We start from the raw sequence: 69,743 nt of genomic DNA, 5'->3' as shown, positions 1-69,743 counted from the left end.
TCCTTAACCCGCTCTATTTCCCGCATAGTATCACTCTCATCGTGCGTGCATGTGTGTGTGTGTGTGTGTGTTTATATGTGTGTGTGTGTGAGAGCTCTTCTCTCCTTTGTCCTTTTCATCAGCACAGCGCCATGGCAACACAGATGGGTTGACAATTGCACAATTTGAATATGCAAGTATATGGCTTACAGTTTTGGTTTTGTGTTTCCACATGACACTGCTGTTATAGGAGATGATGATAATGATGAAACAAACGTATCTATAGAGTACACACACCTAAAGTGTGTACAACCATGCCATCAAAAACATTTACCTTCCAGTCAGGTGGGAGTTGGGCTCCAAATCCCAAAGCAGGAAACATTTTGTCACTGCGGAATAAACCATGACAACAGATTAAAAGATGAGTTAAGCCTTTTTTCCTCCCCCAAATAAAAATTCAACATCCGGCATTTACACAACTGCGGATATCTCGTCACCTGCTTTACAAAGAAACACTAAGATGGATTCATAATGAAGGAAGTCTAAATTGCCAGAAAAGTGTCATTTTGTAAAATAGCCACTAAAATAGATTTCGCTTTTTTTTCACGCATCCTACATTTTCTTGATAACTTGTTCATTTGTTGTCCAATTGCAGTTTGTTTTTAAGTAGAAGTACAAACAAATGTGCAAAAGAAATACAATGGGGTGGTGAACATAATTGTACCTTGTGTGAAATATGAATAAGAACAGAATACAATGATTTGCAAATCCTTTTCAACCAGACTAGGAAATTTGAGGACTGCTAAAAAAATCACTTGTTTGGAACATTCCACATGTGAACAGGAAGTGGAAACAGGTCAGGCCCATAATTAGGTATAAATGGAAAATCCCCAAAAGGTTCGGTTGTTCCCAATAATCGGGCACAAAGTTTACAATTTAAAGAACAACTGTATGACAAAATCAAAAACAATGCCTCTCAACATACAATTGCAGGGAATTTTGGGAACTCATCGTTTCAAATCCATAATATCAATAGATTCATACAAATTTCAAGGCAACACTGAATGCCCACATCATTTGATCCCTCAAGTAGTAAATCATGAATGGTTAAAAAAAAATAAAAATACATTGAGGTGTCACCTGGGAGTTTATCATGACACTATGGTAGATACCAAGAGATTGTTGGCTTTCAGACTTCAGGCTGTTTTCATGGTCATTTAAGAAGTGTGTTTAGTACCACAGATAAAAACATGATCCACATTCTGTCAGAAATCTCAATCAATTTTGTAGCTGTCCTCATGAGATACTCACGTGTCATAGTCCTGTATGATTTGTCCAACAGCTAAAATAGCAGCAAGATACTCATTGCTTCCCAGCGGGTTAATGTAATGGAGGGAAGAAGGCTCTCGAGGATTCCCATTGGATGCTGTGAAGTCGATACCAACCTATTGAAAAACAAAAGACAAGTCAAATAATTCATTCTCTGAGACAGATTTTCAAAAGGTCAGCGTGTAGAAAAACAGAAGCGAATTTGAAGCAGGTGTGGAACCTAATCCAAAAACCATGCTATGGTGCACAACCAAAAGAGCCATGGACTTTATGAGTGGTTTCATTGGGACATAAAGGCTGGTTTCACAGGCAGCGACTGGGCTTCTGGATTATGCTAGGCCTTGGCTTTATCCCCTAGGAGGATCTCCTGGCCTTGTCCGCTGAGTTTGTGTACAGTCAGTCTCTACGTGTCCCGGGGGAGTTTCATCCAACCGTTGCAACTCCCCCATCAGCAGCCTCTCAATCAACTTTCCGGACATTTTCTTCTCATTCAGGCATGACAACACTGCCTTCCCCAGTTCGACATTCCCCCCAAGATCTGAAGTTGTCAAAGTATGTTTTCATCCACCATGACAGCTATGAAACCCTGCTGGAGCCCTGCTGCGATTGGTGTGTGATTCTGGTGTCAGTCTCCTCCTTCCATGAGAGCGTTCCAGTCCCTTGAAGAGTGATGTGGTGGCCCAGGAAGGTCATAGAGTACAACGGCTCAATCCGAATAGCACCCCTTACTTATATTCCACCAGCAGTTGAGCTTTAGAAGGAACCGATGGGACATATTTTTACTCTACATCCTTGACGGTGCAGAAATTTCATCATTTGACCTAGCAATAAACCTGAAAGGTCACACTTTGATGCCTAGTGCAAAGTCAACCACTGAAATAATGTGATTTGTTTAATAACGAATATTGCTAAAAATAAATAAATAATAATATGCATATTTTGGGACAATACAAAAACTCAGTAAGGGTATGACAAAGTTGTTTTTTTTAAAAGTCGTCAATTTAAAGTAGATTCCATTTGCAAAAGTGTTACGAGATCTGGTTTTGGGTGGAAATCACTTGATACATCCTCAAAGCAGCAAATGAATAAAGGCATCTTCAACGATTGCTCCAAATTGAAACACCCAATCTGGCACTGACGTACGATTTATGACTATCACTGCATTCACATTTGTACAAGGTCAATTCCATTTACGCTGCTATGACACATATCTGAATTGTCGCTAGTACTTGAACCACAAGTGTGAATCCAGTCTTAAAAATCAATTATGCTCTCCAGTTTCGTACATTTTAACAACGGGCAAAAAATAAGATAATAAGCCTGCCATTTGTAAGAATGGCAATGACAGCACAAGGGCGTTCTTGACACTGACGAGAACAGAGTGACAATGTGATAACATATATCACATGTGAATTCAAGGAACTCCCCCCGAACACATGCACTCAACAAATGTGCCTAGACGTAAATGCACAGTGACAAGTTTTCCCACAGGCAATCATTAACATTATGTACATAAGTGTGCACAAATTTCCATTTATTGTTAAAAACAAGAATGGATCTTAAATTACAAATCCTAATAAAGGGATTATTTTGATATGTAATGCCGGTTAAAAAAGTATTTGCCTAAATAAACAACCATTTCTCATGTGCATACCTGAATGCTTACCGACATACAAAAGTGTATTTTGATATTTCCATTACACATACGTATCAGTGGGGAATTATTTTGATGATGCTAAAATATGAAATTTCACAAGCTATTATGGCATTTTCCTTCAGTGATCTCTGGTGCTAGACATTATTACTTTGATAACTGTGAATTCAGTGTCAGTGGGAGATGACAACATTCTGTTTCCAAATGATTTCTAGCCCGAAGCTATTTGTAATAGTTAATACACAATACACTAAACATAACATTCCCATTCTACAAACAATTGCTAGAAAAATGGAGTATAGCATTCCAAACGCTGTGCTTAGTTTTTTAGTTTTGTTCATCTTTCTTTGCTTCCTTCTTTCCTAGTTTCCGTGCTTCTTCCAACCTTCCTTGTTTGATTCCTTCCGTGCTTCCTAGTTTTCTTATTTCTTGGATTCCTTCATTCAGTGCGTAAAATTTTCCCTGCTTCTCCCATCATTCTTTGTTTCTTTACTTCCTATATTCCTTGCTTTATTTCTTCTTAGTTTCTTGGCTTCTTCCAAGCTTCTTTATTTCCTTTCTTCCTTGTTTACAAGTTTCCTGGCTCCCTTCCTTCCTTGCATACTTGGAGTTTCCTTGCTTCTTCCATCCTTCCTCATTTCCTTATTTCTTGTTGCCTTGCTTCCTTCCATCCTAGTGTCCTTGCTTGTTTAAATCTTACTTATTTGCAACCTTCCTCATTTTCTTGCCTCCTAGTTTGCTTTTTCCCTTGATTCTTCTATCCTTCCTCATTTCCTTGATTTCTTGTTTGCTTGTTCCCTTGCTTCCTTCCATCATAATGTCCTCGCTTCTTTAAATCGTACTTGTTTCCAACCTTCCTCATTTTCTTGCTTCCTAGTTTGCTTGTTCCCTTGATTCTTCCATTCTTCCTTGTTTCCTTGCTTCTCATTTCCTTGTTCACTTGCTTTCTGACTTTCTTGTTTCATTTCTTCCTTCCTTCTTTATTTCCTTGCTTTTTGTGTGTCGTCGCTTAGTAGTTTGTTTGCATTTTATTTTCAATTTCTTCAAAATAAATGCTCCCCCCATTTTATTATCATTGTCCTCTTATTCCCACAGATTTTGAAATTCATCTTATTTTTGTGTTGCCCAATGCATTCTACATATTTGACCAGGTCATTGTATATCATTAAATATAAACGAATGCAAATTCTCAGTAACCAAGCAGACCATCCGCAGTAGCGAACCTCTTTGTGTTGGGAGTGTTCCCAAGAAATGTTGCTGTTCCCTAAAGCCCCACAGCCCTGAGAAAAGGAACGTTTTCTTCCTAGAGATTAGGATTAGAGTCATTCTAAGTCTGATTGAACACTGCAGAAGAGCTCAATCTACATTTGAGTGTCTACATGTGCACGACATCTATGCAAATACATGGGCCGTGTACTATATGATGATATGATAATGAAATTCAGTATGAGTCTTCGCGTGTCTATAGCAGTGTGATTTGGCAGGAAAGGTGTGATGAGATTGAAGGTGTGGGGAATTGCATCTAATACTTGTGCTTAATACAGTTCGGAAATATGTGTGATTCAAGGCCAGTATGAGAAGGAAACTATTTGAAGTTTGTGAATTGCTTACAGTGTGCCAGGAGGGAGTATGTGTACATCACTGAGAGTAAGATATATTATGCGTATTTGCGACATGAGGAGGGTGGACAACATTTAAAACCCCCTGCTCTGCTTATGGTTTCATCCAAACACCATCACAGCGTTGGCAACTCTTTCCATTCTGTATTTTGTGTTCACTAAAATGGCATTTAGATCAGTTTGTAACTTTACTAGAGGTTTTAGGCTACTATTTCCAATCTGCCCTTATTTTTTCTCTAACACATCAGTGTAATCTATCTATCTATCTATCTATCTATCTATCTATCTATCTATCTATCTATCTATCTATCTATCTATCTATCTATCTATCTATCTATCTATCTATCTATCTATCTATCTATCTATCTATCTATCTATCTATCTATCTATCTATCTATCTATCTATCTATCTATCTATCTATCTATCTATCTATCTATCTATCTATCTATCTATCTATCTATCTATCTAAGGGTTAGGTTAAGCAACAGGTGGATTATTTTCTGAAAGGTCATAGCTATATATTACAATAATTAATACATCATTTATATTGGGCTAGCAGGTGCTGAAAAGATATCTCAAAAACCTGATGTGCTCTAAATAAAGAGTTTTTTTTTTTTAAAATCAGTGTCAGAAATACCGTGTCTGATTTAAATGTGCTGGTGACCAGAGTAATAATTCAGTTGTACTGTCGGCTGTTCTGCGACGCTGTTTCATACGGTATGGCCAGTGACAACTGCTCTGAATTACGAAATGTATTGCTGTCAAACTCACAGTAAACATGAGTTGGCATCCTCCAAGTATGTAATCCAGGAAAGTGTAGTCCCTTGTAATCTGAAGACACAAGAGTCAAAGACTAAAATAAATTATACAGTCCATTAAATACAGCATAGTCCACATTTATTTTCTTCTTTTCAACCCCCACATTGTGTTGTAAAATGACAATACAACCCATATTTTTCCAACACAAGACATCATGTAAGAGATAACATTTTTGTTTTATATCATTGTCACTAATCCGGTTGCAGGAATACACAAATGACATGTTTTGGTTGTTACTGTCATGATCTATTCAGTTTTTGTCTGTCCATGCTCCTTTTCGTGGCTCTTATTCCTGTAAGATCTGCCTTGGGGTCTGATTCACACCATTACAATTAGTCAAATTAATCCGTTCAATCAGCCAACAAAGACAATTACCGGCCATGAAGCGGTACATCTACAGGCACGTGAATAAAATTAGCGGGATTTTATGTAATCTCAAAACATTGACACTTTAATTTGTTACATTTGTTGGTGTTGATTTTTTGCTTTGTTTTTCCTTTCTAAATAATCCAAATTGGTTTGAGTGCATAGCTGCACTTCTTTCTTGCCGTTTATTGACAAGAACAAACTATAGCTCGGCATTCATTCTTACCTTACATGATTTGAGGATAATAACTCCAGAATTTTTATAATTCTTTTTCTTCTTTTGTTTCTTTGGGTTGATGCATTCGAATTCCACCTGGCAAAGATTTAGAGACAAAATGAATTTGGAAAATATCATTATGAAGGCAGGAGTACAAATTAATGCAGATTTAACTGTAGCTGATAAAGCAGTTGTTGACATTTTTTTAAAGCATCAAACACCAAATGCTTGGAGGAAATCATTGAGTCCGTAGTCAATGCCCTGTAATCTGACTGGAAGTTTCATCAAAAGACTTTGCATCTCAAAAGCTCTTCTTATTCTTCTCCATCCCCCATCTAGCTGGTCTTTTCTCGTGAGCTCTTTTTAGACACACACCATTGGCACATGTGAACAGGCTCAGTGGGAGAACAAGTCATGTGGCTGCTTTGTTGCACACACACACAGACATAAACACTGACACATACACACAACGGATGGCGAATTCATCATTAGCAGTTGAAAAAAAAAGTGTCCCTTTTAAATGTCTCCCTGCTGCAACTCACCTGATTCAAGTGAACATATAATCAGCATGGTCTGCAAAAGCTGGATAATGGTCGTGTGATGCAGCAGGGAGACATAACAAACAGGGAGACATTGAAAACCACCAGGCAGCCCAGCCCGCCCCCGAGGATCAGGATTGAAGACCACTGGTCAATACAAACAGTGATGTTTGTTCTGTGAGAGATTCTCTTACTCCAGATAGGGACCCTGGTGTAAAACATGCATCGACAAACAGTCTTTTGGCACACAACAGAGCAAGGACAAATTACTGCAGGGTCTATTAGTAAACAAGTAACCAAACAACATGGGCATGATTTTTACATTAATTCCAAATTAAACTTTTAATTAAAGCATGCAGCATATTCTTTACATAATTAAGGAAACATCCAGTGTATGGATATGAGTTACTTGGGCAAAACTAATTTTGGTTAATTTAGGTGGTACTTGAGAGAGGAAAAAAAAAGACACTACCAAACATTAATATACGTAGTACCGTTTTACGACCACAATATAGTATTATTAAATGGAGTCACTGATGGTGGTACATTCGCCTGACTATGGTGCAGCAGTCTTGGGTTCAGTCTTGGGCTCAATCATTGTGAATGCGACTGGTCCTTTGACTGACTGGAGATCAGTTGAGGAAGTGGTTTGGATTAAGGGCTATATAAATAAATCTGACTTGACTAGTCTTTAAGTGGACACATGGTGGATGGAACGGAGAGAAAAAAATGATGAAGAACAAAAGCTGGGCACGTAAACAGTTATTGAGACAGATGGTGGAGACGCTTCTGTGATGATGTGCGGTGTGAGATAGCTGGCTGAACATTTGAGCTAGTGTGAAACTGGAGTGACTTCAATGAGTGTAGTCTTGTGTATTTCACTGAGGAGCGGAAGAACCTCGAGACCTACTGGCTACCATCGACTACCATTGTATTTATTATAATGTACGCACCTGTAATTTCATCCTTTTATGATTTCCTCCCTAAATGTTGACTGCTTTGTTTTTAGTACTTGTTGGTTATTTTGTTGTTTGTTTTTATATTTTATTATCGAGGAATTCCAGTTTTGTTGTATTAATTTTAGGACTCCAGGAAGACTAGTGACATCTGTGGAAGCTAATAGGGATCCCAATAAAGAATAGATGACATGAGATAGTATTGTATATTGCAGTTTGTATCATTAAAAAAAGTATTACCTCCACGGAATTCTGAGCCTCACTCATCTTGGCTACTGTTGTTTGGAATTCTCCAATAAAATCATGGCCGCCATCATTATCATAGTCAAAACACAAAACCTGTTATTGAGTAGGACAAATAATAAATCAGTGATTCCAATCCATGCATAGGTGAGTATCTTGCAGTTGAGAAATTCAGCTTATTTCAAAGTAAAGCCTCGGAGTCTCATGCATTATGTAAATTTAAAAAAACTATGCATGCCAAAGTCAAAAAATATATTGCTCATAATTATGCATTACTTCGAAGGGTTTGTTTTTTTGCATTTAGATGTGTATTATGGAAAGTCCAGGTAATCACAGAGCGTGCCACTGGAGTCTTATGAAAGTTCAAGAGAAAAAGCCATGGGGCTTCATCTTCATACCACATGAAACTGACCTTGATGTTTCTGTCCACATCTCCATTACAGAGAGAAACAAGAGGCACAGTAAATTGTTTCCATGAGGGGTCTAAAGTGTTCTTTATGACCTTTGGTGATACAAAAACAAACAAGTGGCAAATAATTCAGTAGCAGACATATCTAATAACACCCACATCAGAAACATTCAGTCACTTTTGCAAATGTGAATTGATACATATAAACTTTTGAACAAAGTTGAACTCACCTCTGTCCTGTGCACCAGCATCCATTTGTCATCTTCTCCTTGCTTGTGAAATTCCAGATATGGGTCTGACTTCCCAAAAAAATCCTGCAAAGAACAGGGACACATTATGTTGGTGTTTTCTTATAAGGTTAATTAGTTCTTTTTTTCATGGACAGTAGATTTGTGTTGGGGCACAAATATCAGTGGATCCGCCAAATTGATCATGGCAGCACAGCATAGGGAATGCCGTTGGAGATGTGCCTGATGGACTGAGAATTTAATGGCACAAAGTCCATTTCGATTTAGGCCTTCTCAGATCACATCTAAGTCCTAGGTCTGTGCTTATTTGATCAGAAAACAGGCAGATACGGAGCTCCACGGACGTGTGGTGAGTGTCAGGTGTGTGTCAACCACAACGAGCATTAAACCCTCTGAACATTGTAGAAAGCATCTCAGTGATCTTCAAGTTCCTACTTCATGGCGTATTTACGCGTGCCGCCATGGCAAGACTCGCGTACGAGCTCACGGCATTAGGTGGAACTGAGAGGAACTGCTTGGATTGGCCATGTTTGAAGTTGGCTCTCACAGCCTCACAGGTTTCTCTCTATCTGTGCTTGTCTGTGAAATTAGCAGACTTTCTAATTCGCCTCCATGCAGAGTTACGTGTTGAGGGGAGCTAGTTGAGGTAATTTGAACATCCAGCTAGGATAACACCTCAATGGATCCCAGATAAGGTGCTGCGTGCACGCCCAAGTTTGAGGAGGCTGCGGGGACGACCAAGGATGCGCGAGAGAGACTACATCTTGGGATCTGTTCGAAACAGCTCATCGAAGTGGCTGGAGAGAAGTAAGTCTGGGCTCCAAGGAAATGGATGGTAGATGTTGAACATCCTATTTGGGTATGTACATAAAGAACCCAGTCTGTGGTTTTCTACTCTGGAAAAGAGCTTATCTTGCATTTCTACAGCAACCAATCAGAATATCTAACATTTGGTCCCCTTGGGGGGATTTAAATCTTCAACTTTAACTGGGATGCAAAACTATAATCATTTGGCATCACCATTTATAAATGCTGAAACGTGCATCCTATTCCATCACTGCATCCATTTTCTGAACCGCTTATCCTCACGCTTTGAATATGTGCATGTTAGCATTTGTGTGGTGGGGAGAACCATCTACCTTCTTGTCCAGCTTACGTCCACTCAGTGTCAACGTGATGATTCTGTTGTCAGACAGCTCCTGGGCAGTAATCTATTAAAGCATAACAGAAGATGAAGGGACTTTTCAAATAATAACATCACATCAACAAAATTCATTCATTTTCCAAACCGCTTATCTTTACGAGGGTCATGGGCATGCTGGAGCCTATCCCAACAGTCTTTGGGCGTTAGGCGGGGTACACCCTGAACCGGTCGCTAGCCAGTTGTAGATCAACAAAACGGTCGTCTCAAAAGGAAAGACATAACAACATTGAAAACAAAGTACACGTTCTTACAGTAATGGATCCTTTACCAGCAGGCTTCCCGTTGGCCAAAATCAATGGGCGGTGAAGTTTCTTATTGGACACAATCTAGTTAAGAGTATAAGAGACACATATGGTATGAATTAAAACGGGAAATCGTGGTGTCCAAAATTAAGTTATGACTAAAAACGTAAAATCCATACAACTCCAAGTGTGCAAACGTATTCTCCCAAGAAATCATGCTCATAGAGCTGTGTGGCACACTTGTCTTCATCAAACATGGCAAAGCGAAGCTTCTGAATCTCTTCAAAGTGGTAGTCCACCTGGAACTTCACTCCAAAAACTGGGTTCAAGTTATTAACAGCTGTTTCAGTCCGGCCAAGCTGAAACACATGGAGAAGTGAGAATGCTTTTTAGTGGGAACCCTTTTAGAACTCTGGATTTAAAACTGTGTCGCATCCAACCCTAACCTGATCAAAACAGTATGCAGTAATAACAAGGCAATCATCTTGAAAAATTAATCCATCCATTTCCAAATGCAACAATGCTCTTTGCACTTGTAATAATACCATTTAGAGGAACTGAACTGTTGATTCCGAAAACTTTAATTAAACCTATGAAAAAGAACATGTGTTACATATTCTTGAAACATTTGGTTATTTTGTTATGCTATAGTGATGCGGTTTTATAATAGAATGTTTTATGACTGATGTTGATTATTGTGGCACAACATAAAATGAGTGAACATCGCTGGAAGTTAAAAGCAAGTAAACTACCTGCAAGCAGAGCAAAAATTGCTTTTGTGTTCTCTCTGAGTGACAGTACAAAGTCATCGGAAAAGAAACCAAAACAGTCGAAAATGAGATTGCACTAATTAGCTTATTTAACAACTTGGATCAAAACAAGCTAGGAGAACAGTTTGAGGCAGATTACTACTACCGTATTTTCCGGACTATAAATCATTTTTTTTTACATAGTAATAGGACAAGCAATTTTAAATATTGTCAAGTCAACTCAGAGGTGAAAGGCACATTCACTCAAACAGGCAGTCTGAAACAAGCAACTTGGAATCATCTCCAAATCTCCAAACCTGCAGGGGGCAGAGAAAGATTAAACCATCAGACAAAATCAGTCCAACCCTTGAGCCCTGGAATTACCTATATACTTCCTGTAGCCTGCATGGCGTGGAGAGCAATGAACAAAGGAGAAATGTTTGGTGGCACTGGAACAAAAAAACTAAACATCACTCAGCTCACGGTCAAGACCTAACTGGTATGAAAATGGACATTTGTATTGATTGTTGAGTAACTGTATCGATTTGAATGGTCAAATGAAGTTGAAATGTGAAGTTTGATTATCTGTGTCAAAGTTTAAGTATGTCAATTTAGGCAAATGTTTATTGTGACTTATAAGAATAGACAAGTGTTTATTTTGAATTACAAGAACAGACAAATGTTTATTTTGAATTAAACTAATAGACAAATGTTTAGTTTGAATTACAATGAGATGAATGTTTATTTTTACTTTCTTTCTTTTCTTTACTTGTTTAAAGGTTATCAACCAGAAGTACAATCTACATTACAACCTTAATTGGGACCTAAATGGAACTGAAACCCAATTAAAGGAAAATTAAATGAAGATTGGACTTGTCCCTTTGGATTCTTCAGACCAGGCTTTTTTCAAGTTGAAGCAAGACCTGGGTGATACATTGACACAACTTAACAACTATATTTTTAACCTAAAAGTACTTCGTATCCGTTTCAACAATACTGGGCCAGTATTTACTTGACATCGATCAATACCAAAATCTCAGGTATTGCACAGCGATCGTGAGTAACAAAGGCCTCAAAATATAGTCCAGACATCAAACAGACAGAAGTGTGTGGGTGCTTTCAAGTGTCATGTTATTTTCCCTTGTGGTTATATGATTAACACTCTGACACTCACAACTGATTCAAGCAACATCGTGTCTCTCTACATCATCAGACGAGGTCTTGGTTTTTTTTTTTTTGTCATTAATGATATTTAGTTTTTTGGGTGGGAAGATAAATATCCCTATCCCCCTATCCAACTGAATGTGTTTAATTGTTAAGTGTATCCCTTAATACTGTAAAAAACACATTTCTTGTATATGAATATCAATTCATTGAGGGTAGGGGAGCAATTATACGGTGGGTGGAGAAAATGAGGTGGACCACCTTCTAACATCAAGATTTCCTGTCCGGTGGAGTGGACGCCCAATGCCGCTCAAAGGGATGAAGTAGATTAAATTCAGTGAATCAGTGTTTCTTTGAAAAAAACAAGAGAGAACGCTCTAGCAATCCACCAATATCTATCATTGAAATGTTTTTAAATTGTGCCCTTGATATACAAGAGATATAACATTCACACAAAACAATCATTTGTGAAGAAAGCAAACAGTCTGGTGAAGTCAATGGGTCGTAGACTTGATGCAGTTATTGCAAATAAGGCTTATGCAAAAGTTAATACAGAATGTTATTCATTTAAAGCTAATTTAATAATCTCTGTTCCAATGCTCACTTGAAAAGTGGGTGACTTCAAACAAAGGCTGCTCTTTCCTGAGTTTTAACACATTGCATACTATGAAATAAAAGCTGAACTTCTGAATTTTGTCTCATATTCACCTTTTGATCTGAAACCCAAATGTCTTTAGTATACAAAAAAAAAAAAAGAATTGACCTTGCCGTTTTAATACCTTGCATTGTCCCTTACCAAAGCTAAATTGATCCTTATAAGCTCCTCATCATGGTGGCATCAGTAATTTTATTCATTTCATTTCTGTTTTATGAACATATTGTTTTGTACTTCAAAATGTCTGGTCATAGCTGGTTGCTCGCCTCCCTAGGGAGGCTTTGGCCAGACTTCCGTGAAAAGTGTACTGTACACCTAAGCACTTATTTTGGTGTGTCTCGACTGTGTCACATTAGTTTAGCAATTAGTATTAAGTTCTCCATCTTCTTGTGTTTTCTCTTGTTGCTGGGTGTCTAGTATGCTAAGGCTACTACTCGTCTGCCTTTAGTGATAGTGCTACTTATCAGAAGTGTATTTGATTTTAGTTAATTAGAGCTTTGAGGATCACGGAATTGTATTGTCTGAGGTCATGCTCTCCAAATCTTTCAGCCCTAATACAAAGATCAAAATAATATGAGTTAACTTTTTTCTTTCCTCTTGTTTCAGTTTCTTGCTCCATGTGCCTCCTTTCCACTTTGAGCACCTGCACATCTAAAGGTCTCTGGCTGCCCCTGATGTTTTCCTCTTGTCTTTTATCACTGCACTCTATCATTATATTCTTCTTAACCTCAGAGTCACCTTCTCACATTTTTTGTTTTGTTTTCTGGCTTGCATTCACACTTTTCCTGCCCTCTGTCTTTCCCCATTGGACACAAATGAGTCTCACTCCTCCATCTCGCCAAACAAAGATACATGAATAGGGAGGCAAATGAGGAAAAAACAATTGGAGAAAGAAATTGCCGACAACAAAAGCTAACTGGAGGGATTAGAGCATGTGTAATGCTGCATATGCTAAACTGCGAGCACTGTGGATAACACCCGAGAGAAGGTTTGGACTACGATTCAGGGACACTAAGCTTATTTAGTTTCTCGATGTGTTACCATAGCAACCAATGGAAATCTCACATCAGAGCAACATGCCCCGGTGACCGTAAGCTAGCTACTACTAAGGTCTCGCCTACACACAAGCAGGCACACACAGAAACAAACACAAAACCAAGTGCATCTTGTTGGTCAGTTGTTTAAAGCAAAAAAATAAACCTTGAAGCAACAGACGTCTTAAAGCAAAAATGATGCCTGAAAATTATTTTTGCAGGGGGAAAAAAAAACAAAACACAATGGAAGTTCTCTTCCTTTCCCCATAATTATATGAAAAACCTATATAGTGAAGATGATCAAATTTGGCTTCAAGCCTTTCTTTGTGTTGTTTACATGTTCTCCCCAAGCGAATGCGAATGAAATTGTGTGGCAAGCAGTCCAAGTGGTACCACTTTCTTAAGTCAGCTAGGCCAAGCTTTGCCAAACTAACGATCCTTGTGAGAATTGAATACAAAAAATGGAGGAATAGACATTAGCTGTTCTACTCCATCTTTCCTCGTTGCCGTTTACATGTTCTGATAACAACTTTATTTGACATTAAAACATGACTAGGTTTTAACTTTACATTACAACAGAGAAAAAATTCAGTAGATATCATCAGATTTTTCAAATTGGGAGTGTTTTTTAATGTCATTATCTTTGTCTTATGTTGTAATCAGATAATCAGCATGCTATGTAGGACCCTGATAATCATCCTGATCATTTGAATCATGTATTTTGAAGGACGGAAACTTCTAAAATGTACACAGTGGCTTTGAGGGACTGGAGTTGCCGACCCCTGGTTTAGACATTAATGGCTGTGGTTTTTTTTTTTTCGTTTTTTTTTTTTTGAGGGGACAGTAATGCAAGCTATACACTGAATCCTCTATATTGTAGCAAAGTGTCATTTCGTCATTCATTGTTGTCTCATGAAAAGAGATACGGAAGTGTTTACAAAAATATGAGCAATGTACTCACTTTTGTGTTATACGATACAGTATGTTTTCATTGTACTGTCATTGAAAAATGCAATACATTTCTCAATATTGATTTGCATACTACAGTGTTGTGAGATATCATCAACGTTGTGCCTGGAAATTAACCAATTTCACTCAATTTGTCAAATTAATGAAAGCACTATTATTACAAAAATATATTTGATAATCTATGAAGTCCTCTGATGTATAGTGCAAGGTAGTACAATTCCCAAATGCTCTTCCATTAGCTGGCAGAAGGTAGACTAAACCTGTCGCTATTCAAATAATGTGAGTTTATCAGCTTTTCCACAATTCAACAAGCTCTCATTTCACACTAAGTACAATTGTGAGTAAATTAAGAGGACATGTTGATTATTTCAATATTTGTATTTGGAGTGCCGTGAGATAGGTTCAGAAAATGTTGGGCCACACCACACTATTGTCCCTTCTTTCTGTCAGCACCATCTTACCTCCACCCAGTTGCCATCCACTTCATGGAACAGAACACAAAACGGGTCTGACTTGGAGGCTACATCGCGATCCAGAAGATTGGCAGCAGTAACAGAAAGCTCCACCCGTGTGACAAAGTGTTGAGGTCCTACTCCACGTGTCTGGCCCTGAATGTCTGAGCCCAAAGTGTAAGCCATCGTCTGACGTTACAAATAGTCACCCTGAAGATTAGAAGAAGAAAAAGGAAGCATTTTAGTAATACACTTGTCAATTTAAAGTAAACCGGCTAAACCAGCATTGATAACAGTAAAATCAAGGTCGGGTCATTTAGTTTGGACATTGGTGTGGGATGATTGACCCATCACCCATCAAGTTCTGGGTTGTTCTTAGTAAAGGTGGTATGTCCCTGGATACGGATGACGACCCAGTTTGAGAGTTAATATTTGTTTCCCTTTAAAATTAATCATCAGGTTTGATTGCTCCTAATATTTTTGGTATGTTCAATTCCAATTTTTCTTTCAGACCTATACCAGTACGCATCCTCAACTCTTGAGTAGTCACTGATACCAAGTACAAATACTACTAATACTTTTAATGCACAAGGTTTGACCAAAAAAAAACAGACATATTAAACACCTGTATATCCCAATATATCTTTTTCTTTATACTTGTATGAATTTAATGCCAATTTTCAATAATCTTTTTTTCATTTGTTCATGATAAAATGTAAATAAATAAATAAATAAATAAATAAATAAATAAATAAATAAATAAAATAAATGTCTAGTGGCCAGAAAAAACTACTAATCAAAATAAGTGACTGTGAATATATGTACAACTTTTCAAGGAATACAAGGAAGTGCACATCATTAAATTAAATGCAATGGTGCTCAGGGTAACATTTGGGACTGGCTCCCACTTACCCAGAGTTAATCATTTCACAATGACTTACATTTATTTCAATGAAAATTATTAATGCATTGCTTTGGTGAAACCATGTGCTTTGTGGAAGCTTGTTGCTTTACTTTGTTATACAATGTCAGTAAGGTTTAAAAAGGTAATTGAACCACACAATGTATCTTTTTTCCTCTCATAAGAAACATCTAATGATAAAAACACAAATACATGACGATGTCATCTGTCCACCCACATAAAATTGTTTACGTAAAAATGCCTTCTTAGAAAAGCCACAAAACAGGTGTGGCCATGCAGAATGACCCTGATGGAGGTCACCGTTGCCTTCTAAAGCAATATTGTTTACAATATAATGAAGCCACGTGCATCCATAATCTTGCATGCAACACATCCTGACGAAGCCAAAGCCTCCCAAACAAAAAGCCAAGATCTGTCATGTTGTAGTGAGTTTCGAATAAGAGAAAATGTCGCTTTATTTAAAACTCTTTTTTCCCCCTCCCACTGATATTTGATGCAGCCTTTAGACAACCTAACACCTCATGTCCATTAGGGTGGATTTGTTCACAGAACAGCACGCAAAAAAAGGATGCTGTTTGTTGCTAAGATACACAATGTGTCATAACCAACATGATTCCTCTCATGTGATGTCACACTGGTCGTGGTGATGTACTAAGCAGGCACATAGAGAAATTTCTGAAATCTCCTGCATTTAATGAGAGTAAGGGGTTTTAACTGCAACCAGCTCAGTGGCCCAGTAGTAGAGTGTCCGCCCTGAGACTGGAAGGTTGTGGGTTCAAACCCCGGCCGGGTCATACCAAAGACTATAAAAATGGGACCCATTGCCTCCCTGCTTGGCACTCAGCATTAAGGGTTGGAATTGGGGGGTTAGATCACCAAATGATTCCCGAGCGCGGCACCGCTGCTGCTCACTGCTCCCCTCTCCCCCAGGGGATGGATCAAAATCACATGGGGATGGGTTAAATGCAGAGGACAAATTTCACCACACCCAGATGTGTGTGTGACGATGATCATTGGGAAAAAAAAAAAAAAAAAAAAAAAACAATTCATGATAGGGAATATTAAAATTGACAGACATTTAAAGGGACACATTTGATACACTGGTCATCCTATATATATATATATATATATATATATATATATATATATATATATATATATATATATATATATATATATATATATATATATAATATTTACGTTTTCTAATTTATATATCATATGCCATACATCATATTAACTTCGATGCAAAAACTCAAATCTGCATACTCTCCCTGGTCCTACAATACACACGGAATTACACATTTTCACACCCAAATCACTTGCCCTCATTGACAGCGCAAGAGCAGTGAGTGACAACCTGTCAAAGAAGACGGCTTGGGTATGGCTGGCAGGGATTCAACATAAATATTGCTCTCCGAACTCAAATTCATACCATGCGCTCTCTGATGGGGCGTCAACAAAGCCTTACTTAAACTTAAATATGGAATTTCAAAGTAGACCCACGTGTGTACACGCACTTGATAAAACATGCTTTCTTATATTTTTTAATCGTTGCAAGTTTTCTGCAAAATTGTCGTTTTCTTTCATCCAACATCTTTATAGATTCCGTTATCCAGCGCACGCTTCTCGACAAATCTTACCGTGATTAGAAAAAGAAAAGAAAAGAAAAAAAGAGGAAAGCCATCCAACTTCTCCGCGCTTTTTGGGTGACAATGTTTTGGTGCCGCACGCTGAACGAATGGTTGTTTTTAAGTTTCATTAATCTATTTTTGAAACAGAAGCCCCAACGGCATGTTTATCCTCGGGACCCTGGGAGGCGCATTTAAACGTTAATTTATCCTTGGAGGAAAGGCACGCTCCTTACCGCCGCGGCTCCGCCAAGTTAAGAGAAATTATATAGCGTGTCACAGGAAGTTAATCAAGTAAACCCGTCAAAATAAAAGTACACCCGTTTTGTTTCAATATTGGTCTTTAACGCCTTATTCGCAAAAGGGCATTATTTCCCCTCAATTTGTTGATGTTTTCACGGAAAATAATAACCATTACAAGAGCAAAATAATACCAAACCAGACAATAAAATCAAGTAAAGAATAAGACTACCTCAATATAGTATCTATCTATTTATCTATCTACAGACTGAAATGCAATCTAGGGAACAAAGCCCAAGATATGGACAAATCCTTAATGGTAACCCCAAAAGAAGAAAAATGACCACCTGAATGGAAGCAACATATAAAATACTAAAGCACATGCGCGCATACACACATGCACAGAAGCGCAAGAAAATAATAACAATAACAACAATAACAATAACAATAATAATAATAATAATAATAATAATAATAATAATAATAATAATAATAATAATAATAATATGGTGGCGCACTGGTTAGCACGTCTGCCTCACAGTTCTGAGGGTGCCGATTCGATTATACCTCCGGCCCTCCCTGTGTGGAGTTTGCAGGTTCTCTCTATGCCTGCGAAAGTTTTCTTAGAGAACTCCGGTTTCTTCCCACATCCCAAAAACATGCATGGTCGTCTCAGTGTGCCCTGCGATTGGCTGGCAACCGGTTCAAGGTGTCCCCCACTACTGCCCGATGACTGCTGAGATAGGATCCAGCACGCCCTCAACCGCCATGGGGACAAGCAGCATAGACATTTTATTTATTTATATTTTTCAAAATAAATTCTTACTTTTATTTGCTAGCTTTGCGGGCTCGACTGGGGAAACTTGTCATGTGACCAGGACGAGCGTCTTGACCTGAATTAATTGATCGTCGCTAAAAAAAAACAAAAAAAAAAAAAAACGAAATTCTACCTGTGCGGCTTGGCGGCCCGGTACCAAGTGACGCACGGAACGGTAGCAGTCCGCGGCCCGGTGGTTGGGGACCTCTTTTTATTTTACTATTATTATTATTACTTTTTTGTTTTTATAGAGTTGTGTTAATGCCCATGGCATGGATAACATGCACGTTTGTAACCCCCCCCCCCCAACACTGAAAAGGTACGCATAGCTTTTAGGGAAACAGATTCTGCCATCCAAGCAACATCTTTTCCAGGAACATTTATTATTGTTATTATTGCAGCAAAATCTTATTCTGCCTAACACCATAGTGATATAAATCCTCTCAGCTGAGTTAATATTACGTTTAATAGCAGGCAGGGCAACATACTTATTGTTGTATTGACGGGTGATCCAAAGCAAACAGGTTTAGCCTTTTTATGAGGCAACAACATCATGACTGTAAACTATTCATGAAGGACTTGCTGTACTTTATCTGATTCAACAGTAAAAACCATGTTATAGCAAACCACACACCACACAGGCAGGGAATACAGTATTGCAATCACACCATCTAGTGGTCAATCAATAATCCTGTGTCTTAAAATGCAGCGGCAGGTGGGGGAAAAGTCCAAACCAAATTAATGAATGACGTTTAAATGACTAATCTTTTAAATCCCTTATACCCTCTCCTCTATTTCATGTCTTCAAAACTATTCTATCAGCTTTCTTCTGCATCATATCAACGCTTGTTAAGCTTGAACGACTTTACAATGTAAACAACAAACACACTATGCAGCAAGATTCTCTAATTAAGTTTGTCCAAATGCATTTCCGGAGTCTTAGCAGATGACAGGATGAGAGAGATGAGTGACACTGGAAAAGTACCAAATAGAAACTTGACTTCACTTGTCAACAGGATGTCTTGGGTGTCTTGAGGAAAAAAGCTAATTTGATATTCAATAACTCTATTCTGACCTCAGCATTTCATTACCAAAGATACTTCACACCATAGCACTATGCAAGGTTGTGAGGATGATACATATCCACAAACAGGGGTGGGGGGCATCTTGGATCAGGTCCTACTCATCTGCAGTGCTGGTGACATGTTGGTATGGCAAACAGCGGATCTGTGTGAACAAACTCTTGGCCTCATCATACCAATGGTACTGTCGCAGTAACATCGGCCTAAAATGGCATTGCACGGTCTCTGTCAAAGAAGCAATTCAGGTTTATTCACGTGGCACATTTCCAATGTTCGCAGCGAATTAATCGGGTAATGCAAAAACTTTCACAGTCGTCGTTCATTACAAATCAGGTCTGACCCCTTAGGTGACTGTCTGGCAAAATACTTGCTTCTAGTGTAGGGGTATTGGTTCAGTTTAGTTTCCCGTCAACGTAGCATTTTTTGTGGCCTTTCCTGAATCATATTCTTTAGTACGAGGACACCAGCGGAAAACAAGGTTAAGACCTTCATCAAGATTGTAGTTCAAAATGTGACTATAGGAAATGTGCTTCTTCGTTTTCCAGCTTTAGTCATGTGACGTTCCACTTAACCAGCTTATATATAAATAGAGTACAATGTTTGTACCTTGAAAGTGCGAATCTCAGCATTTCACTCTAGTCCACTCCTGCCTCTCGCAGAAACATTTGCGGCCCTCAGCATTAAAGTATGTTAATTAAAGCCCATACATCTCGGCATACATCGTATCCTTTACTGGGTAGTAGTAGTTATGCACCATGTGTAGGGAAGTGAATTCCTCAAGTAATGAGCAATCTTAGCAAGTACAGAATAGAGTTGTCAAATTGAACAGCTGTCCAACACTATTTTAAGCCATAATTAACACGACAACTCACAGAAAATGTCACCTTATCATATCATATATCGTATCATTTGATTCCTTGATGTCCTTGTGTTCTATTAAAAATCACTGAAGACCTGTTTATTCCAATATTTTCAGTCAGAACGTTCGAGTCATTCATATTATTATTCGGAACATTTGTTTTAGGCAAGGATCTGAAAAGAAAATATGTAAGTAGCTGATACAAAAAAACTATAATAGAAAGGGTTTTGATTTGTGTTTATTCAAAAAAGGAAAATAATATCAAACAGAAAATGGTCACATGAGGCAGATGGATGGAAACAGAAAGTCCAATGCGGACGTGTTAAATTCTTCGACTATGATAACAGCTCGACACCATCAACTTCAGTGACCTTAAAAGCGCATTGAGCGTCATCACATTTTAGTAGTATATAATAATAGTAGTATATCCCCATATACCCTTATAACACTACATTTCACAGTATGTTGCGAATACCGTGGTGTATGATATAACGTGTATATCTTGTGGTGAACTGAAGCTGGAAGGCAAATTAAAATGATTCCTCACCATGCAAAGAAGATCTAAATATTAGTTGACTTAGCTTTTACAGTATGTCACCACTTCGATGAGAAGGAATCAAACCAGTGACCTGTGGTACGTCAACATCTGAAGTTTAGTGAAAAGTTATTCGGATGTTGAAGCTTTTGCGAAACATGATTCTATTCCTCTCCTCTGACCTTTCTTGTTCTCCTAGTGGAACACTGGTTTGTACCAACATCAGAGCATTCCTGGCTCCCTTTTAGGGAGTGCGGTCAAACAGTCTCAGTGTGCTCAACTTACTCGACACAGGTCACCCTCCTTATGTTGCAAGGTTATTCCTGGAGGAACATGACTTGACATGGTAAATGTCTTCAACAGCTCTTAAAACACTTTTTTGTTGCTGTTGAGAAAAAAACAGATTCCTCTTTGATTCATGTAGAGTAGATGATTTTATTTTTATATATTTAAAAATGCTTTATGCAAATCATGCACTTCAGACATGATAAAACTGACAAATACAAATAAATGATGTTGACTTGCTTAATTTTCCTAGTTTCTCAAAACACAAAAGCTCATTTTACACGCGCATAAGCAAGTCAGTGGCCCGTGGCATTGTGTGTGTGTGTGTGGGGGGGGGGGGGGGGACGAGACGAGGTCATTATTTCAATTACCATGTCACTTTTCTAATGTAAAATAGGTGCCTGGGCTGCACAGATTGGAAAACACTGATCTAATCATTACTCTCCCAAATTTAAGTTCACGTTTTTAAACAAGTCTTACATGGGGGGGAAAAAATAACAACTTTTACTTTCACTATATTTTAAATGACTGAGCATTTAAATGACACGTTGCATTAAGGTAATTGGATCTGAATACATAGTGCGTTTTCTAGATTATCTTTATTACTTTTAGTGTCAACTCCGAATTCGGATTGTGATTAGAATATGAAAATATTGTGTTTTGACTTGGGGGAAATAATGATTGCACTCAAGTGCATGCAAAACTCAATACATAGAGCTTTCAAATTCCTGATTTAACACCAGCAGTAAACACTAAACTGTGGAATGAATACCTGTCATGGCTTGTGACAGCCTAAGGGAACCCTACTTGCTTTGATGGTGACATTCATATGTTGACAACATGCTACTCATCTTAGCATGAAAGCATCAAAGTGTATTCTCTGATCAAATATGATTGCGTTATTAGGTTTAAATAGGCTCAAATTTGTTTGCAAAAAAGAGACAAGAGGATTATGTTTCTTAGAGACAGAGTTCTCATGAGGACAGCTTTGCAACCATCCTGTCAATGCATTGAGTGGAATACCCGATAAGACATTTAAGCATGTCAGCTACCGTATGATTTAGTAGATGGAACAATTTGTAAAATGATTTATAACGATTGCCATGTGTAAAATATCTACAGTCCATTTAAAACAAATGTTGAAGTATTCTAGGTAAGGACGATCATTTTAGAAACAGAGCTACTGTGATTACTTGGGTCTTGCTAGAGAGAATCGTTTGACCTGGAGCGCAGTAAAATCATCATAAGTGTACAAATAAAGTACAGTACATCCATCACCTATTAAAGCGTTAGTAGTATTATATATAGTATACTATAGTATAGTATTATTTTAGAACTTTTCTAGAACTAAAAGCTGCTATGTGAGGTCCTGTATTTTTTTTTTTTTTTTTTTTTGTCCCTCGCGTCAGAACTGAACAGGAGACGAGAGCTACTACTTCATCCTATCATTCTAATCTATTCAGACAACGTGAATGGTTTGTTCTTAACCGAATTGATCAATTTCTCATTTTTGTAATAAGAGTATAAACAAACACATAAAAAAAGTGACTTAATGAGTCATAATATAATGTTAAAACATTCTCAGTTGTGTGTGACATTTAAATTGCTCAGCAACTGTGTCAAGCAATGTATCTGAAGCCAAAAATGGACATGCAGCTATGTCTGCACATTTACGTGTTAATAGCATGATATGTGTGAATACCAGAGACATATCTGTTACACATAGTTACAAATAACAGTAATCCGATTTGTTTCATAATAAAATTAACATGATTTAAAACAAAATAATCAAAAGATAAATTATATAAGAAAAGACAACTTTTCACGCTTCTTTTCATTCCTAAACAAATAATAATAATTTCTTGGACAAGAGTTAGACAGAGACTTAATTACAAGATTAAATTTATTAATCTACTATCAAATGAAAGAACCAACAGTGCTAGACTACCTGAAATGATGTATTAAATGACATTGTAAATATTAGCAATCCACAATATGTTTTCGTTGATGGAAATGTGATCCATAAAAAGTATGATGGTATGACAAATGTTACAAGTCATGTAAGCATCAGCTGTGCTCCACGCCATATGTGGCAGGTGTCCCAAATTTAACTACTGCTTTGCAAGCAAAGCATGTTCACACAAAGGACGGCAAATGTTACCCTTCATGATCAGTTGACCTGTTAATGCATTTCAACACCATTGGAATGAAAAATAAGATACATTTATGGACAGTATTTATGATAAAATTAGTTTTGTTGTAGAGATGTTTTCAAGTTCAGGCCAGATTTTACCCATAAAACGGCAATATTGAAATTTATTTTTACAAGTTCTGAAAAAAGCACAAATATCAGAATTTAATTAAAATATTAATATAATGTTAATTGGTTAACGTATCAATCATAGAATATACAAAAGTCATAGTGAGGTAATTGTGGAAATTGACACTTGTGGGTCTTTGGAAACATGGTGTGTCCAAGATTTTAGGATGAATATATAGCCACGTCATCCATATAGCCACTTTTCCTGCAGGTGATTATTAAAATTGGAAAGTTCAGCAGTTTTAGCTCATGCAAAATGTTAGTGAACAGTGAAATGAAAAAATGAATATAATTAGAAAACACTGCTCAAACAAATAAAAAAAAAATCTATTAACAATGAAAAGTTGCATTAAAAATAAACTTGGAAATGGAACAGCTGGAATCATACAACAGTCGAAAGCCACGAGCTGCATCAGCTGTCTTGATGAAAGTAAAAGATTGAGCATTCATGAAAAAAAAATAAAATATTGACTGCCAAACAGCATATAATTCCCTTGTGTAAAGACTCACACACACATAAAAAGGGAAACGGCATGTCTCCAGGGATGGTGGCTTATCACAAAAGAAAAAAGGTGTGACATGTTTCCAGGGATGGTGGCTTTCAAAGATCACCACACCACATTTGGTTTGTGGTCCCCATTTAACTCTTGCCATATAAGCAAACAACACTTTGTATAAAAGGAGACCGTGGGGGCTGCGGCAGTGTGTGGTGGAGGATCCTGAACAACCCAGCAGCGTGTGGTAAGTAATACCCCTCTTTGCTAGGGCACAATCAATTTTATAATATACATAATACTATTTTAAGGCAACTAGTTGTGCATAGCATTTGCACAAACTCATAAAAAAAAATCTAATTTCAACAGGATTGTGACATTCAACTCTTTAAAGCATACAGGTATGAACAGTTCAATGACTTTGCATGGATAATCTGAAAAATATTTTTTGAAGTTACGTACTTACTTTGAGTATCTTGAGTGGTGTTTGCATGAGCATTCCCTGCTTGGGTAGGTTTTCATCAAGTACTCCTGTTTCATACATTCAAAAACATGTATAGTGGGTTAATTGAAGACTAAATCACAGGTGTCAAACTCAAGGCCCGGGGACCAGATACGGCCCGCCACATCATTTTATGTGGCCCACGAAGACAAATTGTGCATCAAATTCGTGTGTCATTACTAGAATTGCAAATTGTCTTTACTTTTAATAATATCTTTTTTTTTTTTTATATTTGACCAGTTTTTACTCGTCTGATTTGAAAACGAGTTATTTGTCAGTTTGTTTTGTAGCTTTTACTGGATATAATACGAGGTGCTCATACATTCATAATGGCCCTTCGAAAGAAGCTATGACTACAATGCGGCCCGTGAAAAAAATGAGTTTGACACCCCTGCTCTAAATTGTCCAAAGTTGTGAGTGGCTGTTAGTCCACGGTTGTCCTAATGTGTCCTTCAATCGGCTGACCAGTCCAGGGTTTACTGCTCTTCTCACCTGAAGTCAACTTGGATAGGACCTAACATCAACATTTTTGTGAATGCGACTCCATGCAGTTAGAAACTAGAAAACCCAACAGAACGAATTGTTTTTAACATTATGTAGTGGAAAGGATAACTCTAGTCTCTATATATGATTTTGAATGAATCCGATTTTTTTTCTAATTATCACACAGACATAAACCACCACCATGAGTACCGACGCGGAAATGGCCATATATGGCAAAGCTGCCATCTACCTCCGTAAACCAGAGAAGGAGAGAATTGAGGCTCAGAGCAAACCATTCGATGCCAAGTCAGCCTGCTATGTGACCGATGCTAAAGAGCTGTATTTGAAGGCAACAATCATCAAGAAAGAGGGTGGCAAAGTCACCGTCAAAGTTTTGGACACCCAAGAGGTCGGAATTCTTTCAGTCCGTGTGCTACAAGCATGTGATCAGTTCTCACGGTGTCTTACGTCTTCTTCAAGGAGAAAACAGTTAAAGAAGATGATGTCACCCCAATGAACCCTCCCAAGTTTGACAAAATTGAAGACATGGCCATGATGACGCATCTCAATGAAGCCTCTGTCCTGTATAACCTCAAAGAGCGTTATGCAGCATGGATGATCTACGTGAGACAATCTTCTTAATGGGTAGCATAACTGTCTTCGCAGTATACCTCAAAGACACCGTTTTATCTCTTTCAGACTTACTCTGGGTTGTTCTGCGCCACTGTGAACCCCTACAAGTGGCTCCCAGTGTACGATTCTGAAGTTGTGTCTGCGTATAGAGGCAAGAAGCGTATGGAGGCTCCACCTCACATCTTCTCCGTCTCTGACAATGCATATCAATTCATGCTCACTGGTATGTAATAAGATGAACAAGTTCTGAATGACTGAGCTCTGATGTAGAAATTGATTTTATCCTTCTGTTTGAGCAGACAGGGAGAACCAGTCTGTCCTGATCACGTGAGTTATATTTTCATTCGAAAACTAAGACACTCTAGGAAACAAATGCTCAGAGGTTTCTCTCTATTCCCCAGTGGAGAATCCGGTGCTGGAAAGACTGTGAACACCAAGCGTGTCATTCAGTACTTTGCCACAATCTCAGTTGGTGGTGAGAAGAAAAAAGAGCAGGGAAAGTATCAGGTATGGAAGTTCAGAAAAGAATAGCGTTTATTTTTAGAATTGATTTGCCGACATTAATTCTGAATTTGATGACAGGGGTCACTTGAGGATCAGATCATTGCCGCCAATCCACTTTTGGAAGCCTACGGTAATGCCAAAACTGTGAGGAATGACAACTCCTCTCGTTTTGTAAGTTTGGTGTAACTGCTACGGAATAATTATTTTTACATTTCAACAATGAAGGAATCTAATGAATATTGGTTTCTTCAAAACAGGGTAAATTCATCCGAATTCATTTTGGCACAACTGGCAAACTGGCTAGTGCTGATATTGAAACATGTAAGTGCACAAGTGTGCAAATGCTTGGACAGCAGCAGAATTGTGGGAGACTGATTCCTTCAAATAATTGCAGATCTGCTGGAGAAGTCCAGAGTGACATTCCAACTCCCTGACGAGAGAGGCTACCACATCTTCTACCAGATGATGACTAACCACAAACCAGAGCTGATTGGTATGGATTTGTCATTTCAGAAAACACGTATTTGAATGCCCACTGGAACCATTTGCTAACTGTTAGATTTTTTTTTTTTCCCAACAGAAATGTCACTCATCACAACCAACCCTTACGACTTCCCTATGTGCAGTCAGGGGCAGATCACTGTGGCCAGCATTGATGACAAAGTTGAGCTGGAGGCCACTGATGTGAGTGATTATTTTTCAAATAATGTCAATAATGTAAATTGTAAACGATCACCTACGGAATTTGGTAGTTTGCAATCATAACCTTTGCATGAATACCATTTTTCCACACAGAACGCCATTGATATTCTGGGCTTCACTGGCGAGGAGAAGATGAGCATCTACAAAATGACAGGTGCTGTCCTTCACCATGGTAACATGAAGTTCAAGCAGAAGCAGCGTGAGGAGCAGGCAGAGCCCGACGGCACCGAGGGTAGGTGGTAACGCTCAAAATCTAATCGAAAAAAGACAGGTGTTTTATCCGATTTATTCTATCAGATTTATTTCACTGAACAAAGTACATATTAACTGTATTGTACAAAACACTTTAGATGCTGACAAGGTTGCCTACTTGTTGGGTCTGAACTCCGCTGACATGCTGAAGGCTCTCTGCTATCCAAGAGTGAAAGTCGGAAATGAGTTTGTCACCAAGGGACAGACTGTACCTCAGGTAACATTAAAATACACATCATATCCATGATTTATTTTTTTCAAGACTGGACATCTTGTTACACAGCTCTGATTAAAATTCTGACTCTTAATTTATTTTTAGGTACTGAACTCAGTGACAGCCCTTGCCAAGTCCATCTATGAGAGGATGTTCTTGTGGATGGTCATCCGTATCAACCAGATGTTGGATACCAAACAGTCTAGGCAGTTCTTCATTGGTGTCCTGGATATTGCTGGCTTTGAAATCTTTGACGTAAGCTTTATTTATGCAAAAAGCCAAATATAGTTTTAGGACAACGGTACTTAGAGTAATGGTTTGTCCTCACGCAGTACAACAGCATGGAGCAACTGTGCATCAACTTCACTAATGAGAAGTTACAGCAGTTCTTCAACCACCACATGTTTGTGCTGGAACAAGAAGAGTACAAGAAGGAGGGTATTATTTGGGAGTTCATTGACTTTGGTATGGATCTGGCCGCCTGCATTGAGCTGATTGAAAAGGTAAGCGTTTGATTCAGAGGCAGATCTGGTTATTAACGTGACCCAAACCCAATGACCTATTCTTTGTATTCCCTGAAGCCCATGGGTATCTTCTCCATTCTTGAAGAGGAGTGCATGTTCCCTAAGGCCACAGACGTATCATTCAAGAACAAGCTGTATGATCAACATCTTGGCAAATGCAAAGCATTTGAGAAGCCAAAGCCGGCAAAGGGCAAGGCTGAGGCCCACTTCTCCTTGTTGCATTATGCTGGTACTGTGGATTACAACATCACCGGCTGGCTGGACAAGAACAAGGACCCACTGAATGAGTCTGTTGTGCAGCTCTACCAGAAGTCTTCAGTTAAACTCCTGGCTTTCCTCTATCCACCTGCTACTGCTGAGGGTATGCTGATGAAACAGTGTTAAAATATTAAAATGGCATGTATATTAATTAGTGCTCTAATGGTTCAAATTATTACCCCCAAAATGGTGAGTAGAAACTAGCGGCAAAAAGGGAGGCAAGAAGAAGGGTGGTTCTATGCAGACTGTATCTTCACAGTTTAGGGTAAGGTCTAGTTTGCAAAAGCAAATGTGTTTTTTTTCAACATGTTACATTGAATTAACGTGAACACTGTTATGTACTTTCAGGAGAACTTGGGCAAACTGATGACCAATTTGAGGAGCACCCATCCTCACTTTGTGCGTTGCCTGATTCCTAATGAGTCCAAGACTCCAGGTGAAGCATTCTGCAAACATCTTAGAGTGTCAAAGTTCTCATGTCTTATGGGCATGATACCTTACTTCATCTGATTTCATATGCTTGTAATAAAATAACCACTATGCAATGTTCTCTCTTTCCATAGGTCTGATGGAGAACTTCCTAGTCATCCACCAGCTTAGGTGCAACGGTGTACTTGAGGGCATCAGAATCTGCAGGAAAGGTTTCCCCAGCAGAATCCTCTATGGTGACTTCAAGCAGCGGTACAAGGTGCTGAATGCCAGCGTCATCCCAGAGGGCCAGTTCATTGACAACAAGAAGGCTGCTGAAAAGTTGCTCGGGTCAATTGATATTGACCACGACCAATACAGATTTGGTCACACCAAGGTAAAGATTGTTAATTAATTGTTATTTATAGACACCCATTTTTGTGTTTGTTTTTAGGCGGGATATCAAATTTGTGCTCCTTTTTTTCTTGTTCAATGTGGCTAGGTGTTCTTCAAAGCAGGTCTTCTGGGTACTCTTGAGGAAATGAGAGATGAGAAGCTAGCAGCTCTTGTCACCATGACTCAAGCCCTCTGCCGTGGTTACCTCATGAGGAAGGAGTTTGTGAAGATGATGGAGAGGAGGCATGTTATGAATTGTAAAAAAATACTCAAGAAAAAAGAGGCACTGCGTCTAACTGAAAATGTCCATCCACAGGGAAGCCATCTTTACCATTCAGTATAATGTGCGGTCATTCATGAATGTCAAGCATTGGCCATGGATGAAAGTGTACTACAAGATCAAACCTCTGCTCAAGAGTGCAGAAACAGAGAAAGAGCTGGCCCAGATGAAGGAAAACTATGAAAAGATGACCACTGATTTGGCTGCTGCTCTTGCCAAGAAGAAGGAACTTGAGGAGAAGATGGTGTCTCTTCTTCAGGAGAAAAATGATCTACAACTGCAAGTTGCATCTGTGAGTATCAACCCACTGACAGATTTTGTTTGGGGCCAATGTTTTGTGTAATCATGTGTTCGTGCAATGTCAAACAGGAATCAGAAAATCTGTCTGATGCTGAGGAGAGATGTGAGGGTCTTATCAAGAGTAAGATCCAACTAGAAGCCAAACTCAAAGAGACAACTGAGAGGTTGGAGGATGAAGAGGAAATCAACGCTGAGCTTACCGGAAAGAAGAGAAAACTAGAAGATGAATGCTCTGAGCTCAAGAAGGATATTGATGACCTGGAGCTTACCTTGGCTAAAGTAGAGAAGGAGAAACATGCCACTGAAAACAAGGTGTGCAATTAGTCAGGCCCATAATAATAATAATAATAATAATAATAATAATAATAATAATAATAATAATAATAATAATAATAATAATCTTTGTTTCCATTTCAGGTGAAGAACCTGACTGAGGAGATGGCTTCTCAGGATGAGACCATTGCCAAGTTGACCAAGGAGAAGAAGGCCCTTCAGGAGGCTCATCAGCAGACACTTGATGACCTGCAGGCTGAGGAAGATAAGGTCAACACTCTGACCAAGGCCAAGACCAAGCTTGAGCAACAAGTGGATGACGTAAGTTCTGATAAAGAATTTGTACTATTAAAAAAAAAGACAAGAAAAAGATGCCATAATGATGAAATCACATGACTCCGCAGCTTGAGGGTTCTCTGGAACAAGAGAAGAAGCTGCGTATGGACCTGGAGAGGGCCAAGAGGAAGCTTGAAGGTGACCTGAAACTGGCTCAGGAATCCATAATGGACCTTGAGAATGACAAACAGCAGTCTGATGAGAAACTTAAAAAGTAAAATCCTTGTTCTCAATCTCATTTTATAATATTAACAACTGCTTTCAAATCAAGACATTACTAAATCTGGATAATCTTCACAGGAAGGACTTTGAAATTAGTCAGCTTCTGAGCAAGATTGAGGATGAGCAGTCAATGGGTGCCCAGCTCCAGAAGAAGATCAAGGAACTTCAGGTAAAATATCCGAAATGAGCAAAATGTCAATGTCACAAAGAAGAATGGGTTTAAAAGTAACAACAACACCTCATTATAGGCTCGTATTGAGGAACTGGAGGAGGAAATTGAAGCTGAACGTGCTGCTCGCGCCAAAGTTGAGAAACAGAGAGCTGATCTCTCCAGGGAACTTGAGGAGATCAGTGAGAGGCTTGAGGAGGCTGGAGGTGCCACTGCTGCTCAAATCGAGATGAACAAAAAGCGTGAGGCTGAGTTCCAGAAGCTGCGCCGTGATCTTGAGGAGTCCACCTTGCAGCATGAGGCCACTGCTGCTGCTCTGCGCAAGAAGCAGGCAGACAGTGTTGCTGAGTTGGGTGAGCAGATCGACAACCTCCAACGGGTCAAGCAGAAACTTGAGAAGGAAAAGAGTGAATACAAGATGGAGATTGATGATCTCTCCAGCAACATGGAAGCTGTTGCTAAAGCAAAGGTGAACAAATGCTGACACTTTAGATATCTTTATATCTATCTCGCAAAGTAAAGGCAATTTACAATTTTAGTATTGACACATGAATTCAATCCCAATTTGTCTTCGTGGGCCTCACAGAATAATGTGGCGGGCCGTATCTGGCCCCAGGGCCTTAAGTTTGACAGCTTGCTTTAGCTGATGAGCAATATACATATGTCAATATATAAATGAGTATGATTAGAAAAAACTAATACTTTAAAAATATTTTCAATCTCCTAGGGAAATCTTGAAAAGATGTGTCGCACTCTTGAGGACCAACTTAGTGAACTGAAGACCAAGAACGACGAGAATCTCCGTCAGCTCAATGACCTGGGTGCACAGAAAGCCCGTCTTCTGACAGAAAATGGTACGCATGCGACAATCAAACTAAACCGAGTGACCAACCTAACAAACACTAACATTACATGATGATGTTCAAACAAGGTGAATTTGGCCGTCAAATTGAGGAAAAGGAAGCTCTTGTCTCACAGCTGACCAGAGGTAAACAAGCCTATACACAGCAGATTGAGGAATTGAAGAGACAGATTGAAGAGGAGGTCAAGGTGAGGAATATAGGAACCTTCAACAACAAGTTTTGTTGGAAGATAGAAATGTGCTCATTGAATATATTTGCATAACCAGGCCAAGAACGCTCTTGCCCATGGACTGCAATCAGCCCGCCATGACTGTGATCTCCTGAGGGAACAGTTTGAGGAAGAGCAGGAGGCCAAGGCTGAGCTGCAGCGTGGAATGTCCAAGGCCAACTCCGAGGTGGCTCAGTGGAGAACTAAGTATGAAACTGATGCCATCCAGCGCACTGAGGAGCTTGAGGAAGCCAAGTGAGTGTGATTTCAATTGAAAACAATGCTCATGCTATTGACAGCAGGTTTCTCTTACCTGCCTAGTTTCCATTTCATTTGACATGCATGGATGGACTCACTGAGAAACATTTCAAAACAGGAAAAAGTTGGCACAGCGCCTCCAGGAGGCTGAGGAACAGATTGAGGCTGTAAATTCCAAGTGTGCTTCTCTGGAGAAGACCAAACAGAGACTCCAGAGTGAAGTGGAAGACCTCATGATTGATGTGGAGCGAGCCAACGGGCTTGCTGCCAACCTTGACAAAAAGCAGAGGAACTTTGACAAGGTGCAATCCATAGTCCCAAAGTGCTCCCAAAACATGCATTGACCATTCCGTACTGTATAAATTGTTCGTCTAGGTGTTGGCAGAGTGGAAGCAAAAGTTTGAGGAGGGTCAGGCAGAACTGGAGGGAGCTCAGAAGGAGGCTCGCTCTCTTGGCACTGAGCTGTTCAAGATGAAGAACTCTTATGAGGAATCTCTGGATCAGCTGGAGACCATGAAGCGTGAAAACAAGAATCTCCAGCGTGAGTTTTCCACAGAAATCGGAAACTCATCATTTACATTCTACATGCGAACATGAGGCGGAAATCCCTTTTCTTGATTTGAAAACCTCTTCATCGCTTTGTAGAGGAGATCTCCGATCTGACTGAACAGATTGGAGAGACTGGAAAGAGTATCCATGAGCTTGAGAAGGCCAAGAAACAAGTAGAGACAGAGAAGTCTGAAATCCAGACAGCGCTCGAAGAGGCTGAGGTGATTTAAATGAATGCGTTGGGACAAAATCTGAGTGCAAATATTTAAACGTTACTCTCCATGACACAGGGAACTCTGGAACACGAGGAGTCAAAGATCCTGCGTGTCCAGTTGGAGCTCAACCAGATCAAAGGTGAAGTGGACAGGAAGCTGGCAGAGAAAGATGAGGAGATGGAGCAGCTCAAGAGGAATAGCCAGAGGGTGATTGACTCCATGCAGAGCACTTTGGATTCTGAGGTCAGGAGCAGAAATGATGCCCTGAGAATCAAAAAGAAGATGGAGGGTGACTTGAATGAGATGGAGATTCAGCTGAGCCACGCAAATCGCCAGGCTTCTGAGTCTCAGAAGCAGCTGAGGATTGTGCAGACACAGTTGAAGGTATTTCAATACGATGAGCTACCACCACCGCGCTTCCTTCCTGTTGCTATTTAGCCACCTAAATACGTCGATTCTCACCAGGATGCACAACTGCACCTGGATGATGCTGTCAGAGCACAGGATGACCTCAAGGAACAAGCTGCAATGGTGGACCGCAGGAACGGCCTCATGGTGTCTGAAATCGAGGAACTTAGGGCTGCTCTGGAACAAACCGAAAGAGGCCGTAAGGTTGCTGAGCAGGAACTGGTGGATGCCAGTGAACGTGTCGGACTCCTGCACTCTCAGGTAAATAATGTGACCTTTCAAAATGTCTGCCAAATGATTCAACACTATTGTAGACCAATGGAGTAACAATTATCTTCATATCCCAGAACACGAGCCTTCTCAACACGAAGAAGAAGCTTGAGTCTGACCTTGTCACAATCCAGAGTGAAGTAGATGACACGGTTCAGGAAGCCAGAAATGCAGAGGACAAAGCCAAAAAGGCCATTACTGATGTATGTTTGCCCCTTTTTGTTTCATAATTAATGGATTAGAAAGACCATTTTCTAATTTAATTCATGTCCTTCCTAGGCTGCAATGATGGCTGAGGAGCTGAAGAAGGAACAGGACACCAGCGCGCATCTGGAGAGGATGAAGAAGAACCTGGAAGTTGCTGTCAAGGATTTGCAGCACCGCCTGGATGAGGCTGAGAACTTGGCCATGAAAGGTGGCAAGAAGCAGCTTCAGAAACTTGAGTCGAGGGTAAGACAGCGAAGTCAGCAGATTCAAAGCATGTAAAATGTACATTTGAAAAAAAACAAAACAATCCCCAGGTCCGTGAGCTTGAGTCAGAGATTGAGACAGAACAGAGACGTGGAGCCGATGCTGTTAAAGGTGTCCGCAAATATGAGAGGAGGGTGAAGGAGCTCACTTACCAGGTGAATAAACTACACTAGATGTCACTAAAAATAACCAAACATGCAACAAACTGGCAGATGTGATTTTTCTTTTACAGACTGAAGAGGACAAGAAAAATGTTGCAAGACTCCAGGATCTGGTTGATAAGTTACAGCTCAAGGTGAAGGCCTACAAGAGGCAGGCTGAGGAAGCGGTAAGTATGAATAAGAAAATGACGATGGGCAATGTCTATCATGGTAATTCATTTGAGCTGAAAGCTTTCATTTCATTTGCAACTTATTTTTTCTGTCTGACTTTCCAGGAGGAGCAGGCCAATGTTCACCTGTCCAAGTGCAGGAAGGTCCAGCATGAGCTGGAGGAGGCTGAGGAGCGTGCGGACATTGCAGAGTCTCAGGTCAACAAACTAAGAGCCAAAAGCCGTGACTCTGGCAAGGTACGTACGGACAATTCACATGACTAAACAAGGTTCTGCATTGTGTCTTATGCCACACAAAATTCATTTTTAACACTAAAATTTTTATTTTCTTACAGGGGAAAGATGTAGCTGAATAAAGTTGATTCTTCAGTGGGCTGTTTCAACTCATATAATATGATGTGAAATATACCACAATAAAACTATTTTGAAATAATGAATATATTTAAGGTCATTTTGTTGTCTGACAATCAGGGATGGCGCTACCAAAAATATAATTCACAAACAAGTCATTTTATTCAAAAGAAGCCAACTGAACAGTATGACACAATCTGTGCATCACATTACAAGCATTCAGTTGTCCAAGTTTTCCAAAAACTGTCAGCAAGGTTTTTACTCAAATGCTTTTGTAAGAATAGTAACAATTTCAACAATGATATACTGATTTAAGGCAGTAGCAAAAAAATATCGAACCACTAGAGGTTGACAAAGGCTTGTTCCAAAACAATACAGGGACTGTCATGCAGTCCTTCTACAATAAAATAATACCCCTAAAATATTCATGAGTTATCAGTGTCAGGAAAAAGAGAATGTGTCAAAAGTAGTTTGGTGTAAATTACATTTTTGAAAAGCACTACCCACTTCATTTAATAAGAAATCAGGCATCCTGGAGGTGTAGATAAAGTTCTTGAGACAAAACTTAGATGAATAGGGAATGCCACTTGGCTATGGGCTGACGGATGGAGCGGAGCATAAGCCCCAAGTGTTCATTTTCGGAATGATTGTCCTTCTTCACAATCAACTGTCCTATGAGATGCTTGGATGATTTCCTACTTGACTGAGTCTCAAAAACAGAGACAAAAATTTTAACCTGTTGCACGGGAAGTTCCGGCAAGGAGAAAACAAGAACTTCATTGAAGACAGTCATTGTGTCACGGGTCACTGCTGAGGTTTTCTGGTACTTCAACTTGCACTGGTTGCACTGCACGCTGACCCTGGCATAGAGGACTTTACAACACAAACAATTTGCATTAGAAACTATTAATTTTGTTTTATTCTATGCTGTTTATTTGAAGCCAATGTGCATGTTTACTTATTTGTTTGTTACCTGCATCCAAGTGTTGCTCCTTATGGACTGTTCGAACTTTTAGCACTCCAACCTCAATCCTTTGAGAAGTTGGGAGGAATCTCAGTGACAGAAGAACTTCCCCTACAAGATCCTGCCAATATATGTGGTCAGAATAAATTGTGTTTAATAAGCATCATCACACATATGCCACAATTTAGAATCACTCTAAATAATCACAGCTAAAGTTTACTTGCTGTCACGTCTCATCCCCAGTTTTGCTATGTGTCTAGGTTGCCATGGTTTCTGTTTGTGTCGCCCCTCCCCTCTTGTGTCACTTCATTCAATGTAACCAGAGTCACCTGCCTCTTGTTACCTGTTTTGTATTTAAGTCCTGTCTGCCCCTCACTCCCTGTTGGATCATTGTCGTCGTCACGTCTTGATGTCGTCACGTCTATAGTCTTCTTGTCTCACGTCCCGGTCAGTCAGTCCAGTTATTGTTTTGTTAAGTTGTGTCAGTTTGCCTTTTGAGTTTGCTCAATAGACCCTGGTCCAATCTGCATTTGGTCGCCCTGCTCCATCCGTTCCATGACACGTGCCTTAAAGGTATTGATCTATCTTTGACCCTGAACTCTTTATCAAACTGTTCATTATTCCTTCCACATTGTCGAAGCCTTCAGTTAAACCTGAAGAAAACCGCCGAACTTCTTTATAAATATGGTGTGTTTGTAGTGATGAGCAGTGTTGTGTTTGTGCCAGCAGTACGTTTTGAGATTGTGACCAACATGTTCCACCGTGGAACAATGAAATCTCTGAAATACACCCTAAAAAATGTTTTAACATGTTTTAGACTCTCTGTTTTTGGCGGGCCGTCCGGGCCTTGAGTTTGATGCGTTTTAAGAGGATTTGTTCAATGCACTTAATTTCTTCACTGTGCATGTTTATTTATAGTCTATACAAGTATGACCGGTCGACCTGTATCTGTCTGTTTGAGTGGGGCTTATTTTTACCTTCTGCGGAGTGTTGAGCTTTCCTTTTAGTTCCAGAGGGTAGGAGATATTGAGTTGTGTCAGAGGGGTCCTCACCTCTCCCAATGTTGTGTGTCTGGAGAATTTATCAAAGTCTCTCACCTGACAAACACAAACGAGGGTCATATTGACTGTTTGTCAGACTTCTTATAATATTAACCTGAATAAGCATAGTCAAAGTTAAGACTTTAAGAACATTTTCTATACTCTATACATATCGTTTTAACACGCTGGTAATGTGAAATATGTTACAGAACCTCCAGTCGAAGGTCCATGTGATCAAGATGTTTTTCATCATGCAGAATACAGGTGAACTGGTCTCCAAACAATGGGTTACAGGTGCCTTTGACAATGCGAGTCTGCCAGTCCTGCAGCACTGTGCGCAGGGCAAATGGTGTCCCTTCATCCTAAGGATCGGAGCAGACAGATACCAAAGCAATAGGAGGTTACTGAAAAATGCATCTCCCACACAGGGATGCATCAGTTTTTAGCTAAAAATAAAAAAAGTGACAAGTAAATGGCACACGATTGAATTAAGAAGTAAAAAAAAAAAAAAAAAATCCATAACCAAATTTTTTTGCACCCAGACTAGTGTATTGTAAATACCAAATAGATTTGGTGAAACTATACAATTGAAAGTGAAATAAAGTATAGTATGTACCACTTCATCAATGTATGGCCCCTTCGTCTTGGTTCCGGTCCATAAAAGCTTTACTTGGACAAACAGCTGGAGGCTGCTGCTTTGTCTTTGCTGCTGAAGCCCCTCCACCTCCAAGATAGTAACTACAAGCTGGTTCTGCTGTGCGTCATAATACACAGAATAGTGGAGCCATCCTTGAATCTTCTGTAGGCAGTAGAGAGTGAGACAGTGTTAACGAAGAAATTCAATGATTTTAAATAAATGCAGTGATCAACCAAGTGTCTGAAAATGAAAATTCTGTGAAATGTGTAAAAAAAAGATTCAAAAATTCATATTCAAAACATCAAACGTTGTAATATCGGCCATTAAATAGTGGTACTCTGGACATTTTTTAAATATGTGCATTCTAGGAAATATCCTTCATAACTTTTTTCCATACAAAGGATGTACTTCCATAAACTTATCAAGTCTAAAGCGATCTAGTGAGATGATACCAAGATGTACAAAAAGAGTGATACAGACTTTATCTTCTCCTGCTTCCTGTGTCAATTCTAAGATGTCCATGTCAGCATCTTCGACCTGCAAAATTTTCACTCATTCAAATTCCATTTTTGTCATGTTCCAACAGTCATTTGGAGAAATCCAGATCACCTTAAATGAAATTGTTTTTTTGTCACGAATGCTCACCTTGATAGTTGGAATTCCTCTGTAGTGTCCTGTTATTTTAGATACGTCATCTGTGTACAGCAAATCACCATTCACTAAAGTATAGACCAGATAGAAAACTGGCTTAAAAAGGTTTGAAAATTAAAATCATGAAATGTTTATTTTTAATTTAATCCTTGCTCACCTGTTTGAGGTGTGACAGACGGACGTTTGAAACATTTAAAGGCCTGCCATGCCAAGATACCAAGTGCCACCAGAAGAAGAGCAATCGACAAACCCAGGACGCTGTATTTAACTGCATCAGAGAAGGGAAACCTCAACACTGCCGCAGACGGCAGAAACCTCTCCGAGGAAAAATAGCCTGATGGAAGGACCACCATTTTCTCCCTCCATGTGGGCTAAGGACCAGTAAAACAAAATATTATTTGACAAGGATTTATTAGAGCAAATCTTTTAGAACGATTAACCAATTTTGACAACCAACTTTTAAAAATGTCAACAGTATACTACATTTGCTAGTAGAAATGCAAATGATCAAATTGACAGATATATAAACTGCAGGTGTTTTAAATGAAATGTCCTTAATATTTCGATTACTCGTATTACCAAAACAAATCCTCTTACGATATCATATGAAAAATAAAAAATCCATAGATAAACCGCACTGGACTAAGACACATGATCAAAACTAGTGCAAAAAGTAGCCGTTTATAGTTTAGAAATTACGGTAATTTGATATCGCAACATTTGTAAACAAACTGATTTACCCTATTGGGCTAATTTTAATGTTTAATTAAACTTCAATCATGACGTATTTGAAGGTAGTCAGTTTCATTTATGTTTATGAGCTACTGTTAGTTTTACCATTGTGTTATTATATAGTATGAGCTATTTTTGGAGAAAACCTGTTTTTAATAGACTTGCAAGAATTCCCAATCTTCCTCCCTTGACTGAACCCCAAGCAAATGATCACATTCACGCCTATAGGGCATAATAGTTTTCAATGAGCATGTTCTTGGAATGTGTGAGACCCTACAGAAAACCCACATAATCACACAGAGAACATGCAAACTTCACATAGGATGACCTGATCTGAGATTTGATCACTTAACTATACTAATCACGAGTTCTACTGTGCTGCTCTACAAGTATACAGTGCACATATAATCCTGTTTTTAATTGCTTATTTAAATCTGGTAGTCACCAAACTACTTGAAATCTAGCGTACTGTACTGTGGTATACAAGAACCTTTCGTTATTATTCCCTACTTTTTGTTGCTATTCTGCTTTAGGAATTTTGCATTCTTTCTGATGAGTTGAAGTAAATACTGCATTATTCCTTTCCCAAATGAGGCTGACATTTGATTACTTTCAATAAGAAGCAAATGAAAGAATTAAAACATAAAACAAACAAGCAAAATGTGTTACTCCTTTAATGACCCACACATTTGTTAAACTTTATACATTTTTTGCCCCTAGTCAAGAGAAAATATTAATCTCTCTATTGTTAATGTACAGTCTTATGCTGTATGATACATTTTTTGCCCCTAGTCAAGAGAAAATATTAATCTCTCTATTGTTAATGTACAGTCTTATGCTGTATGGAATAATAATTGAATAAATGAAAAAACAACCATACAAAAAACATAAACACTTACTTTTGTCACTGGATGTCAAAAGGGTTTTCGGGACATAGCTCCTTCACCCCTTTTGGCTGTCAATATACAGTAATTCTTTTTGAACGGTTTAGGCTTTTTTTTTTAAACTTAAAAAAAAAAGGCAGTTTACTTATTGACACTCCTTCCTCGTTCTTTGAGAAGGCACACTCCCTCGCTCCGAGCTCTTCAAATTCATACTCACACAAACAAATGACAGGAAGAGTTCTCATACACACTTCTGGGCAAACTAGTTAGTTGAGATCCTGTTGATAATTTAAGAAGCTAAACATAGCCTGATTGCCAAACTTTTCTTTCTCTGAAAGGTTATACTTTACCATCTCACCTTTGTTTAGGACTTGAAAGCTATTTCTCAACTCCTTTAATTTGGTTTAGCAATGAACCAAAAAGACACTAGTGTAAACACAGTGCTGTGAAAAAGTGCTTGAACCCTTCCTAATTTTTTATTTGTTTGCATTTTTGTCACACTTTCCAATCATAAAGGAAATTTGATTAATCAAACAAATAAAAACAAAGTGTAGTTTTGTAAGGAATGGGGGGAAAAAAAAGGAAAACAGGAAACTTTGACGGAAGTCAGACAGCAAGCTAAGAGGCGATTTTTAGTGCATCAAGATTGATGCATCTCAGTCCGAACTGCTTCAAACACACAAATCTGTTTTGACTGTCTGTTTCGTCACTCTACGCAATGCAAGAATTGAAGTGTGGAATGGTAAAGAATGGAGAACATTGAAGAAAATGAAACAGCAGTCCCTGGAAAGAGGAGGAAACGCATTGCTGGCGGCATACAAATGAAGCTCAAGGGTACATTCCAAACAAGTTCTTTTATGAAAGTATGTGTGGCCGCTGTCGCAAGTATGACGTCGAACACTTTGCATGCTGGACGACGTTCCAACGTCATTGCTACAACAACCTGTCAGATGGGTCAGTAATGTCTGGGCAGAGTCAAATCCAATTTGTTCACTTACCCGTAGAAACAGCCAGCCCTAAAATGTGGATATGAGGAGGAATCTGATTTTAATTCACAGTCTCAGATTTAAAACTAAGTCTTAAGAAAGTTTTTTTTTTAGAATATCTGTATGCTCCCGTGAGCGTGATCTTTTAGTGTGAGGTGGTAACCTCCGATGTGTTAGGTCAGTTTTGTCCTAGTCTTGGCCTTAAGACAATATTAAACATGCTTGATATTATCTTCGTGGTCGGTCATGTGACAGAGCCAACAGATGAGCTTGAACAAAATCTTAAACAGAAAATATGGATAATCGTGAGAGTTATGAATGGAGGGGAAACACTGGAAAAACGAGACTCGACCGAGCAGCTGTGGCTGTGGTGCCAACATTCTAGCCTCCCTCCAACAAACCGTTCTTCTCTTGGATGTAATTATGGGCTATCAAGCAAGGTTTGCAGGATCGACAGTTACAAGTGCTGCCGTAATTCAGACTCGAGTGGCTATCAAGTTTCATCCACACGCAAAATGGTACCTAATTTGAGATTGGGTGAAATTTGTTGTAGGCTTGTTAAAAGGATGGAGTGGTGCAACTGTGTGGTGGCTATCAAGGTTCCTTCACCCAAGAGGGCACCTGATTTGAGACTGGGTAAAATCTGCTCTCGAGCTTTTGTGCAAATTTTGGCTCCTAAATATAACATGGTCTTTGCAGTTTTCATTGCGTAGTTGTCATCACATTTGCTTCACATGTGAAATGTCTCTTCAAAACAAGGCCTGCTGGCTTTTTTTTCTTTTACAAATTACATAATTCAAACCGACTGCTGAATTATTCCCAGTGATGGACATTTTATTTCATTTCTGTGTCACATTAAAACTTTAATGTTTCTAACTAATTAATGTGGGTTTTCCTCTGCACCACTCAAGATGGAAGGTCGTTTTCCTGCTGTATAATTTAGACTTTAAAAGTATTGTCGAATCAATTACACGGAATTTACTAGAAATTTGATACAGTAATATCATCTTAAGATGATCCTTTTTGTGTGCTGTTTTATGAAAGCTTCAGAGCGAAAAAATTATATATCTTGCTTCATTTAGTACATGTTCATAATAACACCTGTCTGCATTTTGTTGTATCAATTTATTTCCATACAAATTAACTATTAGAAATCGATTTTTAAAAATGTGCTGTTTTGTGCATTATCCAGATATGTTTGAGCAAGGAACCTAAATTGTCCAAAGGCTCCCGGGAAAATTGGCTACTCTCCTTTGTGTCACTTTTTTTTTTTTTGGTACCTATACTTTTGTGTAATACAAATTTAAACAAAGAAGGTCAAATCTCTGACACTGTTGAAATGATAAATGGGACAAAGTAAAGACGGTGTAGACAAGCACTCACAGTAAAATAGGAAAGGATATGTAAAGACAAACATAGTAATTAAAAATGAAGTCATGTTGAGGCATTTTATTGAGGTCTCCAATTAACACTATTGGCCAAAAACCAACATTGCAATTCCAAACATATTATGGCGTTAAGTTAAGATTTCAAATTGAATATTCAGACTTGCTAGAGGATTAAGAAAAGATCACCTTAGGGGTGAGAGGTTAGGTTGCAGAAGGGTTCATGGAGAAATTCTAAATCGTGCCAATGGTTCATTTCATTTGGAATTAGCTTTGGGAGAAGATGGGAGGTCCGGCGCATGCACCTGGTGTTTAGATGCCAGGCAGCAGGAAGGGAATGTTCTACTGGGGGAGCAGGGGAGGCGGCAGACATAATCATACACAAGAAGAAAGGATCAGCAATCATTGAATTGGCTCCCTGCAGAGGACGATTTCAAGCTCTCCGCGGTAGAGCTTCCCGCCATCAGACAAGCTCATGATGCTCTGCTTGTAGTCTTTCAGGTTCTTCAAGTCTGCCTCCTGGAGGACAGTAAAGTAACGTTCATTTTAAGGTTCTGAGGATATTGTATGTTATATTTGCCATTTTCTGCTGGACTCTTGTCTTACCGTCTTGTTTGTCAGGCAAAGGTCTCGTAGCAAGGCGTCCAATTCGAGTTCATCAATGTAGCCATTCCCATCCTGAAAAAAGGCAGGATCATGTGACGCTTGATTAGTTGCCTTCATAGCATTTTGAAATACATAACATGTCTATTTAAGAACTGTAACTTCAGCAGTTATTTCTTTCGACACTCAATGGACTTAAAAGAATCTGCATGCATTTCTTTTGTTTTGCAAAGATCTTTGTCAATTCTTGACTGAACTGTCCAGGATCTTGGAAAAAAGAAACCTTTCTACTGTATTTTCCGGACTATAAGGCGCACCGGACTATAAGGCGCACCTTCATTGAATGGCCCATTTTAAAACTTTGTCCTTATATAAGGCGCACCGGACTATAAGAAGCACCATTAATGCATCATGTCAGATTTTTAATCCAAATCAAATCATTCTCCATTTCATCTTTTTTTATTTCAACTTCAGACGCAACAAATTACTTTATAATCACAAAATAATGATCCATAGTCTTTTTGATTCATGATTCATAGTCTTCAGCGGGCCACTTATGATTGATTTCATGACACAATGCTTCGGGTCAGTTTAAATTTAGGAATTTGGTCCATATATAAGGTGCATCGGACTATATGGTGCACTGTCAGGTTTTGAGAAGATTTTAGGTTTTTAGGTGCGCCTTATAGTCCGGAAAATACGATAGTTTGAGGAGACATTTGGTCAAGCAGAGAACCGTGAGAAATCGAAGCAATGTGTGAAGCACTCGACTTCATTGTGTGCTGTTACGCACTTGAGACTTAATTTGGAGCTCTTGCTGTGAGCCTTGTTAAGGCTGAACTGACTCGACACACCATGGAAACACTGGCAGCAGCGGTCTGGTGCTCCTGAAGCAGCACTTACATCAGAATGATAACATTAATTACTCAGCATTTGGCCCTACGCACGCACAGTCATCGATTCACACTCCACCTTGAGTCTGCGTTTGCTCTATGATAGTTTTAATGGCCTGCTCCAGAAATACATTACAATTTTGATCCATAATATACCTTGTCGTAGTATGTGAAGATTGCATTGAACTGCTCACTGGTCAGCTTCACACCCTTTAAAAATAAAAAAGATTCTCTCACTTAAAGGTCAAAATTAATGATCTAATAAGATACATCATAGAGGCCTGTTTCTATTTATGTGCTGCACCCTACCTGGAATTTGAGCAAGAAATTCTCCTGAACAGGTAGAAGTCTGAGAGAAAGGTCAAATTCATCAATGATGCAGACAATGGGTTTCAACCTAAACATTACCTGAGGGAAGTGAAATTGCACATTACCTTGCCATCTCTGAAAGGCCCAGTTTTCCATCTCCATTCAGATCAAACATCCTGAGCTACAAAAGCAAAGCAAAGCAGTAATGGGAAGAGGCAGAGGCGAATGAGAAAGGCAGCTTATTCATAGGTTAATGTCATTCGCATAATATTACAGTGAGCAATAGAAAAATGGATTGCAGTTACAGTAAGTCGAACTTTTCAAATTGCAGCTACAACTTTGTACGGGGCAATGAAGGGACAACCTTATAGTTTCTCCAAGGTGAGTGCGGAAATTGAATGTATTAGAGAGGATATTACTTGGAATTAATTTTGCAATGTTTCTCAAATTTCTGCCCGCATAACAGTGACGGAAATGTTGAAAAGATCGCCTTTAATGCTTTTAATTTCTGCAGTCATTTTATTGGAAGTAAATCAAGCTGAAGAACATCTTTAATAGTCAATCGTTCTCACACATTTAATTACTTTTCAAATGCCACGCTCGTCGCCAAAGTTGGTAGTTGTTCTCAAACTGAACCTTAAAGAGTGAAGCCGTGTATAAGCAACCTGCTTCACCAAATCAGGTCAGGTCACCTTTGGGGCTTCCAAGAACTAGCAGATGCTAGCACATCTGGCTTGGAAACATTCAAGCTGCGGGACACGAGCTGCCCAGACCACTCGGGCGCAAAATGGGGGTTCCCGGAGTAAAATTACACAAAACATCACCTTTCATCGGTCAAGACTTTGCAAGTCTGTGTTAACTATGGGCTTTAATTTAAATAAAAATAAATGAAACTCTACAGCACTAACCCAATTATTTTTCATACCTCCTCTTCTCCAAATGATATTAACTACAAGATTAATAGGCAAACATACAATCTACGTAAAATAAATATAAATGTGTGTTTATTTGTGAGAGCTATTGCACATGGGAAAGCGACTTACTATGGTATGTGTGTACTCGTTAAGCTTCTGCTCGTCGTAGTGTCTGTTTGCCTTCTTCAAGAGGTCCGAAAGAAATCCCTGAGCGCACACACACAAAAACATAATGTCCGGTAATATACTGTAGGGCTTACTTCTTTATTGTTACATTCAAATTATATTTGAGCATTGGTGGACCTACACCTAATTTGCACTTGGAAATAACAACAAACAGCTTATGTAACCAAGTGGTGACCCTGTTTCTCCCAGTTTGGCACTTTGCACAACAAAATTTAAGAAAATGTTTTCCACAAGGTGGATGGTAGAAAGTACCAAATTTTGACTCACCTGAAAACAAAACATAAATCACGACATGGCCTGACAACAGTCCAGCATGAGCCAAACAAGAGATACCGTATTGGTACGAATATAAGACGGTGTTTTTTTAATTGAAAGAAGACTGAAAAAGTGGGGGTCGTCTTACATTCGGGGTCTAGACATTATACCCATTCACAATGCTAGATAGCGCCAAATATCATCAAAGTGAATGCTGAACTTAACTCCCCAGGCCAAAGCGAACCCCTGTCACGAAGAAGAAAAATAAAAATAGGGACAAAATCAAATAAAAAATGATCATTTGTGTTTTTGTTATGGTTGCAAACTGTGTTTCATGCCTTTTCCACCACTAAAGGTGCCGTTGTTGGGTAATTTTATTAAAATCTCATTCAAACCTTCAATTCGTTGGCTTCGATGTAGCCACTGCGATCTGTATCGTATCGTCGCCATGCCTGAAAAAAATGGGAAAAAGAACAAATCATTTTTCTACCTCCAGCAGAGTGCGTTAAAGAAACTGCGATGAAACATCGCTCCAACCGGAAAAAGAAAAACTCTATCTTCAACCATAGCTAAAGGAAAAAAGGGACAGAAAGATACAAGGCAAGGCAAGGCAAAGACATTCATTTTAATGAATGTTTGAATCCAGTAGCTGTCCACGTCCAAAGGACTCCTTGTCAAAGACGGATGGCCCCCTCCCCCTTTCTCCTCTCCCCTCTTCCCCGTCACTCTCTTTCTCGTTTGCTTGGCTCTGCAGAGAACAGTTAGCAGTGGTGTTATATATTATACATGACCCTGAAAATAGAAGGTCCTGCTTTCTCATGCTAACCCTTTAAAATCTCTTTGCTCACTTCCTTCTCGACACACCCTTCAACAAAGACCAATGAATCCGACATTCCCGTTTTATGTTCTCAAACTCTGTCTCTCGGCTTCCCATCGACATTTCATTAAGTTTCCTCTGTGACTGTTTGCAGTCATCCATTGATTCTATCCTTCAGGCATTCTCCTTTGACCTTCTCTCATTTCATTATTTCCTGTGAATGACATCGGGGAGAAGGACATATTTCCCCCCATGCATGCAATTGGTTCATAATTAGCTACGTTCTTTTATTGCTGCAAAATGTAAAATCTGCCCGAGTGTTATCTTCAGCAGGGATTTGGTAGATTAAATTGTTTTATATTCCATGAAGCTTTCAACACTCTGAGGACAGTTTGGTGTTACTTCTACCATCATTCATAATTCACCAAATAGTACCGAAGGTCTTTTATGCAAACTTAAAACTGTTAAATCGATTTTTTAAAAATATATTTTCTGTAAATAAATGTTCACTGAAACTACTGTAGCCTATGCCCAGTAAATACGCTGTCCCTTCACCAGAGAAAGATTTTTTTTTTCATTGCTCTGCTAATAATGTTTCAGGGCTCACATGTTTTGCATGGAGCATCTGGTGGAGATTTGGCAGTCACACCAATATTTGCATCGCCTTCTTTACATGTTTGAACTCAAAACCTGACAGGAACTGACTTCACTGTGCATAAAAAATTGGGATTTGTTTGCTGTGTTTGATAACCTTGCCTCAGGGCTCTTTAATAAAGAATACATCAACATACCACCCTTTCTTTCTGTTTACACAAATGCCAAAAGCTGATTAGCTTCATCTTGTGTTCCAGCCAGGTCAGAACAGAATCTGATGATTGTGAGGCAAAAGACTGTGGGTTCTCCACCATGAAGAAAATGTTATGTTGCCTTTACATTTTAGGGGCTCCATGTAGTCATCACTGAACATGAACGATTTTAAAAAATTTAAAGTTATGATTGACTTGGATGAGGACTATTTGCAGGCAAAGTCTCTCGTTCTCTGGGTGAGAGTACTCTCAAATAGCAACTCCCATTGAGAAATACAATTTTACTTGATTTATATTTTTCTCAATTTCTGTGTTTTGTTTTACTTGAAGCTATGAAAGTGTTTCATAATTAATTATACGTCATGTTTCAGTGCACACAGCAAGTCGCTCGTTGACACAGTTAACCAGCAGTACATTGGAAAGCCAGGAACATACACACTCTTACATCGGGCTTTCATGGCAAAGGAGGCTTCAAGCCAAATCTTGTGGAGACAAAGCAGCATAAGATAAGAATGTTAATGAAATATTATAAATAAAATAAATAAATGTCAAATAAATAGGGCGTCACAGTGGGGTACTACTTAGCACGTCCGCCTCACAGTTCAGAGGTTATGGGTTCGATTCCATCGCCAGCCCTCCCAATGTGGAGTTTGCATGTTCTCCCTGAGCCTGCGTGGGTTTCCCCCGGGAATTCCGGTTTCCTCCCACATCCCAAAAACAAGCATGGTAGGCCGATTGAGCACTCCATGGATGGTTGTCTGACTCCATGTGCCCTGCGATTAGCTGGCAACTAGTTCAGGGTGTCCCCCGCCTACTGCCCCGATGACTGTTGGGATAGGCTCCAGCACGCCGGCGACCCCCATGGGGACAAGCGGTACAAATAATGGATGGATAAATAAAAAATGCTTACCGCCATGAACTCAGCACTGGAACTCACAAATTGTCTGAAGCAGAGCAAAAAGTTCTCTTCAGTGGGAAGAATCTGGGCCAGCTACAAAGATAGAATGACACACAAACAGAAGAGATAAGAACAAAAGATAGAGGAGTCAAACCTCCTATGCAATCGCAGCTGTGAAACATTTTCACAGCAACATTGCAGATGGATGACACCTACATGAAAATTATAACTCGTAGATGCCCAAGGTAGATCTTATTTTTACTCATGATTTTGCATCTTCTGGGGTCTCCACAAGAGTGCTCAATAAAATCATCAACCTAGGATTATCAAAAGAAATGTATATCCTTGAACCACAGATATTAGATCACTGGGTAGGAGAGTCTGGTGCTGGTCTAAACTGGTTCAACGATTATCTCAAGGACAGGAAGTTAATTTGTTGAAATCGGAGTCTCAATCCTGATTCCCCTATTATTCAATCTTTAGGTCGGCAAGTACACAACTATTGAGTGGCCTATCGCAAATATGCAGATGACTCTCAGATCTATGGGTTACTGACGGCAGGTGGACAAGGCCCTATAGATTCTCTCTCCCACCGTATTGAACAGATCAGCACATAACTGAAATCATTGCTTCTGGCCCACGGAAACAAAGAAAACTGTTATCAGTCACATTGAGTTGTTCTGTAATCAAGTTAGAACCTTAGAGATGGACTTAAACCTGAATTTTACCACATATTGAATCGCTAACCTCATTATTTCCAAAATCAAAGAAGTTATGTCTAAAGATGACTTAGAGAGACAAATCCATTGCATTTGTCTCCAGCAGGTTAGACTACTGGAACGGCCTGCTGACAGTAAAATCTGGAACAGCCTTCCAGCAGTGTGAGACAGTCCAGGACTCTGACAGTGTTCTAATCTAGACCAAAAGCAATTCTTTGAGCAACTGAGGGTCCCATTTTCATGCCCAGCGCAGATCTAATGCAAAGCATGGGCTGGAGTATTCTTTCTTTTGGTATTTCGTAAATGCATGCAGTATGAAACGTATGTTTGTGCCGTTGTGGGCGTGAACACAGCCCACTTGCTTCCCTGCCAACGGAGGCGGCTCATCTCAATTTCTTTGAATTCAGCACAGGACGGGATTCACTTAAGAGATCAATACGAAAAAAGGACATTTATAAGACACTGCAAGGAAATTTATACTCGCGGATGATGTAAAGTTGGCCAGGGCGATCACCAGAGGTGGGACGGAACAGACGGATACCCATTGTGCAGACAAAAGGCGATGGATGACAAAGTTCTAAAAGTCGCTTTGCATGTCTAACATGCCATTTTCATTTTCAGTGCAAAGTTCTAGCTAGAATAACAAGCATACACCCACTATCTTACCTCTGACATCTCAATTCTTCCATCTTTGTTCTTGTCGAACTTCTGCATGAAGTCCTTCATCGTTTCTCTGAATGTTGGTTTTGAAGGGTCCTACAAATATCCAACATACATAATTCAGTAAACATAAAATGTGAGTAAAAATGCACAGAATATTTTGAATGACTGCCTACGTGACTCACCACGCCAGCTCCCCTCCGGGCTGATTCCAGCTCCCGAAAGAAGTTTTCCAACTCCTTTCCTTCGATATAACCATTGCCTTTTAGAGAAATGGGACACAAACACACACATTTGGAGACTTTCAACTTTAATTTAAGAGCTTCCACCCAAATCGAGCATTTACCATAGCAGTCACACCAAACAGAGAACTTCAATAATCAGGCGCCCAAATGGACTTGACAAGTGTGATACTTGTAAATATAATAATAATAGGACAGCACGGTGGCGCACTGGTTAGCACGCCCGTCTCACAGTTCAGAGGCTTCGAGTTCCACCTCCATCCCACCCTGTGTGGAGTATGCATGTTCTCCCTGTGCCTGGGTGTGTGCTTGGGGGGGTTGAAGGCACTGGAGAAGTCCAGGAAGAGAATCCTTGTCCAGGTGAGAGTGGACTTGGTGAAGTAGGTAGAGAGCAGCATGTAACTCTCCCATACCTGGCTGGTATTATTATTATTGTTATTATTAATATTCTTATTGCTATTAATGCTATTAATAATTAACCAATAAAATATAATTATTAATATTATTTAGCATTTTTTCCATTATTAATTTTATTCGTAGTAGTATTATCTTTTTTTAATCCTCTTATACCTGAATTGTATTGCATTAGTCCATTCTGGAAGTAATACGTCGAGCATGGGTCTCTTTTTTCCTCCGGGACGTAGGGAATTTTGAATCTTATTTTTGTTTTATAGTCTGAGATGTGAAAAGCATGACTGCATCATTTTGCTGACTTGAGGATCAAAGGTCAGCTCCATATTGTAGATAAGTCCCAGATTGCGGGCTTCAATCAGGAAGGACCATTTTTTCTTGTGAGACAATTATATATTATAATTATGTTTATTCCGGTATTATAAACTGAGAAATGTAAATGCCATATTTAAATTCTGCACTTCAATCACATCCTGACTTTTATTGAATTTCAAACACATTCCCGTCCCTTATAAAGGAAAAATGCTAAATACTAATATTGTCCAAATACTTTGGAACAAACTGTATGCTTTTTCTGACAAAAGCTTTTTATTCATGCAGCTGCCCCCTCTCGTGTGCATGCTGGCACTGATTTAAACACGAGCCTTTCAGCTGTCACACGCTTCCTTCCCTTCTTAACCTTTTAAATAACGTAATGCCAATACTGAAAAGCTAATTATGGAAAAACAGCTTCTAGGATTTTGAACACGAGGTGACTTCTCTTATAAGAGTGGTACCAGGGAAATCAATAGTGAGTGGACAGAAACGCAGTTATTCAGAAAGCAAATATTGGCGCTCCTTTCATCAAGGTAGTACTGTATACGTGATGTGTGCAAACATTTTTTACCAAGCCCATCAAATGACTGGACAGATGGCTCCAAACGACTTGACTAGCTACTTCTGTAAAGCCCTGGAAGGCAGCACTGCCTCATTTAACATTAACAATGATTATCATGCCATCTACTTCCGCTCCTCTTCCTCAAACTCATCAACTCGCTCTCTCATCTTCTCCGCCTCCATTCTATTGACATTTAGCAGCTTTGTTCTATACAGAGACATTTTGTTTGTGTGAGTGTGTGTGCGTGTGTGTGCATGCGTTTGTGTGTTCGTCTGTAGGGACATGTGTGTCTTAGTGATGTTATCACAACTCATAAATGCTTGCTCCTGCTGCTTCCATAAGTAGGACAGCCATCCCGCTATGAAGCTTCTCTCCTGTAGGTCTCACTGACATTTAGCTCTCTAGGGAGAAATGACCTCTGAAACAATTAGTGCAAGTACATGGTGAGTAAATACAAGGGAAGTGGCGTAAAATGTCAATAGGAATGATTTAATGAATGCATTTCTCCAGGGAGTCATCACATATGCAATTGAAAAAGAAAATCAACAACAATAGACTGATTTATCACTAAATGTGTGTGTTTTTTTGTTTAAGTTTGCACATGGAAATGTTAATTCCCAAGATTTACTATAAATAGTTTCTGGTTTATCTCACAGCTGCAGTGTACGATACGTTGCATGCTGATTACTGGTGCAAAGTAGACTTTGATCTCTTTGCAGTGATTTCCAGTACATACGCTTTTATATTGATCTCTAAAGATGTTATACAGTGTGTGCAAATGAAAATGGGCTGGCATTAATGCTTGACTTCAATTATATTTCAGATCATTTAATTAAATGTTAAATAAAAACTTTTATACGGTACTGGGCAATTGTACAATGAGTGTCTGAAGTGTCTGAAAGTCTTGAGTTTATAGTTTCCTTCTTGAAAAATTATCAGTCTTTCGATTAAGGCTTCTTTACAAGTCTTGCTGCATTAACTTTTGTCATCAGTAAGTGAAGAGCAGCTTCTTTTTTTTATATATTTTTGAGGCAGGTGAGATTTAAACTCATGTTCTACAATCTATCAGATCTTTTCACTTCAAATCCATTTTGAAGAATACATTTCCACCCGTCCATCTATTTTCTGATCTGCTTATCCTCACGAGGCTCGCGAACATGCTCGGGCCTATCCCAGCTATCTTTTGGGCGGTAGGCACCCTGAACCAGTCGCCAGGGAACAAACAGACGAACAATCATTCACACTCACAATCACACCAATGACAATTTGGAGTGTTTAATCGTCCTACCATGCATGTCTTTGAAATGTGGGAGGAAACTGAAGCACCCAGAAGAAAATTTACAAAGGCATGGGGATAACATGTAAATTACTCAGAGCTGGACTCAATCCCCGCGTCTCTGAACTGCGAGGCGGACCAGTGTTCTACCCACCGTGATGCCGACAGTCAAAGTCACAACCACAAATACTTCCTGTGCCTATTTTTACAAATGTGACGAATAATACTCTTTATTTTATTACATACATGTAAATTATAGAAACTGTAAGTCTTGGCGCTTGCGGTCTTCTCAGTAAAACTCAAAACTTTCAAGTCTGCACCAGCCTGTAAGTTAAAAGGTTTGCAAAACCACTTTATCCCTACACTAGTGTACACAGTAGCGTACTGCATCACACATCCCAAGAGATGCTTGTTAAGTCGCCTTACTCTTGCTTGAGTTTCTTATTCTAAAACGCTTCGAACGGTAAGCAGTATTAAATGCATTTTCAAGGGTATGTCAAGAACATTCAAAGGAATTTGCAATCTAGCCATTTCAAATGTTTGGTGTGGGTGATTTTGATTAATATTCAATATTATATAGGCAGCTTAACAAAAAGTGTTGCCGGCAAATGTTCTATAATTAGGAGGAGGGAGTGCAGGTGATATTTTCCAAAAATGCTTTGAACAGAATACATAAATAAATAAACTGACAGATACAGCAGAGAAAGATGAGAAGGACACAGCACAGAGGAGCTGCAAGACGCAGGCGCAATTCAGAAGAGATTTGATCCTGCACCGACAGGATAAGTGGTTCCGTCATCTCTGGAAGCATCACCTCCCGTGTATTTTAAACTTCAAACTCGGTGATGTTTGCACAATCTGATCAAACAAATTAGCTCTCCATTCTTTCTGCTGACCAAGAAGACACTCCCAGTAATGAGGGAAGAACTCACATACTGCATCCAAGTGTGTTGATGCAATGGCCACATTTGATTAGCAAAGTAGCTGCAAAGGACAGTATGTAAAAAAAGGACTCCAAAACCAAAGCAGTGGTGATCGCAGAGTAGGCTATACAGCTCCTCATTCCACCTTCATTTCTCTGTGGAATAACTTAAAGCAAATGAGCAGGCATCGTCAAAAAAAGACTGCATCAGGGCAGGGCGGATATAAAGCAGCTTGAAATGGCTTACATCATTTTCAGTTGAGTGTGTGAGGATGTTGACTGGTTCAGAAATTAGCATAACGTTAAACTTACAGTAATCAAATAGGAGATAATCACATAACTGAATAAAAAAAATGTCTGTGTGGTGTGAGTTGCAGAAATGTTTAGTGATCTAGTAATCTCTCATTTTTCGCTGGGGTTGCGTTCCGAAAAGAACCCATGATACGCAAAATCCGCTAAACCTTTATATTTTTACCATTTTACGACCCCCACGGGGACGAACGGTACAGAAAATGGATGGATACATGTGTAACATTGAAACAAAAGAACAAAACTTGTTTTCAGGCCCAAGCATTTTTCTTAACAAAGACAAAGAAACACTTTCTTACAAATAACTACAGTAAAATAATAATAATTTTAATCATCAATATTAAATATGTACTAGAGAGAGAGAGAGAGAGAGAGAGAGAGAGAGAGAGAGAGAGAGAGAGAGAGAGAGAGAGAGAGAGAGAGAGAGAGAGAGAGAGAGAGAGAGAGAGAGAGAGAGAGAGAGAGAGAGAGAGAGAGAGAGAGAGAGAGAGAGAGAGGGGGGGGGGGGGGGGGGGGGGGGGGGGGGGGGGGGGGGGGGGGGGAGGGGGGGGGGGGGGGGGGGGGGGGGGGGGGGGGGGGGGGGGGGGGGGTGGGGGGGGGGGGGGGGGGGGGGGGGGGTGGGGGGGGGGGGGGGGGGGGGGGGGGGGGGGGGGGGTGGGGTGGGGGGGGGGAGGGTGGGGGGGGGGGGGGGGGGGGGGGGGTGGGGGAGAGAGGATGAAGTACGACAGTGATAATTCCATGCTGACAGAACTGATCAATAAAACCTATAGTAGGGAGCTGTTTTTTTTTTACTGAAATAAAGCTGTCACCTGACACTGCACTTATTGACCAAACGTCGACAATCATGCTTATTAATGGGAATAGAAACTGAAAATTTATTAATGTCACTCAAAAGTATTCACTTTAGTTCTTAATGATTATTTACAATAATGCCTATTTATATGGTTGTTGAAAAGCGTCTTGCTTTATTTGAGATTTTAATCAGTAATTGCGCGTTTATTGTTGAGCATGTGCGGTAGTCTCCCCTTCTCATTTGTCATTCTTACGAAGTATTTATTCTGAATCTATGTGTTGGAAATAAAATAAACAAATTAATGCAATGAACAACTTTCCCTTCTTTCGCTTCATAACGGCTTGCATGATGTATTTACATTCTTCACGCTTTTGATTTCATCACCATCTTAACAGTCCTTCAAAAGTCCGCAGTTGAAGCCAAATAAAAAGTAACGTAACTTGGAATAAAACAGCCTCACCGTCGGCATCAAAATGTTTCCAGATGTCGAGGAACTGGGACGCGGTGACTTCGGCCAGGTGCAGGTGAGGAGGCTGCGCTTTGTTGGCCATGATGCTCTGCGGATGCCACACGTCTCAAGTCCGCTGTTAACTTTTCTGTGGCTCTTGTCAAATTCAAGCTTCGGACGCACAGTGGCGAGCCGCCGCTCACGCGCTGCTTTTTAACTCCGTTCTGACCGCTAGGGGAGCATTTTGCACCTACAATATCTAATCGCATCCATTCTCTGAGCGTGCGCTCAATGTATCTCTTGCAGCGTGTTTTCCTGCTGCTGTGCATCTGTGTGTGCTCGCGCGCGTATTTACGCGTGTGTCTTTGCCAATGTGTGTGAAGCTTCACAGGCATTAATTAAAACTCACACACTAATCACATTCACCACATTGCCTCCAGCAAGCAGTGATTAGCCCACATAAGAAATATAAATTGTGGAGAGAGAGAGAGAGAGTGAAAGAGAGAGAGAGAGAGAGAGAGGGGGGGTTAATCAGGCATCCACTATTTACTGAAGTAAAATGACTGCTTAGGACCCATGATACAAACAAAGGCATCAATGTAACAAAGGCAAGTTGTTGGGGTACACACGCCTAACTTGTGTGCAGGCAGCGTGGGATCGATTCTCGCTCAGTAGCAGTCTGCAAGTGGGTGTGGCTGGTTCTTTGTCTCTATATGTGCTCTGCGACTAGCTGGCGACCAGGGTCTTGCTGCACCCAATGACACTCCTATTGTTACCTCTGACTACAGGTGTAAAAACGCTTCACATCACCCACAATGTCTGAAAAGTGCGTCCAATCATATGCGTCCCCTTCAACCTGTGAAAATATAAAATTAATTAACCCAATAGTTTGAATTTCATGGACATTAATTGTGAACTTCTTCCTATGAAAAAAAAACACATATTGCCAATACAAAGCATTGCAACCTCTGTGCATCCTTTCATGAAGATCACGCTTTCACAAGAGGGTACAAATTCCGCACATAAAGGTCAATGGTTATTAGGTCATCCTAGAAAAACATTTCAAGAAGCAAATCGGTTTTTTTGGGGAGGGGGGGGGGGGCGGTCATCACACATGTCAGGAATTGGCACTGGGTTTTATTTCTTTCTTTCTTTACACTCAAAGTTTATAATTTTAATTCCATTTCCTAACTAGATGTATTGTGTATTTGTTTTTAAAATACTGAATTTAATATTTCTTACGAAACAAGCTTGATTTTGCCAGTCCGGCATGTAAAGGAATTAGTCAATGTACTTTAACTATATATCCTTGCGCTTTCATTTTCTGCTTGGCTATAATAAGTCAAAGCTCTGCTTACTTTATTTTGTTTGTATTCTTGAGAAGATATGGAATAAGCACATTTTTAGAAATGCTGAAGTCGTTTTTTTTTTTTTTTTAAAGCTAAAGCCGAGTTTTTTTTTTCTTGTGCAAGTGAGCTTCCCAACAGAATGTGGCATGTTTAGTCACCACATCGTTTCATGCTCTTTGTCAGAGGTAAACAGTATTGAATGAATGCTGATGTCACCAAATGGAAACAGGCCAGTCAACATAAATCAATTAAAGAGAGAAAAAAAGTGTACCATCACGTTCATAAAATATTCTTTGCTGAACGTGATCGTGCACAAAGGTATAGCAGTAATCTTTCAGCTTCAAACTGCAAACAGTGCTTAGATGCACCCTCTGGTGGGGAGTCACTTTCAATTAAGCTTGGAAAAGTCACTTTCACAAAATTGGGGGAACGCTAGGTCAGAATGCCCTCAGGCACATGACTGTGCGTGTGCGGTGATGTGGAGTCAGCAAAGGTGTCCCCCTCTATTTGCTCATACCATCACTCCCCAATAATCAATACAAGGGCATTGCACACTCTTGGCTAATGACCACTTATGCAGATTTGCAAGGATAACAAATTTTCATCTCTTTGCTCAACTTTCTATCTGCATTTCTACTTCTTATCCTCCAATTTCTACTTCTTTGATTCCAAGTCGATATTTTTAGAATGAAGGCTGCAAGGCGTTTACAAGGTCCGTGTGAGGAAACCATCCAGTCATATACAAGTGTTAAATGTGATGCCTTGGCTTATTTGTATGAATATTTCAGCTCCGCAGTGAGACACAACTCTGCAGTCTGTATGTAAATGAATAATGTAACAGAAAATAGTCATTTCCCTTCCTCTAAATCTCCCGCTGTCTTTTTGTAGAAGGTGTGTTTACATAAGGTTTGACTTTCGATGTATTTAGGTGTGTGGCTGCGGAACTACTGTCTCGAGCACCATTCAAATGCCAAAAAGTAAGCAGAGATGTGCTAAATTTGGTTGGCTTCACTGATTACCGTTAGCTAACACGAACATTTCAGATCAGTAGACACATACTTGATTGAGTGCTGGGTGAAGTGGTCGCTGTGGTGGGGAGGAGTTTGTTGATATCTTTACAAATGCAAACAATATTTAACAAATATTTATTTTAGTATTTATATTAAACATTTAAAGAGCTCCTCGGTCTCCTGAGTGTGTTCTGCATGTGGGCCAAAAAAAAAAACCTGACAAAAACGATGACAGAGCAATGGACCAGCATCCAAGCGTGCATATATAATAAATGCAGCATTTCATATGAAATGATGATCCATGGGGTATAAAATGTTTTTCTTTGTGACGTTCCCCTTAAAGACTTCCATTAGCATAATGCAATACAAATGGTCCAAACAGTGGACTGCTGATAAAGGCTTTTCTCGCTCTAATGATTAGAACGGTCAAAGGAACCTGACAGGAGGTACCAAATCAGATGTGATTGAAAACTGCAAGACTGTAACACGTCATCCTGATATTTCACTGTTGTGGTCTCTTGGTCGAAAATTATTTCTAAATTGTATGTATGGGAGAAATAGCCTTGTACATCACTGCTGGTTGAGAGCTTTGACTTCAGTTCTTCAAATATACAATATACAGTGAAACCTCAATTTAACCGACTAACCAAGATTTGTCTGTAGCCTAAAAACACCAAATAGAGTATTGTTTTGTATCTTTTTGGCATAAAAACATCCAGGGTAATCCAAAATCATAAAATACACTAAAAATGTTGACAATGGCATTGACAATATTAAAAATCAACAGTGATGATCAGAAACCACTCCAACAAAGATGCATGAATTGGTGTTCTTACTTATGAATTTATTCAGCATTCACTCTTATATGCAGATTTTTCTTATCAAAAATAATTGCATGGTTTGAATTAAAAGCAAAACAAAACCAAAAGGCTGATTTTCATTGTGACTTAATGAGAATCCAAAAGGAGCACCAAAAGTTGTATAACTATGAGAGTGAGAAATCAACAGGCTTAAAATTAGTGTACCTCCAGCGCACCCACATTGCAGTCTTGACGGATAAAGGGAGTAATATCGTAAAATTAGATAAATATCTGGTATTGTCATTTTTTGTGTCTCGTCATGTATCTTCCAAATATAATTACACTGCCGGCCAGATTTGGCCCGAGGGCGAGAGTTTGACACCCAGGGGTATGTGCTCCTTATTTCATGTTTCTGTTTGTCACCACCTACTTGAGTCCCCTCTAACTGAACAACTGGGGTGACTATGAGTAAGTACCCTTAGGTTTCCAGCAGATTTGGACTGAAGGTGCTAGATCTTGGTGACAAGATGTCTGACAAGCCTTTGGAGATCTTTTGCACGAAGGCGGGTGGTCGCTAGCACCTCCTCATGGTTTGCTTTCTCATGACTGTCATAATCTGTCACGACCTTGTTGGTGATCAGTGAGAGACCCAAGACACGCAAGCCACAATGACGAGCCACCACTACCTCTGGGACTGTGCTCATACCTAAAAGATAGAAGTAAAAAGAAGCAAGATGTACAGCAAAATACAGCATTTACTACATGTGATTTAATCTTCTATTTATATTATCCCTGTTTTACAGAATCGGGATGTACATCATACTGTACATGTGCATGATGTGCTCAATGTTTTAAGGAACATCACAAGGCAGCCGAATCAAAACTTTCTGATTCCTAAAAGAACAATAATCCCACTTAATTTAAAATGCATGAAACCATATTGCATTGTGAGTGTAATTTGTTTTTCACTTTTTATCGTTTCTCTTTTGAGGAGAGTGCCTTTCTAAATATCTCTACTTACCAACAGCATCTGCCCCGAATTTCTGCAGGATCTTGCACTCCGCGATGGTCTCATACGTTGGTCCAACCAGCATACAGTAAACGCCTTCCTGCATGAAACTGCCACATTTCTGTTCTTTTGCTGTCTGAATGGCCAAAGCCCTCAGCTTCTGGTCATAGGCATCTGACATGCAAGGGAAACGCACTCCAAACCTGAGGACGAGGCATATAGATAAGATAGAGAAAACGAGAAGCTGTACAGGTACGATAAGATGAGATCACATGAGATAAGAACTCATTCCGAGAAAAAAAGAAGACATTGCGTGCTTTTATTAAACCCGTTGCACGGCGATCAATGCAACTTAACTGAACTCACACCTGGCATTTGACACTAGAACACATGCCTCCTGCCATGCCATAGAAAATCTACTACTCCTGGTTTCATCCATCTATCCATCATCTGCACCGCTTGTCCCCACGGGGGTCACGGCCTATCTCAACTGTCATTGGGCAGTAGGCAGGGGACACCATGAACCGGTTGCCAACCAATCACAGGGCACACAGAGACGAACCACCATATGCACTCACACCTACGGGCAATTTGGAGTGCTCAATTAGCCTACCATGCATGTTTTTTGGGATGTTGGTGGAAACCGAAGTGCCCAGGAGAAAACCCACGCAGGCACGGGGAGATCATGCAAACTTTTGGGTGGGCCTTAAAAATATTACAAACTGAATACTATATTGGATATTGAGTGTTACCTGTCTTCATTGTGCCCAACCAGTGGGCTCTGGCCAGCAAAACCGGGCAAGTTGATATGATCTTTAATGACCATAATATCCCCCACATTGTAGCTGCCATTGAGTCCACCTGCTGCATTTGTCACAATCAGAGTTTCCACACCCAGCAGGAAGAAGACTCGCACAGGGAACGTCACCTACAGTCACAAATATTGTGCATTATAATAAATGTATTGTTTTCAATATGTTCAGAATGTTCCATTATTACTTGATCAACATCTGACAAATATAGATACAAATATATGTGTGTGGCTTCACTGAGGGTTGCATTGATATCTACGAAGTGGATATTTCTTTTTAACAATATTTGAGAAGACGATGAGCAACCCTTAATGAGTCCTGATGTTTTGTCATCATCGTTTATTTCCTCACTTGAATGAAAGGGGAGAAATCAGTCAACCAACCAACCAACAAACAAACAAACAAACAAATAAATAAATGAATAGATAAATAAATAAATAAATAAATAAATAAATAAATAAATAAATAAATAAATAAATAAATAAAAATAAATAAATACATATGTGCAGGGGATGTTGCAGGGCCAGCAAAAACATTTAACATTTTGCTTCAAATCAGGATGCAGTTGACGTCTATTAGCAATTTTGTTTGCGTCAATGTTAAGCCAGAACTTCAAGACTGTTCTCATCCTTCATTGTGGCTGAAAACCCTTTGACTGCTTCACGTATATGAGATCTATGTTGAACATCTGTCACCTATTCTTCGCAAAGTTTGCTTAGTTGGCTATCTTGGATTACCTGTGTCATAATGGGACAAAGAGCAAAATCTGTCTAAAGTCCTAACTGGATGATACCAAAACTGTCATATTATATGCTGTGTAACTTCTGTTTATTGTAAATATGAAACTGGGTTTTATGATTGTCTTTATGTGAAGAGGCTCATCACAGCTGGTGATAAAATGAAACCATAAGACAATCTCAACAATGTTACAAAGGTCAACCCAATGCTGACACAAATGTAAAGCATCTTCTCATCTCCAGCTGATCTTTCAGCACAATTTTACAATTCTCTCCAGGTGGAACACCAACAAAATGCAGCAGTTTGTAAAATCTACGAATTTCCATGAAACTTATTACAGTTCTTACAGTGTTTAGGCTGTAGCCTTCGTAGAAGTGGAATCGACCCTGCATGCAGACACACTCCCGGCCCTGGAGCTTCCCGAAAACCAGTTGTCCAGCATGACCTGCCACTAAACAGAGCATAAAAAGTATAAACAGCAACTGAGTTTTCCTTTGGCACATTTCTGCTAAAATGTCAAATGAAAACAAAACAAATCAACAGGTACCGGTGCTAGTTGGGAAACCCGGGACATCCTTATATGGGAAAACTATTTTATCTTCTATTAAGTCAGCCAAATCGCCCAGGCCTGACCCACAAATGATGGCAACTCGGGGCGTGTGCTTGATGCGGTTCTGCAGCCAGTCGGCAGTCCCTTTGCAGTCATCATAACTGGATCTTAAAGTCAAATGAATTATAATGATTAATTCCAAAAGACACATTTTCAATATAAGATATGTAAGGGGAAAAAGGGGGAAAAACACATCCATGCAAAAATAAACAAAATAAAGAGGTAAAAACGATAATGCAGTGACCAAACTCTTGCCCTCGATTTTTCATGGCAAATCCTTGTCATGATCAGTAAACACATGTTAAGCCCCACCCACATGATATGGTCCAGGTTGAAATCTTTTGTAGTTTAGATCGGCCTATGGATTTAGGATAACTACTTTAATTAGGACAAATTCTCTCACAAATGTTTGGTAAGTACAAGCCATGGAATTCACAATGGTCAACTTCCTGTTCAATTCTTGGGATGGATCCAATTAAGACTTTTTTGTGCATCCTCTCACCATAGACTTGTTCACTGAATTTCATGTCCATCAATGAAACTGCTGCCTGTCTGTATGTGAATGACTTAGTACTTTGCATACATTAGAAGATGTGGATTTACAACCACTGGAATGTTTTGGGGCATGCCTAGGCCCTCCAAAATGGCAATGAATGGAAGAATAATGAAAAAGACAGTGTTTCCAAGAGCGCCTTTGCACTTGCTTGGTTCTGTGGCCCTGAATATTTGACTGAGGGCATTAGTAATACAATCAAGACTTGTATGATGATCATAATGTTCATTTCATGCTACAAAGTATTCTCTAAGTCTGCTATTTGAATGCATTCTTGGAAGAGAGTCTGATTGTTTAAAGGCATTTTGTTTAGGATGACAAGCTATTACAACACATACAAGAAAGTGATTAAATAGATTATTATTTTAGGAGGTTGCCCTTCACGTTTATCCCAAGTGTTAATGGCAGCATTGTACACACTACGCTGAATCATCAGACTGTTGTAATGGATAACTGCACTGCCTTCATTTTAGATGCCAACATTCTCTTTCATCTGTGATTCCTATACTCAGAATTGATCTAAGCAGCTATGCTCATCGTTCTGTTTGAAGTCCAAAACTGCAAGCTCAGTCTGCTTACAGGTGTGTCATTTGCCTCATTGTGCTTTATTTGCTGGCCGGCCAGTCAGGCAGCACACAGATGATTCACCTTGAGGCAACATAAAAATGAAACTGTAGTGATAAGATAGTTTGCTAGTTTGCTCTATAAATTATTCAATGGCAGTAACACAGTCAAATTAAAGATTAGCCAACATGAGTAAGCAAACCTAGTAGTGAAAAACACTTAAAAAAGAAGAGACTTCATTTTATTAAAGAACAAAAAATATATTGTAAGACAGGGTTTTCCTAACTTTTTGATAAAAAAAATATTTTAATTCACATCAAAACACAGCTAAAACAATTCATACACTCCATATTCAATTAATAAATGAAATATTTAGCACCGCACCACCCCATGTAAATGATTTATTAGGCAATAAGTTTTCTGGTTTTCACTTCACTGGTTCTTTTATCTCAAACAAAATATTTTAGGCTGCATTATCTGACATATCATGAGATGAAGGCGGAAGTACAAGCTGGAACATGTCAGGTAAAGCAACCTAAATTATTTTGTTTGAGATAAAAGAAGCAGTGAAGTGATTAACAAGTAAAAACAAAATGAACTTAGTACAACTATTTTCTGGTTTTCTTAAAAAGTAAAAAAAAAAAAAAAAAAGAAGTTATTTTTAACAAATGAAACACATTAATTTTTCTTGGGGCTGTCCCATAACTTTTTTTTGTGCTTAGAAATATTAGCAATGGTCCAGTAAAAGTTGGAAAACACTGCGCAAGGTGATTTACAGTTTATAAAAACTAAAGGGTATTTTGACGTCAGAGCTGGGGAGCGGGCCTGGAGCTCTCCGTGGTGCTGTCAGTGATCCCCGCTTTCAACTCGGCGAGTCACTGCTTGGGCGGTTGTCAAGATATGATACTATCAGTGGACCAGAAAGTTAAAACGAACCTGTTTGACAACGGTAAAAATACCGGGTATATATTTTTGCGAGGCACTCGACTTAATTGTGCTTGCCTGTTGGCAGAGATCGATCCTCCAGGCTGATCCGAAATTGTTGCCTTGGCGACATCACGACGGTGCATAAAACGTGAACGTAAATAGGATCAAAATTTACGTCATATGTCAAATCTGTTATTTTTAGGTGAGCTGATTGAGTGTATTGACTGATTTGTTCCTTAAGCTTCACCGGTCTTACATTTAAGCGCCTCACGGTTCCTACCTGCACAAAGGCACTTCCATGTCCTCTGGATGAGCTGGACCAATCGATCGTCTGGAGCCAATTTGTTTTGGGTTTTTTTTGCTTTCTGTATTTTAATTGTTTGCGTTGTTATGTTTAGTTAAACAGTCGCGCCGACTTTCGTCTCCAGTCTTTAAGCGGAGCAAATCGGTGGAGGACGCTGGACGTTATGACGCCAGCGAAAGAGGCGGAGCCAATCACACTAGGGAGGAACTGAACTTTATATTGTGTAGTACACCGAATATGATACATGTAGAGTTAATGTAGTTAGCTTTAGTTATTTATTAAAAAAAAGTTATCAGTTGGGAGAAGTAGGTAATTGTATAATAATTCACATTTGTTGTTCTAACTTTGAGCTCTTTTGACTGAGGGTGTTCAAAGTGCTATGCAAATTTAGCTTTATGTCTACACTATTAAATGACATGGAAAATACCTGTGCAGCACAAAGAGTACATGCATTTCTCAAACACGAAGAGCAAAATCTTGCAATTGACCCCATGGTCTGATATCAAATGAAGTTCATGATAAATGGATAATGACTGAAAATATTCAATGCTTTTAGTTCAAAACATATTGGCAAAATGCACAACAATTAAAAGCGCTCAGCCCACATAGGTACAATAAAACTTTATAAAAGGTGCCACAGCAATTAAACTTTGCGGCAAGTTTGTTTTATGGTTAACCTTCTCTGACCTCATCTGTTGCTTTAATTCCAGTGCAAGCTTGACCACTGTGTCTATAAGAATGTTTTTTCCCCTTTGTGTTAAAAGGGCTTTCTGGCTCTTGGTAAGGATGGAACAACAATTGGGTTAAAGTTTAGCCTAGTCAGTATTTCTTCAGAAGAAACTGTGGCTTTTGCAGTGAGTTGATTAATACCTGGAGAAGAAGCTTGGCCACGACCTGAGCTTGCATCCTGAAGAGCTAGACCTGAGAGATCTTGTGAAGGTCTAAACTTACATTCTTCAAATGAAGGTGGGTTGCGATTAAATAGGCATCAGAATTGTACTTAGGGTGACTTGTGGACACAATATGTCCCCTGCAGTCATTTGTGTATCATACCTCTTGCTCAGTCATTTCAGAAAGACCACCATCACAAATGAATGGATAGATGATTTGAAATATGCACGGAAATGAATGTTTTGGCTACTATAAACGTATTATTTCTTATTTTGCACATACATATCATCAAGGAACTGGTCATTGTAGTGCTGTGTTTAGTCTTAGGTTGCCTGTAATTCAAACTAAATTCAGAGGCTTGTTTGTGCTTGCAGTTTTCCACAAGATAAGATGAAACTATTTTTTGTTTTGACTGATGTCACTGATAGTGTTATTTTGTTTGTTCACTTGTCTGACACAGGCATCGGCAATGGTGTGGAATCTGAGTATGAATGTTGTCTCTCGGCAGGAGTCCAGGGTGTGTTTTGCCTTTTGCAGGAAGTCAACTGAGAGAAAGTAAGCTCACCAGGACAACAGGAAATTAAACCATAATCTGAATAACTCAGCACATTCCATTTTTTATTACTCTTGTTGCCAGGATTTGATTTGTTCCAGGGCCTCTTGGTGGAACACAATGAAATTCTAGAATTCAGAAGTGACCATTTGCACTTCAAAATGCTTGAAGCGGATTTGAAAAACTGAGGATTCATCTAAAAATTCCAGGATTGCCATCACTGAGCAATCGCTTAAATCTCCTGTGTAGTTCCATTAACCTACAAGTGACCCTGCTTCAACGCACATACGCGCACGCGCACACGCACACGCGCACACACACACACACACACACACACCGGAGTGCCCGGAGAAAACCCACGCAAGCACCAGGAGAACATGCAAACTTCACACAGGGAAGGCCGGAGGTGGAATTGAGCCTGCACCCTCTGAACTGTGAGGCGGATGTGCTAACGTGAGTAGCCACAGCTACCCTGGGGCGAGCTGTCAGAGGCGTGGCTACCAATGTGCGTGCCTCCAGCCCTTGTGACTACCACCAAACATTTGTAGCCAGGCATACACCAGTAGGAGTGGCACTGAAGGCAAAGTACAAGAAGTCTTCATTGCCATTGTATGGTGAGATACGTACAACAAAATTGTGTGTGTGTGAAACATTTAAGAGTGTATGCCAGTCTGATGGCCACTCTTAGTTTCAAGATGAAGGAATGTAAGCATTTCCAGAAAAAAAGTTATCACGTGCAAAATACATTCACAAATGTATTTCTACCTCATCAGATAATAAGCACATCACTGCTATCCTCAATAAATGATTGATTTTTGTGATTTAACTTGGGTGGATGCTGTTGCACAGTCTAGGTAAGAATGTTCTTGAAGTGTGAAGTGATTTAAAGTTTTAACTGAAGCAAACATGATGAGCTGGTAGTAAATCAATGGAAAGGTTCAATCAGTATTAAATCAGCCTTAATCTTCTTATCCGAGCTCACCACATCAAAGTCTTCTCATGAGCTAATTCAGCAGTTTCAGCAACCTCGGAAAAGTCAAATGAGTTCAAACATCCCACGGTGTTTAGCAAATAGCTAGCACACCATGTAAGAAAAAAATAATAATTCATCCCCTCATTATATGTGAGTTTACTTGTGTTAGAATGAGAAAGGAAGAGAGAGGAGAGATAGAAAGAGAGAGAGAGAGAGAGAGAGAGAGAGAGAGAGAGAGAGAGAGAGAGAGAGAGAGAGAGAGAGAGAGAGAGAGAGAATGGGATGGAGGAGTACACCATCATGCTGACATGGCAATCCTTATTCTATAAATCTCCTAGCACAAACTAGCAGATAGATTTAATCGTTGTTGCAAATTTAACAAATGAGTAACATTTGGGTATTTTCAAATACAGGCCTTTATCCAAATGTGCCACTGAATAGTGCTTTTGTGTACTGTGTTAGTATTTCCCCCGATTTAGAGGTGCAGTTGTGCTATGTAGCTATCTGAAGTAGAAGTGACATTTTCAGAATTCAGCATCATTAAGCTTTTATAAAGAGGTGGCCAGATCTGGTCCACAACATCACTTACAGCCAGCCCATCAAGACACTATCATTTTTAATTTAACACCTTTCCCAGCCTCCACCAGTCTCATGTATGTTTCAACTCAATATGCCTGATAAAGACGAGACTCCTCAGTGTACGTCCATTGCCATTTTCAGAACTATAGTATGGCCTTGATCGGTCCGTCTTCTGTCTGCCAAAAAAGTACAGATCCAGCACCCCTCCATTTTGAACGTCGTCGTTAATGCACTGGCAGAGAAGCTTTTAGGGAGTGCCAAGAGATTTGCGGTGGCAGAGTTACATCACTGTGAGGAACACAAATACAAATACAAAATGAAAGTAGTTGCCAATGAACAAACATTACCACTCAAAGTCCAGTTTGTTCAAGTTCAAGTTCAAGTTCAAGTTTACTTTATTGTCAAAAATTCTATGTAACAGGGTTAGCACAGAAGTTTGAAATTGCGTTTGACCAGTCTCCAATGTGCAGTTTAACTAAGAACATTTAAATAAGACATTGACATAAATGTCTTTCTTTCTCACACACACATACACACAACACACACAACACATTCACACACACACACACAGCTAACTTACTCATACTGAATTTACAATTCTTTCTCTGACATATTCATTCACAACATAAACACAGACAATGCACACTTACACAAAGTGTGCGCTTATACTTAAGGAGACACACGTTCATTTTGCAGCTTTGCTGTATGAGTTGTAATCAAAGGTAGCTGAGGGCTTAGAGGAGTTGAGAAATGAAGGGAAGAGAAAGCACATCGTAGGAGATGTGGTGGACTGTGTGTTGTGGTGGTGGGATGGTGGGCAGCAATGATGAAAGCATAGCAATAAGATGCAGCCCTCCCTGCCCGTCAACGACTGTCATAGCATCTGAATTCCGAGAGATAATTGCTTTTCTCGCTGCCGTTTTTAATCTCTTTCTCCCTCATTTCCTTCCATCAGCCCTTCTCCATCTGCTATGTTCTCCTTTGTCTCATCTTTTGAATGAGGAGATATTTCAGGGAATTGTAGCCCCTGTTTCTCAACCAAAAAAAAAAGCAAATAACTTTGCCCTCTCATTGGAACTGTGCCAGTGTCAGTGATAATTGGCCTAATTTGGAAGTGCCTTCCCTCAAGGTCATGCATAGAATCTTACGTGTCCAATTTATTTCACTTATCTTTTTCAGGTTATCTCGGAATATTGTTAAATTATTTTAGATAATTGCTATCTACAGTTTATGACATGATCCAGCCATCTGTTTTCAGGACAGCTTCTTCCTCATGAGGGTTGCGGGCATGTCGCATCCAATCCCAGCAGTCAACACACCCTGAACTGGTTGCTCAATCGGCCTATCATGCATGTCTTTGGAATGTGGGAGGAAATCGGTGTACCCAAAGTAAACCCACGCAAACACAGGAAGGTTAAATGCAGGCATTCTAATATCAAAATAAGCAGTGTTATAGTAAATCATAAATCTTCAAACAACACAAAAGGGAGCAATCCAGGGTGTTGTATTTGATTGTTGCTGATGATCTGATTATTTGAATCAGGTATGTTGCAGCAGGGAGACATGGAAAACAAGTGGGATTTTTATCTCGTTGGACCAGCGCGCTCTACCCCTGCCCTGTAAGGACATTTCTTTTCTCAAGGACTTCTGGTAGTTTGACCCGGGCTGAAAACTCAATTCCCTGTTGCCACCAAGTACATTTTCTGACGGGTCCTGGTCCTGAGGGGCACAGGGGTCTGACAAAGAACACTAAATGGGCAAGAGAGGAGACGTGTTGGAGCAGACAGCTATAACTGTATGTGTCAGTCAAGAACTTTCAAGGGCATTTCAGTGACTTGCTTAGTAGTCAAAGAATATATACACTTCTGGTATTAGTGGGTATTAAAGGCTTAGTTGGAAAAAGTATAGCTGAACACTATATTGTGCTTCAGCATGTTTGTCTCCCCTTGTCTGTCATTGTGCCGTTTAAGAATACCCTGCAAGTGGTCTCCAACAAATGCGGTTACCAGATCTGTTCGTCTCTCCTGCTTCCTTGCTGCGCTTCATCAGTAAAAGACAGCACTTACACCACTCATTGCAATATAGTTGTATAGTATAGTTGTTTTTTTTTCTGGTTAAGCATATCACCACTCCACTGACAGTTTCTTGCCTAACAACCGTCCCGGTATGAAGCCAGGCCCCAGACAATATTGCTGCAGTCACAGTACGTTAACCTTCATTGTTTCAAGCCGGGTGGGCGGCGGATTAAGCAACCAGGCTGCTAACCTATCAGCTAGCGCTACTCTTAAGGCTCTTAAGGAATGTGGTTAATCTTTGCACATTTGCACAGCAAAGTTAGCATCCATTACACATTCACACTGCACAGACGCAAAAGGGTGCATAACTCTAGCAATCTCCTTATTCCGCTTATTCCCCATCACAATTCTCACCATGATGTAATCGTATCAGATTCCTGCCTGTCAATCTTTTTAGAAAAAAATGGAATTTAACTCATTTGATTTGTTCTAAGGCGAGCTTGAAGCTCAATTTTGTTGTATACCCGCTGTACAATGACAAAATGAACATGAAATATTTGGTTTTCGTAGTGTTTCAAATCATTGTATTCTGTTTTCTATTGAATATTTACACAACATTCCAACTTCATTGGAATTGGGGTTTGCATATACATTGTTATATACTACATATACTGTACAAAGTTAGATATTATGATGAAATTGAAATGTTTTCATGCAGTCACAAAGTCCTTGTGTACCAAATTGTGTTTAATAGTCAGTGGATTTAATTATGTTATTCTTTTGGCTGGTCACTAGAAACTTCATCTACAAAAAGATTCATGGCATAATAAAAAGACAGAAGAGCTGACTGCAGTGGCTATTCCTGCACCTGTAGATGATTGATGGAGTTTGATAAACTGTGGCTTCATGGCACGAATCCACGTTTTGATTCAAAGCCCTCTTGACTTGTGGAACATTTAAAGGCAATCAATGGTAATCATGCTGTTGGAACTGACCAAGTGTGATGGGATTATTGAAATTCCAGTCTTCTTGTGCCTCCTAACTCAAACTCTACTCTTTCCTCTTGGGCTCTAAGCACCTTATATACCTTGGAAATCTTATGCGAAATTGTAATACAATGCCCTTTCATCAACTTCTACATTTTAATGTTTCTTATTATGCTCAATAAAGTAACTAAACAATGTCAAGAACTGTAATGAAGACCACCACTAATACAATGATACCAGATATTGAAGACTTCGCTAAACGTCGAGGTTTATGGTCCAGTGAAGCGTCAGTACAGATGCTGATGTGTAGAACACTGAAAATAATGACTTTCTATTTAATAGAACAATTCTACCCAGCCAGAATGACAATGATAGCTAAATCCTGGTGCCTTTTGTCATTCTTGATGATCCCAAAAATCACCTGTTATCTCTCTTATAGACAGAAAAACAGAAATTACCCTCCACAATTTAGTTTGAGGCATTCATTCTCTCTTCTTGCATGATAATAAAAACGTTTTTTTCAGTTTCTACCATCTTCCATGTACCATGAGACGATTTGAGTTGCTGAATGACTTGCTCTTGATTTGGCTGGCTGTGAGCGAGACAGAGCTCTGTCTTTGGCAAGAGATGTACGATGATGTTCATGGCGGGTGAGGCATAATTATTAGTCAAATTTACAAAATATATGAGCCAAACAAAGAAAGAAATAAAAACAAAAGAAAACAGCAATTTTCTGAGCGGCCAACCCGCTGCCAACCGTTCGAGGGACTTTTGACCTATGTTTCAAGACCCACAGAAAATCGTCTACTATGACCTACTACTATGATACTTCCCTTTGGGTTGGTGTCAGGAAGGGCATCCGGCTGTAAAAAGTTTTGCTCCAAAAATTTTCTCAGTATAGGACTCTCAACCACGAGATGGCCATGGACCGCCCCCGGTGGAAGAAGCCCATATTGAGAATCCAGTCCAACCCAGCGGCAGTATGGAAAGTGGACTTTAAACCGATAATGATGATGATGATGACCATGAAAAAAACACAA

General features: G+C 39.4%; 5 protein-coding genes and 2 long non-coding RNA genes across 10 annotated transcripts in view; 3 read left to right on the top strand and 4 right to left on the bottom strand.

The window, feature by feature from the left end:
- The window catches only part of cpne2 (copine II), a 24,335-nt gene extending 6,674 nt beyond the window's left edge, over positions 1-17,661 (bottom strand). The window contains exons 1-12 of the mRNA XM_049724441.2: positions 17,414-17,661; positions 14,858-15,058; positions 10,005-10,184; positions 9,835-9,909; positions 9,519-9,590; positions 8,362-8,445; positions 8,135-8,224; positions 7,720-7,818; positions 5,994-6,080; positions 5,354-5,413; positions 1,291-1,424; positions 314-368 (exon numbers count right to left, since the gene is read on the bottom strand). Of these exons, the coding sequence (XP_049580398.1) occupies positions 314-368; positions 1,291-1,424; positions 5,354-5,413; positions 5,994-6,080; positions 7,720-7,818; positions 8,135-8,224; positions 8,362-8,445; positions 9,519-9,590; positions 9,835-9,909; positions 10,005-10,184; positions 14,858-15,034 (1,113 nt within the window). The 5' untranslated portion in view covers positions 15,035-15,058; positions 17,414-17,661. The remainder of the gene's footprint in view (positions 1-313; positions 369-1,290; positions 1,425-5,353; positions 5,414-5,993; positions 6,081-7,719; positions 7,819-8,134; positions 8,225-8,361; positions 8,446-9,518; positions 9,591-9,834; positions 9,910-10,004; positions 10,185-14,857; positions 15,059-17,413) is intronic.
- Positions 10,852-12,979, top strand: LOC125971322 (uncharacterized). Its single transcript, XR_007482386.2, has 2 exons — positions 10,852-11,073; positions 11,354-12,979. It is a non-coding gene; the product is annotated as an uncharacterized lncRNA (long non-coding RNA).
- A 6,512-nt stretch (positions 17,662-24,173) lies between the features above and the next one.
- LOC125971314 (myosin heavy chain, fast skeletal muscle) lies at positions 24,174-34,499 on the top strand. Its single transcript, XM_049724440.2, has 40 exons — positions 24,174-24,280; positions 24,403-24,434; positions 25,206-25,427; positions 25,499-25,642; positions 25,718-25,874; positions 25,951-25,978; positions 26,053-26,158; positions 26,234-26,326; positions 26,413-26,476; positions 26,550-26,648; positions 26,736-26,839; positions 26,951-27,089; positions 27,208-27,326; positions 27,429-27,578; positions 27,656-27,826; positions 27,905-28,208; positions 28,303-28,370; positions 28,454-28,541; positions 28,669-28,910; positions 29,016-29,152; positions 29,226-29,481; positions 29,559-29,801; positions 29,907-30,083; positions 30,167-30,312; positions 30,399-30,489; positions 30,569-30,958; positions 31,217-31,343; positions 31,421-31,539; positions 31,619-31,815; positions 31,937-32,120; positions 32,194-32,359; positions 32,464-32,588; positions 32,658-32,966; positions 33,048-33,251; positions 33,338-33,463; positions 33,540-33,710; positions 33,782-33,886; positions 33,964-34,059; positions 34,168-34,299; positions 34,398-34,499. The coding sequence occupies exons 3-40, from the start codon at positions 25,221-25,223 to the stop codon at positions 34,416-34,418; spliced, it is 5,805 nt and encodes a 1,934-aa protein (XP_049580397.1). The 5' UTR covers positions 24,174-24,280; positions 24,403-24,434; positions 25,206-25,220; the 3' UTR covers positions 34,419-34,499.
- Positions 34,500-34,551: 52 nt separating this feature from the next.
- Positions 34,552-39,570, bottom strand: syt19 (synaptotagmin XIX). Of its 3 annotated transcripts, XM_049724443.2 has the most exons (10): positions 39,467-39,570; positions 39,337-39,392; positions 37,863-38,076; positions 37,700-37,773; positions 37,535-37,591; positions 37,034-37,216; positions 36,630-36,779; positions 36,355-36,474; positions 35,387-35,498; positions 34,552-35,286 (listed from the first exon to the last, which is right to left on the bottom strand). In XM_049724443.2, the coding sequence occupies exons 3-10, from the start codon at positions 38,056-38,058 to the stop codon at positions 34,979-34,981; spliced, it is 1,200 nt and encodes a 399-aa protein (XP_049580400.1). In that variant the 5' UTR covers positions 38,059-38,076; positions 39,337-39,392; positions 39,467-39,570; the 3' UTR covers positions 34,552-34,978. The 3 variants fall into 3 exon arrangements, with proteins under 3 accessions (XP_049580400.1, XP_049580401.1, XP_049580399.1); XM_049724444.2 differs by having other exon boundaries at positions 37,700-37,749; positions 39,337-39,552; XM_049724442.2 differs by having other exon boundaries at positions 39,337-39,551.
- A 2,171-nt stretch (positions 39,571-41,741) lies between these two features.
- On the bottom strand, positions 41,742-54,353 carry calb2a (calbindin 2a). The gene is made up of 11 exons (XM_049724451.2): positions 54,043-54,353; positions 48,938-49,014; positions 48,759-48,848; positions 47,386-47,466; positions 45,248-45,304; positions 44,541-44,618; positions 43,623-43,678; positions 43,498-43,537; positions 43,345-43,398; positions 42,299-42,370; positions 41,742-42,211 (listed from the first exon to the last, which is right to left on the bottom strand). Exons 1-11 carry the CDS (start codon positions 54,131-54,133, stop codon positions 42,095-42,097), a joined length of 813 nt encoding a protein of 270 aa, XP_049580408.1. The 5' UTR covers positions 54,134-54,353; the 3' UTR covers positions 41,742-42,094.
- Positions 54,354-57,212: 2,859 nt separating this feature from the next.
- On the bottom strand, positions 57,213-62,860 carry pnp6 (purine nucleoside phosphorylase 6). The gene is made up of 6 exons (XM_049724445.1): positions 62,683-62,860; positions 60,296-60,465; positions 60,096-60,199; positions 58,951-59,126; positions 58,211-58,401; positions 57,213-57,895 (listed from the first exon to the last, which is right to left on the bottom strand). The coding sequence occupies exons 1-6, from the start codon at positions 62,700-62,702 to the stop codon at positions 57,699-57,701; spliced, it is 858 nt and encodes a 285-aa protein (XP_049580402.1). The 5' UTR covers positions 62,703-62,860; the 3' UTR covers positions 57,213-57,698.
- Positions 62,861-62,903: 43 nt separating this feature from the next.
- Positions 62,904-67,785, top strand: LOC125971323 (uncharacterized). 2 transcript variants are annotated; one of them, XR_007482387.2, is made up of 3 exons: positions 62,904-63,672; positions 64,058-64,152; positions 66,961-67,785. It is a non-coding gene; the product is annotated as an uncharacterized lncRNA (long non-coding RNA). The 2 variants fall into 2 exon arrangements; XR_007482388.2 differs by having other exon boundaries at positions 64,058-67,091; positions 67,246-67,785.
- Positions 67,786-69,743: the final 1,958 nt, after the last annotated feature.

Source organism: Syngnathus scovelli, chromosome 6, assembly GCF_024217435.2.
Source record: "Syngnathus scovelli strain Florida chromosome 6, RoL_Ssco_1.2, whole genome shotgun sequence".
In the NCBI taxonomy this organism is placed as follows: domain Eukaryota; kingdom Metazoa; phylum Chordata; class Actinopteri; order Syngnathiformes; family Syngnathidae; genus Syngnathus; species Syngnathus scovelli.
This window is presented reverse-complemented; position numbering and strand designations above follow the sequence as displayed.

What these genes read in the sequence shown, in the direction of transcription:
- calb2a (XM_049724451.2), bottom strand. Translation starts at nt 54,133, where the DNA reads ATGGCCAACAAAGCGCAGCCTCCTCACCTGCACCTGGCCGAAGTCACC. An exon ending in TCGAAGCCAACGAATTGAAG is followed by an intron (nt 44,619 to 45,247) that starts GTTTGAATGAGA and finishes GTGTGCGCTCAG; the next exon opens with GGATTTCTTTCGGACCTCTT. An exon ending in ACGAGTACACACATACCATA is followed by an intron (nt 43,679 to 44,540) that starts GTAAGTCGCTTT and finishes TTGCTTTTGTAG; the next exon opens with CTCAGGATGTTTGATCTGAA.
- syt19 (XM_049724443.2), bottom strand. Translation starts at nt 38,058, where the DNA reads ATGGTGGTCCTTCCATCAGGCTATTTTTCCTCGGAGAGGTTTCTGCCG. An exon ending in GAGGAATTCCAACTATCAAG is followed by an intron (nt 37,592 to 37,699) that starts GTGAGCATTCGT and finishes AAAATTTTGCAG; the next exon opens with GTCGAAGATGCTGACATGGA. An exon ending in ACATGGACCTTCGACTGGAG is followed by an intron (nt 36,475 to 36,629) that starts GTTCTGTAACAT and finishes TGTGTTTGTCAG; the next exon opens with GTGAGAGACTTTGATAAATT.
- LOC125971314 (XM_049724440.2), top strand. Translation starts at nt 25,221, where the DNA reads ATGAGTACCGACGCGGAAATGGCCATATATGGCAAAGCTGCCATCTAC. An exon ending in AACCAGTCTGTCCTGATCAC is followed by an intron (nt 25,979 to 26,052) that starts GTGAGTTATATT and finishes TCTATTCCCCAG; the next exon opens with TGGAGAATCCGGTGCTGGAA. An exon ending in TTGTGCAGACACAGTTGAAG is followed by an intron (nt 32,967 to 33,047) that starts GTATTTCAATAC and finishes GATTCTCACCAG; the next exon opens with GATGCACAACTGCACCTGGA.
- pnp6 (XM_049724445.1), bottom strand. Translation starts at nt 62,702, where the DNA reads ATGGAAGTGCCTTTGTGCAG. An exon ending in AAGGCTACAGCCTAAACACT is followed by an intron (nt 59,127 to 60,095) that starts GTAAGAACTGTA and finishes TTGTGACTGTAG; the next exon opens with GTGACGTTCCCTGTGCGAGT. An exon ending in GTTGGGCACAATGAAGACAG is followed by an intron (nt 58,402 to 58,950) that starts GTAACACTCAAT and finishes CCTCGTCCTCAG; the next exon opens with GTTTGGAGTGCGTTTCCCTT.